The sequence below is a fragment of the Balaenoptera ricei genome, chromosome 20 (assembly GCF_028023285.1).
Source record: "Balaenoptera ricei isolate mBalRic1 chromosome 20, mBalRic1.hap2, whole genome shotgun sequence".
Lineage (NCBI taxonomy): Eukaryota > Metazoa > Chordata > Mammalia > Artiodactyla > Balaenopteridae > Balaenoptera > Balaenoptera ricei.
The window spans coordinates 37975553-38046379 of record NC_082658.1 but is presented as its reverse complement, the minus strand read 5'-3'; the positions used below and the strand labels follow the sequence as shown (position 1 = coordinate 38046379).

The window sequence follows — 70827 nt, the reverse complement described above, 5'->3', positions numbered from 1 at the left end:
CTGGAAGGTGCCACAGGCCTGAGAAGGTTGCCCCACGGGTGCGACTGGAGGAGAGCCTGACAGGCCGCCCTGGCTGCTCCGATTGTCCCCCCTCAGCTCCCAACCTCTAGGGTGGCCGCTGCAGCACGGTGATGGGAGCCAGTCTGGAGCAAGGGGGGTGGGCGGGGTCCCAGAGCCTGAGAGGGACGGCTGCACAGTTTCTCCACCAGGAAGAGCCCACACGCATCCATTTTTGCCTCCTGGCATCTCAATGCATCCAGAAGGAATGAAGGCCTGAAAGCTGTAGGAATTTAGACACCCTGTTGAATGCAATAGTCTCTTGCCTGGGGCACTTACAATTTAGAAGGTTCAAAAATGCAAACAATGACTTCAAAGATTGTGCAGGTTTTATCCCCGTCCCGCCAGCCACAGCCTCCTCAGCTTCTCACTGGTGAGGTAATGAGTCTGTGGGTCTGTGGTCCCAGCCCCTTGGCAGCACTGGAGGTGGCCGGAGCCAGCATCCAGTGTCAAGGACAGAAAGTCCACTAGCCAGAGCCCTTTGTGCTAAGTGAGGGCTCCTCTCTCTCGCCCCTCCTCCCGTCCTACGCCCCCAGTACCGTCTTCTGAGACGGTCACGGGAAGGAACAAGGCTCTGCCCTGCTCCTCCCCCTCGTCCCAGGAATGCACCATGACTGGATGCCAGAGTGGGCTATCCTGGGTCTGCCACTTGCGCTGGGCTCTGGGGCAAGGGCAGGTCTTGGCTCTCTTTGTGCCTATCTAGGCAGTGGTAATGGTTCTGGATGGAATCAGGCCTCACATCCAGAATGCGTACAGGGTTATCCCAGAAGAGATGGAGTCAGGTGCTCCCCCGATACTTCTCCCAGTTGCTAAAGGCTTACTGGGTTGGTGGATACTGTCTTCAAGGACTAATGTGGGGTTTACAATATTATTTGTTTGTTTATGCTTTCAACAAAACTTTATGAAGAGCCTTTACGATCCAGGGCCTGCTCTGGGTACTAGGGCTATGGTGGTGAACAAAAACAGGCATCTAACAGAGGCGAGGCATGAAACAAACATGCCCCTGTAGGTCTGAGGGAGGAAAAACCTCTACGTAAATCCATATAAATGTAAAAGCGTACTCCTACCCTCCACTGTTAGGAGACTTGCCCAAGGTAACAGCTGATTAGTGCAGGAACTTGAACTTGAATCCAAGTCGAGTTCTTAACCCACTCCACCAGGTTTGACCTCTGTAACCATTCTCTGCCTAGCAGCCAACATGACCTTTTTAAATTATAAATTATATCATGCCACTACTCCCTTCTACACCCAAACCCTCCAAAGACTTTCACTGCAGTTAGAATAAAATTCAAACGCTTTCATGATCTGGTTCCTATCAACATCGTTGGTAATTTAAAGGTATGCCCACAAATTCTTTGACTCTCCCCATCTAAAAGATGGAGTCTAATTCCCCTCCCTTGAATGCTCACTTCTGTCTAATAGAATGTGGTAGAAGTGAGGCTATGGGACATCTGAGGCTAGATGTAGAAAGGATTCAGCTCCCACCTCCCTCTCTCTCTTAGGACACTTGTTCTTGGAAACTACCATGTGGTGAGGAACCCCAGGCTACATGGAGAAACTAGTCAATAGTCTCACGTAGGCATCCAGTTGACACCAACATCAACAGCCAGACATGTGAGTGAATGAAAGTCAAACGATTCCATCCCTGGCCTTTGAGTCTTCCAGCTGAGGCTCCAGACATCTGGAAGCAGGGACGAGCTGTCTCCCGCATGCCCTGTCAGAATTCCTGGCCCACAGAACCTGTGACAGAGAATACATGATCGCTGTGTTTTAAGCTGTTAGGTTTGAGGTTGATTTGTTACGCAGTAGTAGATAACTAACATAACACCTCAGACCTCACCTCCTACCAGGATCATTTTTGTTCATAACACTCCAGTTACACTGTCCTCTGTTCTTTTTCCTCTGAGCAAAAAGTTCATTCTAACCTCCAGGACCTTTGCACTTGCTGTTTCTTCTTTCTGGAATGCTTGCCCATCACCTGGATCTTTGTGTGACTGTCTCCTTGTCATGGTCCAGGTCTTTGCTGAAATATCCCCTCCTCAGAGATGGCTTCCCCAGCCACATTTTACAATGCTGCCCATCCTATCTGTCACACTACCCCATGCATTTCCTTCACAGCTTTTGTTCTATGAAATTATTTATTTATTTGTCCATTTGTTACTTGTGTATCTCCTCACGCTTCTTCCTTCCTCTTTCCAGTCCCTCCCGTCTGGTATTGAGGTGGGGAGGATGAGAGGGGGAAACAACATGTCCTTTCCCCATGAGAGTTCCCAGTGCAGAGCAGCAGGTCTCCCGGCCATCGTGGCTTCTCTGTCTGTTCACACTGCGGGGTTAGCCCAAGGCCCATGGCCCTGTGTCCAGGTTCTTGGGAGAGCTATACAGGGACTCTTGGGGCACATTCTCTGTCATGGAAGACAGGCTCCAGCTTACCCTCCTCCCTCCCCCAAGCCTTCACCTCAGCGGCCACCCCACAGCCTTGCTGCTTTATTGACACCTGTGCAGAATCTAAGGGAGCCCGTGATCCCCTCTTTCAACTGCTCACACTCCTCCCTCATAAGGCCTCTGCTCTTCCCTCTCTAATTCTAATTCTCCCACTTTCTCGGGATCCTGTCTGTCTGTCTGTCTGTCTGTCTCTCTCACACACACACACACGCACACACACACACACACACGCACCAGGTTTATGAAGAGTAGGGAGCGACCCACCTGGCAGGCAGGAGTATTTTAGCACTGACATTATTTAGTGAGCATGGCAATTATAAAAGCACCTTTAGTCAGTTTTCCTGTTGTTTTAAAACTCAACAGAGAAAAAGAAAACCCTTATGGCCTGCACAGGCACCTTCTGCCCTGTCCTTGGTATGTCCCTGTGTCAATGCAGTGTAGGAGACACGGCCATAGGTGGAGATCCAGGCAGGCATCATTGTCCTTGGGTGCCCCAGCTGCCTCTTCTCCTGCTTTTAGCTCTCTCTCTATTCCAGCTCCCTCAGAAATTGCTGATGGCTCCTCCTGGGTCAGCCACTGCCACAGCCACCTGTGTCCTCTCAGAATGCCCTGCTTCCTCAGGCTCCTGTCCTTTCTTTCTTTGTTTCAGACAAAACAAATTCAGGAACTTTTCCAAGAACTTAGGGGTAAAAAAAACCAAAGTAGGACAGGAGTAAATTGTAGACACAATAAATACTTAATGAATGAATAAAAACATGAATGTCTAGACATAACTAATGACAAGTTTCTTGGATAGTGCCAATTAAGAGGTGTGTTACTTGTTCCTTTCATGCCAGACATGTTTGGGGGGAGTCTGTCCACCCACACGCTCCTTCTCTGGGGACAACCCTCACCCACAATCCCTGCTGAAGGAGTGAGCTTGGATGGCCACACTTATGTCACACGACCTGCACATCCCTCAGCCACATGGGATATGTGGTCCAACCTCAGCCAATCAGATTATTCTCATAGAACTTTAGAATTTGAATCCAGAGACACTGAGCTAGCTGACTGTGGAAGGAGCATGAAAAGGTCAGGTTTTGGGGCAGAGGTTCCCATGTGAGCCATGTACAAGGCGACTGCATAGGCAGGGACTGATGAATGGAGTGGGGGAGAAGGAGGGACCAGCTGCTGTGTCAGACCTCACACACAGTTGCTTATTCGCGTAATACCCGACTTCACTTTATTTCAAGGAGAGCTTTATATCCTTAAAATAAACACCCTCTTTTTATTTAAACTTATTGGGTTTGCAGCCCCTTGCAACTGTAACCATAGCCTATTTCTTCTCTTCAACTCTGCTTAACCCCAAAGCCCCAGTTTGATAGTGGAGGAGAGAAATGATGGGTGTGTGGCATGGAGGTCCAGGCAAAGAGCAAGCAAGGCACACCAGTGAATTGGGGGGAAAAGGCCCAGATGGATGTAAGGAAGACTAAACTGGCAGAAATCAATGTAGGGAGGGAAAGAGGGAAAGAGGAAGGGGAATGGGGGTATATATAGAGATAGATAGTCAACAAACCATTATAGAGCACTTTCTATGGATAAGTAATGCATTAAGCCCCAAATGAATGCTGGAATATATGAATAAATGAATGAGGAAATGAGTGGATATTCCCATTCCTGTTTGCAAGAAGTGTTGAGTCTGAAAATGGGGGTGGGTGGGGGGATAGCAGTAAGTAGTCAGAGTCTTGCAGACATGGCCCTGAATTTTTTTTTTTAACATCTTTATTGGAGTATAATTGCTTAACAATGGTGTGTTAGTTTCTGCTTTATAACAAAGTGAATCAGCTCTACATATATATATATATATATATATATCCCCATATCTCTTCCCTCCTACGTCTCCCTCCCTCCCACCCTCCCGATCCCACCCCTCTAGGTGGTCACAAAGCACCGAGCTAATCTCCCTGTGCTATACAGCTGCTTCCCACTAGCTATCTATTTTACATTTGGTAGTGCATATATGTCCATGCCACTCTCTCACTTTGTCTCAGCTTACCCTTCCCCCTCCCTGTGTCCTCAAGTCCATTCTCTAGTAGGTCTGTGTCTTTATTCCCATCTTGCCCCTAGGTTCTTCATCACCATTTTTTTTTTTTTTTTAGATTCCTTATATATGTGTTAGCATATGGTATTTGTTTTTCTCTTTCTGACTTACTTCTCTCTGTATGACAGACTCTAGGTCCAACCACCTCACTACAAATAACTCAATTTCATTTCTTTTTATGACTGAGTAATATTCCATTGTATATATGTGCCACATCTTCTTTATCCATTCATCTGTCGATGGACACTTAGGTTGCTTCCATGTTCTGGTTATTGTAAATAGAGCTGCAATGAACATTGTGGTACATGACTCTTTTTGAATTATGGTTTTCTCAGGGTATATGCCCAGTAGTGGGATTGCTGGGCCGTATGGTAGTTCTATTTTTAGTTTTTTAAGGAACCTCCATACTGTTCTCTACAGTGGCTGTATCAATTTACATTCCCACCAACAGTTCAAGAGGGTTCTCTTTTCTCCACACCCTCTCCAGCATTTATTTTTTGTAGATTTTTTGATGATGGCCATTCTGACTGGTGTGAGATGATATCTCATTGTAGTTTTGATTTGCATTTCTCTAATAATTAATGATGTTGAGCATTCTTTCATGTGTTTGTTGGCAATCTGTATATCTTCTTTGGAGAAATGTCTATTTAGGTCTTCTGCCTATTTTTGGATTGGGTTGTTTTTTTTTTTTTTTTTTTTTTGATATTGACCTGCATGAGTTGATTGTATGTTTTGGAGATTAATCTTTTGTCAGTTGCTTCATTTGCAAATATTTTCTCCCATTCTGAGGATTGTCTTTTTGTCTTGTTTATTGTTTCCTTTGCTGTGCAAAAGCTTTTAAGTTTCATTAGGTCCCATTTGTTTATTTTTGTTTTTATTTCCATTTCTCTAGGAGGTGGGTCAAAAAGGATCTTGCTGTGATTTATGTCATAGAGTGTTCTGCCTATGTTTTCCTCTAAGAGTTTGATGGTGTCTGGCCTTACATTTAGGTCTTTTATCCATTTTGAGTTTATTTTTGTGTATGGTGTTAGGGAGTGTTCTAATTTCATTCTTTTACATGTAGCTGGCCAGTTTTCCCAGCACCACTTATTGAAGAGGCTGTCTTCTCCACTGTATATTCTTGCCTCCTTTATCAAAGATAAAGTGACCATATTGCGTGGGTTTATCATCTCTGGGCTTTCTATCCTGTTCCATTGATCTATATTTCTGTTTTTGTGCCAGTACCGTAATGTCTTGATTATTGTAGCTTTGTAGTATAGACTGAAGTCAGGGAGCCTGATTCCTCCAACTCCGTTTTTCTTTTTCAAGATTGCTTTGGCTATTCGGGGTCTTTTGTGTTTCCATACAAATTGTGAAATTTTTTGTTCTAGTTTTGTGAAAAATGCCATTGGTAGTTTGATAGGGATTGCATTGAATCTGTAGATTGCTGTGGGTAGTATAGTCATTTACACAATGTTGGTTCTTCCAATCCAAGAACATGGTATATCTCTCCATCTATTTGTATCATCTTTAATTTCTTTCATCAGTGTCTTATAATTTTCTGCATATAGGTCTTTTGTCTCCTTTGGTAGGTTTATTCTTTTTGTTGCAATGGTAAATGGGAGTGTTTTCTTAATTTCACTTTCAGATTTTTCATCATTAGTGTATAAGAATGCAAGAGATTTCTGTGCATTAATTTTGTATCCTGCTACTTTACCAAATTCATTGATTAGCTCTAGTAGTTTTCTGGTAGCATCTTTAGGATTCTCTATGTATAGTATCATGTCATCTGTGAACAGTGACAGCTTTACTTCTTCTTTTCCAATTTGGATTCCTTTTATTTCTTTTTTTTTTTTTTCACTATATAAAACGTTTTTAATGTGTAAAATGTTTACAGACTTAAAGTGGTATTGAAAGATACAGGAAGACCAACATAATTTCAGAAAATATTAGATTTGCAAAATAACCAAATATGACCTATTCAATTAAAAATATGATTAAAAATTAAACAGATGGATTAGACATTAGATGAAGAGAATTAATGAACTACAATATATTCATATGCATGTGATAATATACATATATAAAACAGAAAATATATGTAACAAAAATAATAAGTTGTTAAGTATATAAACATAATGTCTATGTGTATATATTTGTGTATTTATATATTTCAGAAAAATGACTGATATATTTCAGAAGAATTATCCAAAAAGGGTAATAAGGGATAGAGACCAGAATGAGAAGGGATAAGTAAATTTAATCTGAGATACAGAAAGAGAAGCCAGAAATAATAAGGTGGCCTTTTATTTCTTTTTCTTCTCTGATTGCTGTGGCTAAAACTTCCAAAACTATGTTGAATAATAGTGGTGAGAGTGGGCAACCTTGTCTTGTTCCTGATCTAAGTGGAAATGGTTTCAGTTTTTCACCATTGAGGATGATGTTGGCTGTGGGTTTGTCATATACGGCCTTTATTATGTTGAGGAAAGTTCCCTCTATGCCTACTTTCTGGAGGGTTTTTATCATAAATGGGTGTTGAATTTTCTCAAAAGCTTTCTCTGCATCTATTGAGTTGATCATATGGTTTTTCTCCTTCGATTTGTTAATATGGTGTATCACGTTGATTGATTTGCGTATACTGAAGAATCCTTGCATTCCTGGGATAAACCCTACTGGATCATAGTGTATGATCCATTTAATGTGCTGTTGGATTCCGTTTGCTAGTATTTTGTTGAGGATTTTTGCATCTATGTTCATCAGCGTTATTGGCCTGTAGTTTTCCTTCTTTGTGACAACTTTGTCTGGTTTTGATATCAGAGTGATGGTGGCCTTGTAGAATGAGTTTGGGAGTGTTCCTCCCTCTGCTATATTTTGGAAGAGTTTGAGAAGGATAGGTGTTAGCTCTTCTCTAAATGTTTGATAGAATTCACCTGTGAAGCCATCTGGTCCTGGGCTTTTGTTGGAAGATTTTTAATCACAGTTTCAATTTCAGTGCTTGTGATTGGTCTGTTCATTTTTCTATTTCTTCCTGGTTCAGTCTTGGAATGTTGTGCATTTCTAAGGATTTGTCCATTTCTTCCAGGTTGTCCATTTTATTTGCATATAGTTGCTTGTAGTAATCTCTCATAATCGTTTGTATTTCTGAAGTGTCAGTTGTTACTTCTCCTTTTTCATTTCTAATTCTATTGGTTTGAGTCTTCTCCCTTTATTTCGTGATGAGTCTGGCTAATGGTTTATCAATTTTGTTTATCTTCTCAAAGAACCAGCTTTTAGTTTTATTGATCTTTGCTATCGTTTCCTTCATTTCTTTTTCATTTATTTCTGATCTGATCTTTATGATTTCTTTCCTTCTGCTAACTTTGGCGTTTTTTGTTCTTCTTTCTCTAATTGCTTTAGGTGTAAGGTTAGGTTGTTTATTTGAGATGTTTCTTGTTTCTAAAGGTAGGATTGTATTGCTGTAAACTTCCCTCTTAGAACTGCTTTTGCTGCATCCCATAGGTTTTGGGTCATTGTGTTTTCATTGTCATTTGTTTCCAGATATTTTTTGATTTCCTCTTTGATTTCTTCAGTGATCTCTTGGTTATTAAGTAGTGTGTTGTTTAGCCTCCATGTGTTTGTATTTCTTACAGATTTTTTCCTGTAATTGATATCTAGTCTCATAGCGTTGTGGTCGCAAAAGATACTTGATACGATTTCAATTTTCTTAAATAACCAAGGCTTGATTTGTGACCCAAGATATGATCTATCCTGGAGAATGTTCCATGAGCACTTGAGAAGAATGTGTATTCTGTTGTTTTTGGATGAAATGTCCTATAAATATCAATTAAGTTCATCTTGTTGAATGTATCATTTAAAGCTTGTGTTTCCTTATTTATTTTCATTTTGGATGATCTGTCCATTGGTGAAAGTGGGGTGGTAAAGTCCCCTACTATGATTGTGTTACTGTTGATTTCCCCTTTTATGGCTGTTAGTATTTGCCTTATGTATTGAGGTGCTTCTTTGTTAGGTGCATAAATATTTACAATTTTTATATCTTCTTCTTGGATTGATCCCTTGATCATTATGTAGTGTCCTTCTTTGTCTCTTGTAAGTCTTTGTTTTAAAGTCTATTTTGTCTGATATGAGAATTGCTACTCCAGCTTTCTTTTGATTTCCATTTGCATGGAATATCTTTTTCCATCCCCTCGCTTTCAGTCTGTGTGTGTCCCTAGGTCTGAAGTGGATCTCTTGTAGACAGCATATATATGGGTCTTGTTTTTGTATCCATTCAGCCAGTCTGTGTCTTTTGGTTGGAGCATTTAATCCATTTACATTTAAGGTAATTATCTATATGTATGTTCCTGTTACCATTTTCTTAATTGTTTTGGGTTTGTTATTGTAGGTCTTTTCCTTCTCTTGTGTTTCCTGCCTAGAGAAGTTCCTTTAGCATTTGTTGTAAAGCTGGTTTGGTGGTGCTGAATTCTCTTAGCTTTTGCTTGTCTGTAAAGGTTTTACTTTCTCCATCAAGTCTGAATGAGATCCTTGCTGGGTAGAGTAATCTTGGTTGTAGATTTTTCTCCTTCATCACTTTAATTATGTCCTGCCACTCCCTTCTGGCTTGCAGAGTTTCTGCTGAAAGATCAGCTGTTAACCTTATGGGGATTCCCTTATGTGTTATTTGTTGTTTTTCCCTTGCTGCTTTTAATACTTGATCTTTGTATTTAATTTTTGATAGTTTGATTAATATTTGTCTTGGTGTGTTTGTCCTTGGATTTATCCTGTATGGGGCTCTCTGTTCTTCCTGGACTTAACTATTTCCTTTCCCATATTAGGGAAGTTTTCGGCTATAATCTCTTCAAATATTTTCTCAGTCCCTTTCTTTTTCTCTTCTTCTTCTGGGACCCCTATAATACGAATGTTGGTGCATTTAATGTTGTCCCAGAGGTCTCTGAGGCTGTCCTCAATTCTTTTCATTCTTTTTTCTTTATTCTGCTCTGCAGTAGTTATTTCCACTATTTTATCTTCCAGGTCACTTATCCGTTCTTCTGCCTCAGTTATTCTGCTATTGATCCCTTCTGGAAAATTTTTAATTTCATTTATTGTGTTGTTCATCACTGTTTGTTTGCTCTTTAGTTCTTCTAGGTCCTTGTTAAACGTTTCTTGTATTTTCTGCATTCTATTTCCAAGATTTTGCATCATCTTACTATCATTATTCTGAATTCTTTTTCAGGTAGACTGCCTATTTCCTCTTCATTTGTTAAGTGGGTTTTTGCCTTGCTCCTTCATCCACTGTGTGTTTCTCTGTCTTCTCATTTTGCTTAGCTTACTGTGTTTGGGGTCTCCTTTTCGCAGGCTGCAGGTTCGTAGCTTCCATTGTTTTTGGTGTCTGTCCCCAGTGGCTAAGTTTGGTTCAGTGGGTTGTGTAGGCTTCCTGGTGGAGGGGACTGGTGCCTGTGTTCTGGTGGATGAGGCTGGATCTTGTCTTTCTGGTGGGCAGATCCATGTCTGGAGGTGTGTTTTGGGGTGTCTGTGGCTTTAGTATGATTTTAGGCAGCCTCTGTGTTAATGGATGGTGTTGTGTTCCTGTCTTGCTAGTTGTTTGGAATAGGGTGTCCTGCACTGTAGCTTGCTGGTCGTTGAGTGGAGCTGGGTCTTGGCGTTGAGATGGAGATCTCCGGGAGATTTTCACCATTTGACGTTATGTGGAGCTGGGAGGTCTCTTGTGGACCAGTGTCCTGAACTTGGCTGTTCCACCTCAGTGGCACAGCCCTGACGCCTGGCTGGAGCACCAAGAGCCTGTCCTCCACATGGCTCTGTCTGAGCATCTATTTCAACAGCAACAATGGGACTCTGGACGGTGTGGGCCACTTTTTTCGCCAATTGACTGAGGAGAAGTGTGAGGATGCCCAGCGTCTCTTGAAAATGCAAAACCAGTGCTGCGGGCGCACCCTCTACCAGGATGCGCAGAAGCCTTCTCAAGATGAGTGGAGTAAAACCCAGGACGCTGTGGAAGTCGCCATTATTAGGGAGAAGAACCTGAACCAGGCACTATTGGATCTGCGTGCCCTGGGTTCTGCCCGCGCAGACTGCCACCTCTGTCGGATTGGGTTGTTTGTTTTTTTGATATTGAGCTGCATGAGCTGCTTGTAAATTTTGAAGATTAACCCTTTGTCAGTTGTTTCATTTGCAAATATTTTCTCCCATTCTGAAGGTTGTCTTTTCATCTTGTTTATGGTTTCCTTTGCTGTGCAAAAGCTTTTAAGTTTCATTAGGTCCCATTTGTTTATTTCTGGTTTTATTTCCATTTCTCTAGGAGGTGGGTCAAAAAGGATCTTGCTGTGATTTATGTCATAGGGTGTTCTGCCTATGTTTTCCTCTAAGAGTTTGATAGTGTCTGCATGCCCCTGAATTTATGTCACTTTCTAGGCTCAGTTTCACCCTCGGGCATGTTGCATGGCCCCTCTGGAGTTCAGCCCCCACCCTCTCCATGCCTCCCTCACTGCACTTAGGAATATCTGCCGTACTTCCAAAACACTACTCAACTGATGGAAGAATAAATGTTAGGAATAATGACAACAACAATAATCCTTATGTAGGTTCTATGGTTTACAAAATATTCAAATTTTGTTCTATGGTTTACAAAATATTTAAAATTTGAATCTTATAACAAAAGTGAGATTATTGAGACAGATATTGTTTTATGCTAGTTTGGTGAGGAAGAATCCATGAATGCAAGAGAGGCCAGGTGGCTCATTCAAGGTTACTAGTTTGGCAAGTAATGGGACAAAGGCTCCCAGTTTAGGGCCAAGTCTCCAAGTTCTGCACTTTCTCTATCACTCTGGACAAAGAACAAAAGGGTTATTGGGAAAAGAGATCAAAAGGCAGAAAACAGAACTGCTCTTCCGGGGAAATGCTGTCATCCTAAGGGGAAACTGTCCACCAGAGGCAGAAAGGAGGGTGTGGCTTTCCAACATATTTCCAAGAGAACATATCTTACTGTCATAGGAGTGTTCAAATCAACCTTCACACACACAAAAAATAAGGATATTTTCCTTTTTCCTAAAAAACTGAGTTGCTTAATTTCAAAATTATTAAGTTCTAAGATGAACTTCACAACATTTCCAAAGCTATGAAGAGGTAAACAGTGGCTGTCGCTCCACCTTATAAATGGAAAACAAAGCCAAAGAGAAGTGATAAGTGACTCCCTTTTATAAACCAGCTGGTACCTCCTTAATCTTTTCACTGCTGCCTGCATCTCCTTGTTTCTCAGGGTGTAGATCATGGGGTTGAACATGGGGGTCATGACAGTTTGGCTAATGGACACAGCCTTGTCAATGGAGAAGGAGGTAAAGGACTGGGTGTAGAGGTAAGTGCTTGGAACAAAGACCATAGACACCACGACGATGTGAGTGGTGCAGGTAGAAGCTGCCTTCCTCCTCACTTGCCCTGAATGAGACCTGAGGATCACCAGGATGACTGAGTACGCGGTCAGGAGAAGGAGGAACCAGATGAGGACCAGCACCCCACTATTGGAAATGATAAGGAACTCCAGGAGGGAAGTGTCCATGCTGGCAATTCTCAGCATTTGTGGAACGTCACAGTAGAAATTATCTAGGACGGGGCCACAGAAAGGCAGGGGGAGCATCAGAGCCAGTTGGAAAATGGAATGGATGAAGCCTCCCACCCAGCTAGTCACCACCAGCCCCACACAGACCTAAGTGTTCATGATGGTGACATAGTGGAGGGGCCGGGAGATGGCAACAAGGCAATCATAGGCCATAAGTGAGAGGAAGAAGACCATGGACCCTCCCACAAAGTGGAAGGAGAAGATCTGGGCCATGCAGCCCTGATAGGAGATGGCCTTCTTCTCAGCGAGGAGGTCCACCAGCATCTTTGGGGCAGTGACTGTGGAGAAACAGAGCTCTAACAAACACAGCCAGATTTCAGAGCAGAAAATACATGGGTGTTTGGAGTGGGAATCAAAGGTCACTGTGACCATGATGAAGAGGTTTCCCATGACAGTGGAGGTGGAGACAAACAGGAACACCAGAAACAAGAAGAGCTGGAGCTCCTGAGTCTGTGAGAGCCCCAGGAAGACAAATTCTGATACTCACATGAGGTTCCCTGATTCCATGGTGTCTTCTCCATACACCTAAAAAACACAAACCACAGACAGAGATGCATGAAGTCACTACTTGCCCGTTTAGTGCTTTCAGTGTCCAGGTCTAAGTGATGGAAATTTATGTGCAGATCATAATACCAGTTCTGATTAAATGGCCTTGTCTCTGGAGAGTTCACTAGTTGGTGCTGGAATACACATTCTTGAGATAGCTTAAAGCCATCCAGAGACACATGCAACCTGCCTTTCAAAGATTCAGTGTAATATAGTGGTGGGAAGACTCTTGGAGTCCAACGGACCTGCAGTCAAATTTCGAAGCCTCTATTTCCTTGAGATTTGGCCTTGATCTAGTTACTTAATCTCTCTGAATCTCAGTTTCCACATCTATAAGAAAAATGTTTTCTTTATAGAAATTGTCTAGGGGATTAAATAAAATAATACATAAGGTTCCTAGAACAGTGCCTGGAATAATAAATGGTAATCACTCTCCTCTGTGTAGTCTTCTGCTCTAAAGAACTCCTCCCCTTTCCAGTCTCTAATACATTTTTGTACCAATCATTTTTCATGCAACAGTTAGCACATCATAATGTTAATGAACTTTTCATGTGTCTATATTTTTCCTCCACAATTCATAACGTGCTACAGACGTAAGTCTTGATTCATAATTTATTTGTGCCCTGCAGTACCCATCCTTGCTCATAGTCAGTACTTAATAAATAGCTGGTGTTAACTGCTGAGTGGGTGAAAAGCTATTGTGTGTGCAGGTCCATGCAGGGGAGCCTCTGGACACAGCTGGACACCTGGGGCATTCCATTTCTTTCCATCCTTCACAGTAGGTGGTCCCTTACTAGGTGAGGCTCCCCAGATCAGAGGTGGAGACAAGAGGCAGAGGGGTAACTATCATTAGTGAAGAAATAGATGATGAATATATTGTTTGAAGGAGACTTAGAGCTCTTCTGAAAGGACAGCAATTTCAGAAGATGTTATTGAATCCAAGAGTAGAAGAGAAAAAAATATTGACAGGGAAGAAATGGAAATAGATGAAGAATTAAAGGGAGGAAGGAAATTATAAGGAAGAAAAATGGGGGAATAGAATGAGTGAAGGAAGAAGAGATGGAAAGCTGGTGGGCAGGGGAGAGAATGGGAACAAAGGTGAAGAAAGACATAGAGGTTGAGAGATAGAGGTGACAGGTGAGGGTTAAATGCCCTCCCTACTCACCCCGCCTCGGCTCATCTCCCACCCTGACCTCATGCAATCCATTATCTATCAGAGACCACTCCCTTATTTTTTTTTTTTTCCCATATCTCTTCCCTCTTGCATCTCCCTCCCTCCCACCCTCCCTATCCCACCCCTCTAGGTGGTCACAAAGCACAGAGCTGATCTCCCTGTGCTATGCGGTTGCTTCCCACTGGCTATCTACTTTACGGTTGGTAGTGTATATATGTCCATGCCACTCTCTCACTTTGTCACATCTTACCCTTCCCCCTCTCCATATCCTCAAGTCCATTCTCTAGTAGGTCTGTGTCTTTATTCCCGTCTTGCCACTAGGTTCTTCATGACCTTTTTTTTTTTCCTTAGATTCCATATATACGTGTTAGCATACTGTTTTTGTTTTTCTCTTTCTGACTTACTTCACTCTGTATGACAGACTCTAACTCCATCCACCTCACTACAAATAACTCCAATTCGTTTCTTTTTTTTTTTTTTTTAATGTCTGAAACATTTATATTAACATATTTCCATACATATTTCCATACAAATACAAATATGATTTTTAGAAATTTCATGTAATGTCTGAAACATTTATATTAACATATTTCCATACATATTTCCATACAAATACAAATATAAGATTTTTAGAAATTTCATGTAATGTCTGAAACATTTATATTAACATGTTTCCATACAAATAACCCAATGAAAGTTTAGTATTAGTTGTTTTGTTTGTTTTTTTATACTGCAGGTTCTTATTAGGCATCAGTTTTATACACATCAGTGTATACATGTCAATCCCAATCGCCCAATTCAGCACACCACCATCCCCACCCCACCGCAGTTTTCCCCCCTTGGTGTCCATATGTCCATTCTCTACATCTGTGTCTCAACTTCTGCCCTGCAAACTGGCTCATCTGTACCATTTTTCTAGGTTCCGCATACATGCATTAATATACGATATTTGTTTTTCTCTTTCTGACTTACTTCACTCTGTATGACAGTCTCTAGATCCATCCACGTCTCAACAAATGACTCAATTTCGTTCCTTTTTATGGCTGAGTAATATTCCATTGTATATATGTACCACATCTTCTTTATCCATTCGTCTGTTGATGGGCATTTAGGTTGCTTCCATGACCTGGCTATTGTAAATAGTGCTGCAATGAACATTCGGGTGCATGTGTCTTTTTGAATTACGGTTTTCTCTGGGTATATGCCCAGTAGTGGGATTGCTGGGTCATATGGTAATTCTATTTTTAGTTTTTTAAGGAACCTCCATATTGTTCTCCATAGTGGCTGTATCAATTTACATTCCCACCAACAGTGCAAGAGGGTTCCCTTTTCACCACACCCTCTCCAGCATTTGTTGTTTGTAGATTTTCTGATGATGCCCATTCTAACAGGAGTGAGGTGATACCTCATTGTAGTTTTGATTTGCATTTCTCTAATAATTAGTGATGTTGAGCATCTTTTCATGTGCTTCGTGGCCATCTGTATGTCTTCTTTGGAGAAATGTCTATTTAGGTCTTCTGCCCATTTTTGGATTGGGGTGTTTGTTTCTTTGATATTGAGCTGAATGAGCTGTTTATATATTTTGGAGATTAATCCTTTGTCCGTTGATTCATTTGCAAATATTTTCTCCCATTCTGAGGGTTGTCTTTTCGTCTTGTTTATGGTTTCCTTTGCTGTGCAAAAGCTTTGAAGTTTCATTAGGTCCCATTTGTTTATTTTTGTTTTTATTTCCATTACTCTAGGAGGTGGATCAAAAAAGATCTTGCTGTGATTTACGTCAAAGAGTGTTCTCCCTATGTTTTCCTCTAAGAGTTTTATAGTGTCCAGTCTTATATTTAGGTCTCTAATCCATTTTGAGTTTATTTTTGTGTATGGTGTTAGGGAGTATTCTAATTTCATTCTTTTACATGTAGCTGTCCAGTTTTCCCAGCACCACTTATTGAAGAGACTGTCTTTTCTCCATTGTATATCTTTGCCTCCTTTGTCATAGATTAGTTGACCATAGGTGCGTGGGTTAATCTCTGGGCTTTCTATCTTGTTCCATTGATCTATGTTTCTGTTTTTGTGCCAGTACCATATTGTCTTGATTACTGTAGCTTTGTAGTATAGTCTGAAATCAGGGAGTCTGATTCCTCCAGCTCCATTTTTTTGCCTCAAGACTGCTTTGCCTATTCGGGGTCTTTTGTGTCTCCATACAAATTTTAAGATGATTTGTTCTAGCTCCGTAAAAAATGCCATTGGTAATTTGATAGGGATTGCATTGAATCTGTAGATTGCTTTGGGTAGTATACTCATTTTCACAATGTTGATTCTTCCAATCCAAGAACATGGTATATCTCTCCATCTGTTGGTATCATCTTTAATTTCTTTCATCAGTGTCTTATAGTTTTCTGCATACAGGTCTTTTGTCTCCCTAGGTAGGTTTATTCCTAGGTATTTTATTCTTTTTGTTGCAATGGTAAATGGGAGTGTTTCCATAATTTCTCTTTCAGATTTTTCATCATTAGTGTATAGGAATGCAAGAGATTTCTGTGCATTAATTTTGTATCCTGCAACTTTACCATATTCATTAATTAGCTCTAGCAGTTTTCTGGTGGCAGTTTTAGGATTCTCTATGTATAGTATCATGTCATCCGCAAACAGTGACAGTTTTACTTCTTCTTTTCCAATTTGTATTCCTTTTATTTCTTTTTCTTCTCTGATTGCCGTGGCTAGGACTTCCAAAACTATGTTGAATAATAGTGGTGAGAGTGGACATCCTTGTCTCGTTCCTGATCTTAGAGGAAATGCTTTCAGTTTTTCACCATTGAGAATGATGTTTGCTGTGGGTTTGTCATATATGGCCTTTATTATGTTGAGGTAGCTTCCCTCTATGCCCACTTTCTGGAGAGTTTTTATCAGAAATGGGTGTTGAATTTTGTCAAAAGCTTTTTCTGCATCTATTGAGATGATCATATGGTTTTTATTCTTCAATTTGTTAATATGGTGTATCACATTGATTGATTTGCGTATATTGAAGAATCCTTGCATCCCTGGGATAAATCCCACTTGATCGTGGTGTATGATCCTTTTAATGTGTTGTTGGATTCTGTTTGCTAGTATTTTGTTGAGGATTTTTGCATCTATATTCATCAGTGATATTGGTCTGTAATTTTCTTTTTTTGTAGTGTCTTTGTCTGGTTTTGGTATCAGGGTGATGGTGGCCTCATAGAATGAGTTTGGGAGTGTTCCTTCCTCTGCAATTTTTTGGAAGAGTTTGAGAAGGATGGGTGTTAGCTCTTCTCTAAATGTTTGATAGAATTCACCTGTGAAGCCATCTGGTCCTGGACTTTTGTTTGTTGGAAGATTTTTAATCACAGTTTCAATTTCATTACTTGTGATTGGTCTGTTCATATTTTCTATTTCTTCCTGGTTCAGTCTTGGAAGGTTATACCTTTCTAAGAATTTGTCCATTTCTTCCAGGTTGTCCATTTTATTGGCATAAAGTTGCTTGTAGTAGTCTCTTAGGATGCTTTGTATTTCTGCAGTGTCTGTTGTAACTTCTCCTTTTTCATTTCTGATTTTATTGATTTGAGTCCTCTCCCTCTTTTTCTTGATGAGTCTGGCTAATGGCTTATCAATTTTGTTTATCTTCTCACAGAACCAACTTTTAGTTTTATTGATCTTTGCTATTGTTTTCTTTGTTTCTATTTCATTTATTTCTGCTCTGATCTTTATGATTTCTTTCCTTCTGCTAACTTTGGGTTTTGTTTGTTCTTCTTTCTCTAGTTTCTTTAAGTGTAAGGTTAGATTGTTTACTTGAGCTTTTTCTTGTTTCTTTAGGTAGGCTTGTATAGCTATAAACTTCCCTCTTAGAACTGCTTTTGCTGCATCCCATAGGTTTTGGGTCGTCGTGTTTTCATTGTCATTTGTCTCTAGGTATTTTTTGATTTCCTCTTTGATTTCTTCAGTGATCTCTTGGTTATTTAGTAACGTATTGTTTAGCCTCCATGTGTTTGTCCTTTTTACGTTTTTTTCCCTGTAATTCATTTCTAATCTCATAGCGTTGTGGTCAGAAAAGATGCTTGATATGATTTCAATTTTCTTAAATTTACTGAGGCTTGATTTGTGACCCAAGATGTGATCTATCTTGGAGAATGTTCCGTGCGCACTTGAGAAGAACGTGTAATCTGCTGTTTTTGGATGGAATGTCCGATATATATCAATTAAATCTATCTGGTCTATTGTGTCATTTAAAGCTTCTGTTTCCTTATTTATTTTCATTTTGGATGATCTGTCCATTGGTGTAAGTGAGGTGTTAAAGTCCCCCACTATTATTGTGTTACTGTCGATTTCCTCTTTTATAGCTGTTAGCAGTTGCCTTATGTATTGAGGTGCTCCTATGTTGGGTGCATATATATTTATAATTGTTATATCTTCTTCTTGGATTGATCCCTGGATCATTATGTAGTGTCCTTCCTTGTCTCTTGTAACATTCTTTAATTTAAAGTCTATTTTATCTGATATGAGTATAGCTACTCCAGCTTTTTTTTGATTTCCATTTGCATGGAATATCTTTTTCCATCCCATCACTTTCAGTCTGTATGTGTCCCTAGGTCTAAAGTGGGTCTCTTGTAGACAGCATATATATGGGTCTTGTTTTTGTATCCATTCAGCCAGTCTATGTCTTTTGGTTGGGGCATTTAATCCATTCACGTTTAAGGTAATTATCGATATGTATGTTCCTATGACCATTTTCTTAATTGTTTTGGGTTTGTTTTTGTAGGTCCTTTTCTTCTCTTGTGTTTCCCACTTAGAGAAGTTCCTTTAGCATTTGTTGTAGAGCTGGTTTGGTGGTGCTGAATTCTCTTAGCTTTTGCTTGTCTGTAAAGCTTTTGATTTCTCCATCAAATCTAAATGAGATCCTTGCCGGGTAGAGTAATCTTGGTTGTAGGTTCTTCCCTTTCATCACTTTAAGTATATCATGCCACTCCCTTCTGGCTTGCAGAGTTTCTGCTGAGAAATCAGCTGTTAACCTTATGGGAGTTCCCTTGTATGTTATTTGTCGTTTTTCCCTTGCTGCTTTCAATAATTTTTCTTTGTCTTTAATTTTTGCCACTTTGATTACTATGTGTCTCGGCGTGTTTCTCCTTGGGTTTATCCTGTATGGGACTCTCTGCGCTTCCTGGACTTGGGTGGCTATTTCCTTTCCCATGTTAGGGAAGTTTTCGACTATAATCTCTTCAAATATTTTCTCTGGTCCTTTCTCTCTCTCTTCTCCTTCTGGGACCCCTATAATGCGAATGTTGTTGCGTTTAATGTTGTCCCAGAGGTCTCTTAGGCTGTCTTCATTTCTTTTCATTCTTTTTTCTTTATTCTGTTCCGCAGCAGTGAATTCCATCATTCTGTCTTCCAGGTCACTTATCCGTTCTTCTGCCTCAGTTATTCTGCTATTGATTCCTTCTAGTGTAGTTTTCATTTCAGTTATTGTATTGGTCATCTCTGTTTGTTTGTTCTTTAATTCTTCTAGGTCTTTGTTAATCATTTCTTGCATCTTCTCAATCTTTGCCTCCATTCTTATTCCAAGGTCCTGGATCATCTTCACTATCATTATTCTGAATTCTTTTTCTGGAAGGTTGCCTATCTCCACTTCATTTAGTTGTTTTTCTGGGGTTTTTTCTTGTTCCTTCATCTGGTACATAGCCCTCTGCCTTTTCATCTTCTCTATCTTTCTGTAACTGTGGTTTTTGGTCCACAGGCTGCAGGATTATAGTTTTTCTTGCTTCTGTTGTCTGCCCTCTGGTGGTTGAGGCTATCTAAGAGGCTTGATGGGAGGCTCTGGTGGTGGGTAGAGCTCCCTTATTTTTTTAAATTAATTTTTATTGGAGTACAGTTGCTTTACAATGTTGTGTTAGTTTCCACTGTACAGCAAAGTGAATCAGCCATATGTATACACATATCCCCTCTTTCCTGTATTTCCCTCCCATCTAGGTCACCACAGAGCACCAAGTAGAGTTTCCTGTGCTACACAGTAGGTTCTCACCAGTTATCTATCTTATACACAGCAGTGTATATATTTCAATCCCAATCTCCCAATTCATCCCACCACCCCCTTGGCATCCATACATTTATTCTCTATGTCTGAGAGATCACTCCCTTCTTATTTTTCACTTCAATTTTTTTTCACTCCAGTCCACTTTCTACACAGCTGTCCATGAGACCTTCCTAAATGCTGAAATGATCACATCCCCTCTCACTTCTATCGTTGTAGTGATGCTCACCAGAGCCCCTTAGGAGCCACAGCCAATACTTTGTGGATCAAGTCAGGGTGGATACACATACACGTGCATGCAACACAGCATGTCATACAGGGCTGTAAAACGTAAGCTCCATCTGCCTTTTTAATCTGTATCTCCGCCTCTGATGAACCACTAGCTCTTTAATGGATTAAAGTCTTAAACACGCTCCATATTTATTTATTTCCATGTTGGTTCCCTGGAATTCTGTTCATACCTTCTCAACCCTAGAAAAGGCCCACTCAAACATCACCCTGTCTGTCATTCCTGTCACCATTTCTCCCATACAGAACAAATTCCCCATTTTTCAGTGTTCTTAAACATTGAAAACATACTCTGCTATAGGTTTATCATCATTCATTTTTTTTTCAGCTTCTCTCCTCAACTTACTACATCGTAATTTCAATATCTTGGCAACCCCAGAATTTGGAACAGCCGCTCTGATACAGCACATGCTCAGTAAATATTGTCAAGTTAATGTATTAAGGAGGTAATTGATTATGTGGAGATTTTTAAAGTGAATTTACTTATCCTCTGTTCCCTATCTCATAAGGCCAGATCTATAAGTGGTTGTTAAAATTACTGGGTTTTACATGCAACTTAAAGCAGCTGCTTAAAAGCACATCCCTTCAATTACTTCCCGAGGCTCTCCTCCAACTTTAAACTTAGTACCATCAAGTCTATATCACTTGTTTATTCTCTCCAGCCTCCAGCAGTTGTTTTCAAGAACCTAGCTACCATTGACCTATCCGGAAGTGTGGAAACCCTCAGGCGCTCACCTTCCTTCAGCCCCGAATGGGGGAAGAGAGTTCAGGTCTTACATCTTTCTGAGAGGTCCTCTCTATGCAGCTTCACAGCTTCCTGATCTCTGCCCATACCTCACACACGCAACTCATCGGCATGACCCTGAGGACGAAGGGATATCCTTAGGGAGAAATTATTGGACTGGGCACAGGAAGCAGAGCTGGAATGAGTCTTGCTGGGGACAAGGGAACAGTGGGAGTTGTTAAAAAGTTTCTAAGTCTTTCAGAAACACTTGCTATTTGACCATACTCTCCAAGGCAACCTACAGATTCAATGCAATCCCTATCAAAATACCAAAGGCATTTTTCACAGTACTAGAACAAATAATTTAAAAATTTGTATGGAACCACAAAAGACCCCAAACAGCCAAAACAATCTTGAGGATGAAGATCAGGGTTGGAGGAATTATGCACTCTGACTCCAGACTATACTATAAAGCTATAGTAATCAATACAGAATGGTACGGGCACAAAAACAGACACAGATCAATGGAACAGGATAGACAGCCAGAAATAAACCCATGCACTTATAGTCAATTAATCTCCAACAAAGGAGGCAATACAATGGAGGAAAGACAGGCTCTTCAATAATTGGTGCTGGGAAAACTGGACAGCTACATATAAAAGAAAGAAATTAGAATATTCTCTAACACTATATAGAAAAATAAACACAAAATGGATTAAAAACATAAATGTACAACTGTATACTATAACATAGGCAGAACACTCTTTCACATAAATTGCCACAATATTTTTTGAGATATGTCTCCTAAAGTAAAGAAAATAAAAGCAAAAATAAACAAATGGGACCTAATTAAACTTAACAGCTTTTGTAGAGCAAAGGAAACCCTCGATAAAAGGAAAAGACAACCTACTGAATGGGAGAAAATATTTGCAAATGATAGGACCAATAATGGGTTAATAGCCAACATATATAAACAGCTCGTACAACTCAACATCAATAAAACAAAAAAACCAATTAAAAATTGGCAGAACTTAATAGACATTTTTCCAAAGAGGAAATGCAGATGGCCAACACGTACTTGAAAAGATTCTCAGCAACGCTAATCATCATGGAAATGCAAATCAAAACCACAATGAGACATTGCCTCACACCTGTCAGAATGGTTATCATCAAAAAGAACACAAATAACAAATGTTGGCCAGAATGTGGAGAAAAGGGAGCCCTTGTACACTATTGGGACTGTAAATTGGTGCAGCCACGTGGAAAACAGCATGCAGATTTCTCAAAAAACTAAGAATAGAACTACCATATGACCAAGCAATTCCACCCTTAGGTGTATATCCGGAAAAAACAAAAGCACTAATTTGAAAAAAATACATGCACCCCAATGTTCCTAGCAGCATTATTTACAATTGCCAAAATATGAAAGCAACCTAAGTGCCCATCAACAGATGAATGGATAAAGATGCAGTATATAGATATGACAGAATACTAATCAGCCATAAAAAAGAATGAAATATTACCATTTGCAGTAACATGGATGGACTTCGAGGACATTACGCTGAGTGAAATAAGTCAGACAGAGAAAGACAAATGCTATATGATATCACTTGTATGTGCAATCTAAAAAAATATAACAAATTAGTGAATAAAGCAAAAAAAGAAGCAGATTCACAGACATAGAGAACAAACTAGTGGTTATCAGTGGGAAGGGGGGTGAGGGCTGATATAGAGATAGGGAGTGGGAGGTACAAACTATTGGGTGTAAGATAGGATACAGGGATGTATTGTACAACACGAGGAATATAGCCAATATTTTGTAAATATAACTGTAAAGGGAGTGTAACCTTTAAAACTTGTATAAAAAATAAAATTAAAAAAGTTACAAACTCCCTTCCCCCCCAAAAAAGAATACCTGGAACATATTGGAAGCTTAATGAATATTAACTGAGTTAACGCATGAACAAATAATTTAACACATGGACACTATAACCAAACTACCTTCTGTAATGCATCTGCTTAAGTGCAAATAAAATAATTCTATATGAAAACTCCAAAACCAAAAAACAAAACAACACAACAACAAAAAATAACACTTACTATTTGGAACGTCTGCCTTGAGGGCAAAAAGCAAGCAAACAAACAAAAATTTTTTTAAAAACCACAAAAAACAACAAAACAAAAATCCACCAATGACAATGAAAATTGTAGAGATTCATGACATGTAAGATTAGGAGATCAAGATTAGAAAGGCCAGAATCTCTCAAAATTTCTGGGATTTTTGGAAGGACCCATTTCATAGACAAGTGGTTCACACACTTAAACATGCATTAGAATCACCTGGAGGGAATGTTAAAACTCAGAAACTCCCACGCAGAATTTTTGATTTAGTAGGTTTGGGTGGAGCCTGAGAATTCACATTTCTAACAAGTTTTCAGGTGATGCTGATGCTGCTTATCTGGGGCCACAGTTTGAGAACCACTGACTTTGAGTTTCACTGCTCTTGTCAGCAGAATGAACAGATCTTTCTCACAGCATCATCAAGGCAACTGGTTTAATAGTTTACTTTTTTAAAAAGAATTAATTGACCTTGACTTGGACAACATTATAGGTGGGAAAATATTTGTATGCTACATTGGAAACAAAACCTATGACTCTGTCTTTTATTTTGTCAACCGGATCCCAAGGTTGATTCCCCATCCATATCCAATTCTATTGCACCATCTATAACATTCTAGTACCCTTTATATATGAATTATTACTCAGTAAGATCCTTCCTTTCATACAAGGACTAGTACAGGAAGCGCATATGTTTTCTTATTATGATGAACCAGTCAGAATTGGAATTTCTAATCTTGGTGTGCAGTAGCTTTCCTTTCTACATGAGATTTCCAGGATGATCTGAGTTCTTTTGTTACAAATATTTATACTTAGCAAGAACATAGAAAAACACTATCTGAAGCTCTGGTTTCGTCCAAATACAAGAGATATAGATTTCAAAAACATGAATTCTTCCCAATATTTAGAGCTTTATTCCACTTAAAAACCAACCACTCATTAAAATAGCCTGGGTTGATGCTGGGGAAGGGACTAGGTCTTATCAATCTCCTTGACTGTCAGATGTCACTAACGGTAACATGATTAACAATAACTAATTAAATTACCTGGACTAATTAATTATAATTCTGATTTGGTTTTCAATAAGAAAGCCATTATATCTTCTACTTTATATATATTCTCCTCTCAAGTCACATAAATGTTTGTAAACACATTTCAACCCCAAAGTTGATTCCTCAAAGCATGATTGTGGACGAGTTATCTGTTTTAGAAATTGATTACAATGTGGCTTATTGATTTGGAGTTATTGTACTTGGGCCGTTGTGAACATTCAATAAATGTGTAAAAATTAATAAACAGAAACTTCAATTAAATAGAGTTGAGAGACCAGAAGGGGGAGCTCTCAAACCTTGTGACAATAGCAGAGCCCAACAGGAAAAAGAAAGATTCTACTTCTTTCCTGGCAAGAACTCAGCCAAAGAAAAGCCATGGGCTCTTTTTTTACTACAGCCTGCCACCTTCCTTTTTCTCTCTAAAGAAAGAAGTTCCCTTCCCACTGGGGACTTGCACGTGGCTCACTATGGGTGCAGACACTGAATTGCAATTCTCTGCTGATCCTGAATAAACCCATCTTTGCTGGGAAATATTTGGCAGTCTATTTGTTAGCATAACTGAAAGTTATCCTTTTTTAAGAATAGGAGAGCAGTAAAAGGCAGGTTGGGTACACCTCAATGCACAATGTTGCGGATACAAAAATAAGAAATCCATTCTCCTCTCAAGGAACTCACAGGTTGATGAGAAAAACAGACCCAAGAACACATAAAGGCACTTCAGAGAGGAGATACCTCTACTAGCGGAATGGCCAATGGTTAAAAGGCTGAGCAGCTAACCATGACTGGGAGAGAAGGAAGACTTCGGAGAGGACATGACATTTAAACAGAGGTAAAATTCAAATGTGTTAGGCAGACAAGGAGGGAAAGTGTGTTTCTGACAGGAAGAACAGTGGTCCAGGTATGAACTGACACAGCATACACTCCAAGAACCCTCAGGGCCTTGACAAGGTTGGAGCACAGGGGAAGTGAAGGGACATTAGGGTAGAGAGGAGGCAGGGATCACTGTGAATAGTGTTAAGAGACCAGGCTCATACACTTAAGTTTTACCTTGAGGGAGGTGAGAAGCCAGTGGAGGACGTTATGCAGAAGAATGACCTACAAATGAGGGCCTGTCTGGCAGCAGGGAGGAGGAGAGATGGGAGAGTTGAGAGGATGAACATAGCGGTGCAGCTCCTCTGTTTATTCATACCCCATCCTGTTTCAGAAGAGACTTCATGAGGGCAGTTAAGGGCTTATAAGTGTTCTGTGTTCGTGACCCAGCCCATCTCAGCTTCAAAATCATTAAAGATGTGAGGAGGGCGAAGAGCTAGAGGAGAAAGTGAAAAGGAGATGGGAGCTAAGAAGAGAAGGAGGAGGATAAATAGGTAATTAAGAAAAATCAGAGTGTGAAAGCCGACGAGCCAACAAGGACCCATGGCTCAGTGATATCAAGACCCTAATTCAGTGAGTCTGTGGTGCCCTTGGCCTCTCCCTCATGAGCCGAGATGGCCTCCATGCTTCTTATGGTGTATGCCCTCACACATCTCATTCAAAGGCTGGTGGTGAGGAAATGGGTGAAGGGCAGTTTCTTTCTCCTTCTGCATCTCTTGCCTCTATTCCTGGAGGAGAAATCCTTCCCAGAATCTCCTAGGCTAACACACTGTTTGTTGTGATCACATGAACCGGATCACATGAACACATGAGCACTCCTGGCTTCTAAGTGTTCTGGGAAAGTGAACACTTATGATAGGGGACAAGCAAGGGGGAGGTGGTTGGGAATGGCTTTGGGTAGACACACGAGAACAAGGCTATCTTCTTATAAAGCACCTGGAAACGGGGATGAACATGATGGACCAGAGGCAAGAGAATACTGACAGGAATGCAATGTCTGTCTAATGCAGGAAAACTCTTCTAACAGCGGAGGTCATGAACTCAGATGTGAGTAATGTAAATAAGAGAAGGTGCTCAGTAGGAATTTCTCTATCTAAAGAGGTACTGAGGATCATCACTCTCCCCACCCCAGCACAAAATTTGAGCATCTAAGCCAAAGACCGGAAATCAAGATTTTTCTTTGCCAAAACAACAACTCTAGAAAAATAGACCTCAAGGTATTGGCATTTGAGGGCCCTCCAGTAAACAGCTGATTTCCTCCAGAACCCCTAAGGTAAAGTCTAAAAGCTTCAATACATCAAGGTACCAATTAGTATTTTATTGCCTTGCTCTTAAATGTAGATAGCCAAGGATCAAAAGGAGTTTAAGGATGGCTACTAATACAAATGGGAAAAACAAAATAAATAGAAAAATGAATGAGAAAAAACCCCAAAAGACATAGGAAACAGAAGAAAAGTTTATACAACTAACATCCTTTGAGAGAAGAAAATATGTATTTCTGTCCTCTGAGCAAGAAGCAATTTTTAAAAATTAAATCTCGATAAAACTAATACTAAAATGAAAGATTGATAAACCTGACTACATGAAAACTAACACCAAAAATAAAGGAGACAAACTATAAAATGGGAGCAGGAATTATAATAAATATAGATCGTATTATAATGAATACTGACAATAGACCAGTAACCAAATTATATAAGAACTCCTATATTAAAAAGGAAAAGCCAATAGAAAAGCAAACAAAAGACATTCATGGGAAACCTGAAGGCAATAAAAATATGGAAAGCAATGTTAGAGAAATGCAAATCAAGACTACAGTGAAATACCATTTTTTACTCACTTAAGTGGCAATAATTAACAAGTCAGACAATATCAACTGTTAGGAGGATGTGAATCAATGGGAACACTTCAGCGCTGCTGATGACCATGTAATTTGGTACAACAACTTTGGAAAACAATTTGGCGCTACTATGTAAAGGTACATCTTTGAAGATCTCATGAGTCAGCAATTCCATCTCAAGGTATATAACTTATAGCTCCTCAACATAACAACTGGAGACAAGTAGAAGAATATTCAAAAGAGCAGAATCTGGGAACAATCCAAATAAGCTTTGTCTCACAATGGAATATCACACAGCAGTGCAAATGAATGAACTTCAGCCAAACAAAACAATATGGGCATTTAAAAACATAATGTTGAGTGAAAAAAAGCAAATTTCAGAATATTATGTGCAGTATTTTATTTGTATAAAGCTCAAAAAAAAACCAAAACAATATACTGATTATGTTAAAATGTGATGAAACTGTTTTTATAAGCAATGGAATGATAAACACCAAATTCAAGAAATTGGTTTCATCTGGGGAGAAGTGATGTGATGGAGAGCCCCTATAGGTAGCTACAAGTTATTGGTAACTTCTGGTTCTTGAACTGAGTAGTATATACATGAATGTTCATACAATGTAATATAGTCTTTTATAACTTAGAGGCATTTTACATGTAATCTTTTGCTTGTTATAATTATTATACCTTATTAAATTGTAAAGCAAAAAAACTGAACATTCATGATGATTTCAAACTTGAAAATTAGATAAAATATAGTTATACTGTTCTCTCAATATTTTCTCACAAGTTTTGGATTTGGTTCTAGCAATAAAGCTGGGAGGCTTGGGTCAGATATCAATTTTAACAAATGTGTTGAGGAAGATGTCATGAGGCCAAGAGAGGCCAGGTGTCTCATTCAATGTCATTCATTTGTTAAGTGATGTGTTAGAATCTCTAATTTAAGGCTTAAGATTCTAAATATTGTGCAGTTTCCAACAATCCAGACTCACACCAAAATGGGGTACTGGGAAAAGAGGTCAAAATACAGAAAACAGAACTGCTCTTCTGGGGAAAAGCTATCATCCTAAGAGGAAACTATCCACCAAGAAGGCAGAAAGGAGGGTGTGGGTTTCCAGAATGTTTCCATGACAACACATCTCATTGTCATAGGAGTGTTCAAATCACCATCAAAAACAAAAATAAGGATATTATCCATTTTCCTAAAAATCCGAGTAGGCTACTTAGGTTCACTACGCATTCACCTCCATGATAATCCTCATAACACATCCACAAGTAATGAACAGGGCAGATACAGTAGCTCACTCTTCACTTTACGAATGGAAAACAAAGCCTAAGGGAAGTGACTCACCCACCGGATGCCTCCTTAATATCTTCACTGCTGCCTGCATCTCCTGGTTCCTCAGGGTGTAGATCATGGGGTTGAGCATGGGGGTCATGACCCTGTGGCTGATGGACACAGCCTTGTCCACGGAGAAGGAGGTGAAGGGCCGGGCATAGAGGTAAAGGCTTGGAACAGAGACCGTAGACACCACGACAATGTGGGTGGTGCAGATGGAAGCTGCCTTCCTCCTCACCTGCCCCGAGTGGGACCTCAGCATCACCAGGATGACTGAGGAGATCAGGAGAAAAAGGAACCTGATGACATCCAGCAACCCACTATTGCATGAGGAACTCTAAGACAGAAGTGTCAGTGCAGGCGAGTCTCAGTACCTGTGGAACATCACAGTAGAAATTACCTAGGACATTTGGGCCACAGAAAGACAGTGAGAGCATCAGAGCCAGTTGGTAAATGGAATGTATGAAGCCTCCCACACAGCTAGCCACCGCCAACCCCACACAGAGCTGAATGTTCATGATGGTGACATAGTGGAGGGGCCGGGAGATGGCAACAAGGTGGTCATAGGCCATCACTGAAATGAAGAAGACCATGGCACCTCCCAGAAAGTGAAAGAAGAAGACCTGAGCCATGCAGCCCTGGTAGTAGATGGTCTTCTTCTCAGTGAGGAAATTCACCAGTATCTTTGGGGAAGTGACTGGGGAATAGCAGAGGTCTATGACAACCAGGTTTCAGAGTAGAAAATACATGGGTGTGTGGAGCCGGGAATCAGAGCTCACCATGATCATGATGAGGAGGTTTCCTATGACACTGGTGGTGTAGACAAACAGGAACACCAGAAACAAGAAAAGATGGAGCTCCTGAGTCTGTAGGAGTCCCAGGAAGACAAATTCCGACACCCATGTGAGGTTCCCTGATTCCGTGGTGTCTTCTCCATACACGTAAAGAACACAAACCACAGACAGAGATGCATTAGTTCTCAGGGACTCAAATTGATATGTCCAGGTCTAGATGATGGACATTGATAATATCATAATATCAGGTCTGATAAAATGGCCTTGTCTCTGGAGAGTTCACTAGTTGCTGCTGGAATATACATTCATGAGATATCTTAAAGCCATCCAGAAACACATGCACCCTGGCTTTCAAAGATTCAGTGTAATATAGTGATGGGAAGACTCTTGGGGGTCCAACAGACCTGCAGTCAAATTTCTATTTCCTTGAGATTTGACCCTGAGGAAATTACTTCATCTCTCTGAATCTCAGTTTCCACATTTGTAAGGTGGGAATAAAAATGTTTTCTTACAAAAAAAAATGGTCATGAAGAACCTAGGGGCAAGACAGGAATAAAGATGCAGAACTACTAGACAATGGACTTGAGGATACGGGGAGGGGGAAGGGTAAGCTGGGACAAAGTGAGAGAGTGGCATGGACATATATACACTACCAAATGTAAAATAGATAGCTAGTGGGAAGCAGCTGCATAGCACAGGGAGATCAGCTCGGTGCTTTGTGACCACTTAGAGGGGTGGGATAGGGAGAGTGGGAGGGAGGGAGATGCAAGAGGGAAGAGATATGGGAACATATGTATATGTATAACTGATTCACTTTGTTATAAAGCAGAAACTAACACACCATTGTAAAGCAATTATACTCCAATAAAGATGTTTAAAAAAATGTTTTCTTTATAGAATTGTCTAGAGGATTAAGTAAAATAACACATAAGTTTCCCAGAACAGTGTCTGGAATAATAAATGGTAATCACTCTCCTCTGTGTAGTCTCCTGCTCTAAAGACACCCTCCCTTCCTCGAATCTCTAATACATTTTTGTACCAATCATTTTTCATGCAAGAGTGAACACATCATAATGTCAATTAACTTTTCATGTGTCTATGTGTTTCCCTCCATAATTCAACTCTAAACTCCAGAGGTATAAATATGTATCTTATAATTTATTTCTACCCTGCAGTGCCCATCTTTGCTAACAGTCAATATTCAAAAAACATGTGGTGTTGACTGCTGGGTGGGTGAACAGCTATAGGGAGTGCCTCCCTCATTGATGTAGGCGGTCTCTTACTGGATGAGGTAATGGGATATATGGTGTGAGTGCTGAGACAAGAGAAGGGGGAGAGAGATTCTCTGGATTAAGAAATGAGTGAGGGCTATTGTATGAAGGGGACTGGAAGAGCTCTTCTGAAAGAAACAAGAATTTTAGAAGATGTTACTGAATACAAGGATAGAAGAGAAAGGAAGATGTGGAAACAAGAGAAATAGAATAGACAAAGGAATAAAGGGGGCAGATTAAGAGAAAGGGAGAGGAAGGAAGGGGAATGGAGAGGTGGGGGGGCGGGGAAGGGAATGGGAACAAAGGTGAAGGACACGGAGGGTGAGAGACAGAGGTGACAGGTGAGGGCTAAGTGGCCTCCACACGCCCCTTCCTTGCCTCACTCCCCCCGCTACTTGCCTCCTGCAATCTATTGTCCATCAGAGGTCATTTTAATTGCATCCTTCTGCTTCCATCTGCTTCCACGCCAGGCCATCGTCTATACCACTGTCAGAGAGACCTTTCTAAACTCATATCTGATCGTCTTCCTCCCCATTATAATCTTTTAATGACTATGAAAGGCCCACAGCTTAAAACTCAAACTCTTAGAAGCTGCTTTGTGGGTTAATTCAGGGTTGAAACACACGCTTCCATACACGCACGCAACTCCTTCTCAGTATGTCATATCAAGCTCTATAATGTAGCCTCCATCTACCTTTCTAACCAGGAACTGACTCCTGTTCAAGGAATTCATAGCCTCTCACATATGTCATATGCTTGGTTATTTCTGGAGCTTTGGAAATGAATTCTGTTTCCTGAAATACCTTCTACTACCTTCTCAACCTAGAAGTCCTCAGATATCACCTTCTCTGTGACTCCTTCTCCATTTCTCCCATGCAGAATTAATCCCTCATTCCTCTGGGTTCCAATAACATTTTATAAGTACCTCTGATACAGCATTTATCATTTTTTTGGTTGTCCCTTTGAACGAGATTTTAAATTCAAAACGTAGTTGCCCTAGCACCTATAATAGCAGCTCTGATTTAGCAGTTGCTCAAAAAAAGTTTGCTAACCTAATGTGTTATTTAGTAGGTAATTATGTGATCTTTTTCAGTGTGACCATGTGGAGAATTTTGTGATGTATTTCCTTATCTTTTGCTCTCAGTATCCTCCCTCTAAACCACAGGACCAAGTTTTCACTTGGTTGTGAAAAGCCTGGTTTTCCTCATGCAACTTGAGGAATCTGTTTTCAATACTTTGCTTCCCCTGCATTAATTTCTGAGGCTCTCCTCTCACCTCAGACTTACTACCATCAAGCCTGTGTCACTTGTTCATTCTCTGCACTCTCCAGCAAGTGTTTCTGGATCCTTTTTACTTTATCTACAGGTGAGGAAACCCTGATCTCTCACCTTCCTTCAACAAGAATGGGAGAGAATCTTCTGGTCTTCCACCTTCTAGGAGATCCTTTTTCTGCAGCTTTAGCTTCCCAGCCACTGCCCATACATCACCTATACAACAATGGGTGTGACCCTTGGGGAAGAGGGTATATCCCTGGGGAGAACCTACTGGACTCGGCTCAGGAAGCAGGGCTGGGCTGATTACCACTGGGGGCAAGGAAGCAATAGGAGTTGTTAAAAAGTTTCAAAATGTCTCAAAAACACATAATCATTACGAGTTATTCCTTGAGGGCCAAAAGGACCAAGGACAATACAATTTTATAGATTTGTAGAATGTAGGATTCTCAGGCCAAGATCCAAAAGGATGAAAGTCTCTTCAAAAGAAATAGACTCTCTGGGAGTTCTGGAAGAAAGCATTTCTTAGATCAGTGATTCTTACCCTTGAGACAATCACCTGGAGAACTTGTTAAAGGATAAATTAGTGTGCCCCAGCCCCAGACTTTCAGCTGGTCAATGGTATGGCCAAGAATTTGCATTTGTAACAAGTTCTCAGATGATACTGATGCCCCTGTTCTGGGGACCACACTTTGAGAACCACAGACTTGCTCCTCAACACGGGGACTATTCTCTCTCTCCTGGAATCTTCCAGATAACTGGTTTGATTTGTTTCCTTTTTCTTCTCCTTCTTCTCCTCCTTCCTCCCTTTCTCCTTTTCTTCTACTTTTAAGCCTAGTTGATTTTTACCTAGAGAAAGTCATAGATGGGCAAATGTATACTACAAGGGAAACTTCCTGCCCTGTAAACCTTGTCCTTTATTTTCTCAGCCGAATCCCCGATATTGATTCACCACCAGTACCCAAGTCTATTACATCATCTATAAAATGCAGCATTCTTTACCTGTGAACTCTTACTATCTCTAATACAAGGATTGGTACAGGAAACCCTTATATTTCTCATTATGATGAACGGATCAACACTGGAATTAATTGGCATTATAACCTTGATGTGCTGTAACAACTGTCTGATTTCTTAGACACAGCTCTCTGATCTACATAAGACTTCCAGGTTGGTCTGAATTATTTCAGAAATGTTTACTCTTGGCAAAATAGAGTATTTGCCTGTGGCAGATAAGAGTACAATGTGGGGCTTCCCTGGTGGCGCAGTGATTGAGAGTCTGCCTGCCAATGCAGGGGACACGGGTTCGAGCCCTGGTCTGGGAGGATCCCATATGCCGCGGAGTGGCTGGGCCCGTGAGCCACAATTACTGAGCCTGTGCGTCTGGGGCCTGTGCTCCGCAACAAGAGAGGCCGCGACAGTGAGAGGCCGGCGCACCGCGATGAAGAGTGGCCCCCGCTCGCCGCAACTAGAGAAAGCCCTCGCACAGAAATGAAGACCCAACACAGCCATAAATAAATAAATAAATAAATAAAAATTAAAAAAAAAAAGAGTACAATGTGAAGCTCTTCCACCTACAAGAGACGTAGATTTAAAAAGATACTTATTTAGAGCTTTAGTCCATTTAAAAATTGAGTCACTAAGGAAAAAAATAAAATAATAAAATTGCGTCACTTAGAAAAGTAGCCTTGATTGATTCTGGGGAAGGGGACAGGACTTGTCCATCTTTTTGACTACGATGTGACTGATTTTAGTTTATGATTCTGATTTAGCTTTCAATAAGAGAAACCTGATATGTTCCAGTTTACATATTCCCCTGTCAGGGCACATGTGATTCTGTAAATTGTTCACCAAACCTCATCTGTTCACTGCATCCACTAGTCAACGTAATAACTTCCAAAGCCCAGAATGGCTGGAATGGAGTAATTATGTTAAAGACCCAGTCATGTACAGAGCTGAGAAAATGATTTCTCTATAAGCCACATATCTAAGAAAATATATATTTGTCAGACTTAACTTCAAACTGCTAAATGGATGCAGGATACATTTAGAAGGAACTTCTTTTACATCCTCATTGAGGGAGCTCAGCATCACTGATGATTAATGATTCTCCCCTTGTGATGGTCAGTTTTACGTGTCAACTTGACTAGTCTATAATTCTCAGTTATTCAAACATGAATCTAGGTGTTGCTGTGTAGATATTTTGTAGATGTGATTGATTCTATAATCAGTTGATTTTATTTTTTAATAATCAGTTGATTTTAAGTAAAGGAGATTATCCTAGCTAATCTCCTGATGGAGATTGGATGTGCCTGATTCAGTAAGTTAAAAGGTCTTGAAGAAAGTGAAATTCTGGACTGCAGCTTCATGCCTAAGAGTTCCAGCCTGCCCTTCCTGTTGGCCTGCCCTACAGATGTTTTACTTGCCTAGCCAGTCTCACAATCATGTAAGCCAATAACAATATCTTGCAATAAATCTCTCTCTCTCTCTCTCCAGATATATATACGTGCAAAATTTGCCACCCCAAAATGTTTCTTTGGCATGTGGATTATTTTGAGCTGATAACAACCAAGGCCCAAAAAGACTCAGGAAGAAACTTTGACCTTATCCTTTAGCTACAAAAAGAATTTAGATAGAGGACCTGTTCCCAGAATGGAACTATCACCAGAGACACCTGCAAAGAATGTGGGCTAGGTGTGTGTGTGTGAGTGGGGGGAACATGACCTAGAGATCTGTGTCCCATTGTCTCTACCTGGCCCAGCAAGTATTAATTTACCAAAAACATTTGCTTTTCCATCTCCATGTCAATTTTCTTTCTCTTTTGGAGGTCCACAGCCCTATCTCCAATACCTTCTCTTGTCTTTAGCTGAAGATGGTATTTAAGGAGAAGGTTTCAGCTATTTTGGTGAGTTATTCAGTTTGCCTGAGTCTCTCTCACACATGTATGTTCTCAAACTTTGTTTGATTCTCTCCTGTTAATGTGTCAGGTCAATTTCATTCTAAGACCAACCAGAAGAACTTAGAATTGTAGAGGAAGATTTCTTCCTTCCAAACATTTCCATATCATATTGGTCCTGTTTCTCTGGTGGAACACTGACTGATACACCATTTTTAATGTATCATATATGAAATAAATTTCTTAGGCAAGGAGTATTGAGGTCTTTCTCTCCTTACACTTAAATCATCCTGGAGCTTGATTATAAGTGCATGCAGAATGGCAAGATCAAGTGATTAATGATGCTGAGGAGAAGTGAAGTAATCTCTGGACCAAAATTAATCTGCTGTCACTGGAATGATATACAGCCTTCCCTCAACAACTTCTAAAAGAGCTGTTTTCACTGATCATATAAATAAAATGACTGGAGACCATTACTTAACATGATTGTTCAGATTCTAAGGAATCAGATGCCTAACTATCTTGGCTTAATTTTAAAATATTGATGGCAAGTTACAAAAAAAAAAAGATAAATGGAAATCTGTGAAGGAACTAACATTAATTGAACACCTACTATGTGCCAAGTGTAGCTAAAGATGTTGAGGTTCAAAGATATCTAAAAGGAGCACAACCAAGAGGAGGAAGAGCCGGGATCTGAGTCCCACGGCTTCAAAGCCTATTATTATCCCACTATACTAGTCAAGACAGCATGGATATAGCTGTATTCATTGAGGCTTCTGTTTAGGAAGATCAGGTCCGTTGTTCTGTCAGAAGATCCTAGAATATCAGTTTGGGAAGATGTCCTGGACTGTTCGTCTGGGGCTGTTTAGTATCTCTAAATAAAATCCTTCTGATTGTTCTGTAAGGATTTAGATATTGGAGCTCTGCATGAGGATGGAGAAGAGCACTAGGAGTGGGACTTGCCCTCTGGCCTGGATATGCACCCTCTAGTTCACCTTAGTCTTAACTGGGCTCACTTAACTTATTCATGCTCACTGTCAGCTTCTCTAGGCTTTTGATTTTATGACCCTGTCTGTGACAAACTTTGCTCATTGTCAACCAAGATTTCTGACTCAGGCCAATCATGTCTCTACAATCCTGCTACCATGGGCTTATATCTATGTGGCAGACACTGTCAATTGCCATTTCCAACCTCCTTCTTTCTGGCTGATACAGCCAGCCATGCACTTTCCATCCTCCTTTGCAGAGTGGGGTGAATATATGACCCAGTTTCTGGCCAATGAGTCATAAGGAAATTCTGCTGCAATGGTTCTAGAAAAATTTTTCTCCCCTGGTTAAAAAAAAAGCACATGAATACCTCTCCTCTTCCTTCTTGCTGAATTATTTGGATATAAAGATATGATGACTGGAGCATTGGCAGCCATATTGCCATCATGAGGGGAAAGACAAGGAATTATAGAGCAGCCAACCCAGAGCCTTAAAATGTTGGAGCTGCTGAATTAACCAACTCTGGAATTGCCTATCCTCTAGTCTTTTTAAGTGAGATAATTTCCTCATTCTTTAAGCCACTGTGATTTGGTTATGCTGCTACTTGCAACCAAAAGCATCCTTATGGATATATATTTCAAAGAGGACCATCATTGTTTTCTAAAGAGCTCACATTCCCTGTGCAGCTGTGTGCCATATGGTGAGCATCACATTTTAAGAGGATGTTGTCATTTGAGGGCAAATACAGAGGAGATGGCAAGGATGGTGGAATCAGGAAATTTGTCACAATGGGAACAATTGAAGGAATACAGATTCTGCATCTGGAAAGAGCTCAATTAGAGGATGAGAAAAATATCAGATATTTAAAGGACTTTGGTGTGAAAGGGGAAAACACTTTTGTGAGGGACACTCAGATCAAACATGACACAGTTCATTTTCTCTCCCCTCATCTCCAAAGACCCACCGTGAATGGGGAGAAATGTGTGAAATGGGGCAGGGAGGTAGAGGTGGAGAAAGGATAAACTCAGAGCTGCCATGATGGCTTGAAGAGCCTATAACTTTTATTTCTTGGATGGGATGGTTGCTGGGAGGGAAGAGGAAACAAAAGAGCTTTTGTGTTATCTTCTTAACTTTGGAGCAACATTATACATTAACCAAGACTTTTATAAAGTGAAGCATACTTCAAAGGAGATGTAAACAAATATAAGTTCTACAGAGAAAAATTAAAAGTACATCTGAACTTGCCAGGGAAAGAAAAGGGTGCAAGAAAATGTAGAAATGCTTCTCTGAACAAGATACTGTACTATGTACTGAGAGGAATTTTAAATGAATAAAGCACAGCCCCCGCCCTCAAGCAGCCCTCATTCCAGGGCAGGAAGACAAAGAGAAAGGCAGAAACCCATGAGGTGGCAGCCTTGGACTGAACCCATACCTCATATCTGGACCACTAATAGACATGGCCCTGCCCTCTGGCCTTGGTTCCCCAACCATACTACAGCATCTTCTTCTCAGCCACATCCTCTATCCAGATTATCCAAGGAGTATTTGGTAGAATTCAGATTATCCAAGGAGTATTTGGTAGAAGAGGAACAAGTCCAAAAGGCAAATACCCTTATGGGAAATATTTAAACAATGTTACAAGTGAGACCACTTCCAAAATACCACAGTGGGGATGAGGTAGAGAGGCAGGGAGCAGAACAAATGTGATTGTTTCAGAGTTGAGATGAAAGTGTTGAGCATTCATCACAGATATTCATCCATAGATGAGGAACTCTCTAAGTTTCCCCTTGTGATTGTGGGAGACCCTGAGTTTCAAATCCCACCCATATCTCCTGCCTCGAAACTTGGAGTCAGAGGAACAATCTCATGGCCAAGCTATGCCCCTTCCTTGCTGTTCATCATTGAGCAGGTCACTTCTCTCTGAGTTTTCTCATTTGTAAAACTGTTTACTCTAATAAGAACATATCCACTGTCAGTTTTGTGAGAATGAGATAAAAGTGCAAAAGTGCCTAACACAATACCTGCCACAGGAGTAGGTCCATAGAAATATTAGTTTAATCTCAACTGCTACACTCCATAAAGACTTTCCTCCACTTCTCACATGGGAAAACCAAAGTTCTGCGAGAAGACTTGTCATTTGAAGTCAACCTATTTTAAGTTCACTCCCTGCTGAAAATCACTGGGCGCTTACCTAATCTCTTCATGGCCGCCTGCATCTCCTGGTTCCTCAGGGTGTAGATGATGGGGTTGAGCATGGGGGTCAAGACCGTGTAGCTGACGGACACTGCCTTGTACATGGGGAAGGAGGAGAATGGCCGGGTGTAGATATAGATACCAGGAATGAAGCTCATAGACATGACAATGATGTGGGTCGTGCAGGTGGAAGCTGCCTTCCTCCTCGCCTGCCCTGAGTGGGACCTCAGCGTCACCAGGATGAGAGTGTAAGAGGTCAGAAGGAGCAGGAACCAGATGAGGACCAGCACCCCACTGTTGGAGATCATAAGGAACTCCAGGAGGGAGGTGTCCGTGCAGGCAAGTCTTAGCACTTGTGGAACGTCACAGTAGAAGCTATCCAGGATGTTGGGGCCACAAAAAGGCAATGGGAGCATCAGAACCAGCTGGACAACAGAGTGGACAAAGCCCCCTACCCAGGCACCCAACACCAGCCCCACACACATTCGAGTGTTCATGATGATGGCATAATGGAGGGGTCGGGAGATGGCTATGTAGCGGTCATAAGCCATCACTGAGAGAAGGAAGACAGTCCCACCTCCCAAGAGGTGAAAAAAGAAGATCTGGGCCATGCAGCCCTGGTAGGAGATGGTCTTGGTCTCATGAAATAAGTCCACCAGCATCTTTGGGGCAGTGACTGTGGAATAGCAGAGATCTATGACAGCCAGGTTTTGGAGCAGAAAATACATGGGTGTCTGAAGCCGGGGATCAGAGGTCACCGTGACCATGATGAGGAGGTTTGCCATGACAGTGGTGGTGTAGACAAACAGGAACACCAGAAACAAGAAAAGATAGAGCGCCTGAGTCTGTGAGAGCCCCAGGAAGACAAATTCTGATACCCACGTGAGGTTCCTTGAATCCATGGCGTCTTCTCCGTACACCTCAAGAAAACACACCACAGACAGAGATGCATGAAGTTACTATGTGCCATTTTAGTGCTCAATGGCTCAAAGCAATTGTCCAAGTCCAGATAATGGGCATCCTCATGTGCAGATCATAATACATGTGCTGATATAAATGGCCTTGTCTTTGGAGATTTCACTAGTTGATGCTGGAATACACAATCAGAAGGTATCTTTAAGCCATCCAGAGACACATGCAATCTGCTTTTCAAGGAATCAGTGTAATATAGTGGTGAGAAGACACTTAGAATCCAACAGAACCAGAGTCAAATTTCAGAACTTTATATTTCCTTGAGATTTGACCTTAAGTAAGTTACTTATCTGAGTCTCAGGTTCCACATCTCTAAGAAAATGTTTTGCCTATAAATTTGTCAAGGGGATTGAATGAAATAACACATAAAGTTCCTAGAACAGTGTCTGGAATAATAAACGGTAATCACTCTCTTCTGTGTAGTCTCCTGCTCTAAAGACCTCCTCCCTTTTCCAGTCTCTAATACATTTTTATATCAATCATTTTTCTTTCATGCAACAGTTAACACATCATAATATTAATGAACTTTTCATGTGTCTGTGTTTTCTTTCCACAATTCAACAATAAAGTGCTACACACATAGTCTTGACTTCACAATTTGTTTGTGCCCTGCAGTGCCCATCCTTGCACATGGTCAGTAATTAATAAGTACCTGGTGTTAACTCCAGGGTGGGTGAAACGCTTCTGGGTGTGCATGTCCATGCAGGCCCATGCGGGGGAGCCTCTGGCCAGAGCTGCATACCTGGGAAATTCCATTTTTTCCCCATCCCCTAGGGTAGGTGGCCCCTTACTTGGTAAGGCTCCCCTCACCCAGATCATATGTGGAGTCAAGTGGCAGAAATAGATGAATACATTCTTTGAAGGAGACTTAGAGCTATTCTGAAAGGACAGCAATTTCAGAAGATGGTATTGAATCCAAGGGTAGAAGAGAAAAAAATGTTGAAGGAAGAGAAATGGAAATAGATGAAGAATTAAAGGGAGAAAGGAAATTACAAGGAAGGAAAATGGGGGGATAGAATGAATGAAGGAAAGGGAACGGAAAAGTGGTTGGGCAGGAGAGGGAATGGGAACAAAGGTGAAGACTCGGAGGGTGAGAGATAGAGGTGACAGGTGAAGGTTAAGTAGCTTCCCCACTCCCCACCCCCACTTCCTCTCAGTCTCCACCTGCCCTCACATGACCTCCCGAAATCCATCATCTCTTAAAGATCACTCCGTTTTTATTTTTCACTTTCACCTTCTTTCACTCCAGTACACCTTCTACACACCTGTACTTGAGACCTTTCTAAATGCTGAAATGATCACGTTCCCGTCTCACGTCTATTCCTGTAGTGATGCTCACCAGATCCCCTTAGGAGCCACATCCAATACTTGGTGGATCAAGTCAGGGTAGAAACACATACACATGTACATGCAACACAGCATGTCATACAGGGCTGTAAAATGTAAGCTCCACCTGTCTTTCTAGTCAGTATCTTCCCCTCTGATGAACCACTAGCTCTTTAATAGATTATGGTCTTAAACATGCCATATATTTATTTCCATGTTGGTTTCCTGGAATTCTTTTCATACCTTCTCAACCCTAGAAAAGGCCCACTCAAATCTCACCCTCTTTGTCACTCCTGTCACCATTTCTCCCTTGCAAAATAAATTCCCCAGTTCTCAGGATTCTTATAATATTTAAAAATACCTCTGTTATAGATTTAACATCATTCATTTTTTCAGCTTCTCCCCTCATCCAACTACATCATAATTTCAGTATCTTGGTAACCCCAGAACTTGGAACAGCAACAGTGATATAGCACATGCTCAGTAAATGTTGTCAAAATAAGGTATTAAGTAGGTAATTGATTATGTGGAAAATTTTAAAAAATTTTAAATTTTACTTATCCTCTGTTCCCTATCTCAAAAGGCCAGTTCTATACTTGGTTGCTAAAAGTACGGGGTTTTACATGTAACCTGAAGCACCTGTGTTTTGTTTTGTTGTTTTAACATCTTAATTGGAGTATAACTGTTTTACAATGTTGTGTTAGTTTCTGCTTTATAACAAAGTGAATCAGCTATATGTATACATATATCCCCATATCCCCTCCTTCTTGTGTCTCCCTCCCACCATCCTTATCCCACCCCTCTAGGTTGTCACAGAGCACCGAGCTGATCTCCCTGTGCTATGCGGCTGCTTCCCACTAGCTATCTATTTTACATTTGGTAGTGTATATATGTCCATGCCACTCTCTCACTTCATCCCAGCTTACCCTTCCCCCTCCCCATGTCCTCAAGTCCATTCTCTACGTCTGCATCTTTATTCCTGTCCTGTCCCTATGTTCTTCAGAACCTCTTTTTTTTTTTTTTTTAGATTCTGTATATATGTGTTAGAATACGGTATTTGTTTTTCTCTTTCTGACTTACTTCACTCTATAGGACAGACTCTAGGTCCATCCACCTCACTACAAATAACACAATTTCGTTTCTTTTTATGGTTGAGTAATATTCCATTGTATATATGTGCCACATCTTCTTTATCCATTCATCTGTCGATAGACACTTAGGTTGCTTCCATGTCCTGGGTATTGTAAACAGTGCTGCAATGAACACTGTGGTGCATGTCTCTTTTTGAATTATGGTTTTCTCAGGGTATATGCCCAGGAGTGGAATTGCTGGGTCGTATGGTAGTTCTAGTTTTAGCTTTTTAAGGAACCTCCATACTGTTCTCCATAGCGGCAGTATCAATTTACATTCCCACCAACAGTGAAGCACCTGTTTTAACAGCACACTGACTCCCAATTACTTCCCGAGGCTCTCCTCCAACATTAGACTTAGTACCATCAAGTCTATGTCACTTGTTTATTCTCCCCACCCTCCAGCAGGTGTTTCCAAGAACGTAATTACAATTGACCTAACGGGAGGTATGGAAACCCTCAGGCTCTCACCTTCCTTCAGCCCCAAATGGGGGAAGAGAGTTCAGGTCTTACAGCTTTCTGGGAGGTCCTCTCCATACAGCTTCACAGCTTCCTGTTCTTTGCCCATACCTCACACACACGACTCATGGTCACGACCCTGGGGAAGAGGGATTATCCTCAGGGAAAAATTAATGAACTGGGCTCAGGAAGCAGAGCTGGAATGAGTCCTGCTGGGGACATGGGAACAATGGGAGTTGTTAAAAAAGTTTCTAAGTCTCACAAAAACACTTACTATTGGAAAGGTCACCTTGAGGCCAAAAACCAAAGGAACAAACAAAAATCAAAAACAGCAACAAAAAACCCTCACGAAACAACAAAAGAAAAGAAAAACCCACCAAGGATATTGAAAACTGTAGAGATTCATGACCTGTAGGATTAGGAGATGAGAATCGGAAAGGACAGTCTCTCCAAAAGAAACAAAATTTCTGGGATTTTTGGAAGGACCCCTTTCATAGTTCACTGGATCAGACACTTGAGCATCCATTAGAATTATCTGGAGTGGATGTTAAAACTCAGAAACACCCACGTAGAATTCTTGATTCAGTAGGTCTTTGGTCGAGCCAGAGAAGTTGCATTTCTAAGATTTCAGGTGATGCTGACACTGCTTCTCTGGGGCCACAGTTTGAGAACCACTGACTTTGAGTTTCACTGCTCTTGCTGAGTTTCACAACGAACAGTTCTTTCTCACAGCATCATCAAGACAACTGTTTGATAGCTTACTTAAAAAGAATTATTTAATCTTAACGTGGACAACATCAGAGGTAGGAAAATGTTTGTATACTACATTGGAAAAAACCCTGTAAACTCTGTCTTTTATTTTGTCAACCAAATCGATTTGGAGGTGGATTTCCCATCCATATCCAATTCTATTGACCCATCTTTAACATTCTAGTACTCTTTATATATGAATTATTACTCAATAAGGTCCTTCCTTTCATAAAAGGATGAGTACAGGAAGTGTATATGCCATCTTATTATGATGAACTGTTCAGAATCGTAATTAATTGTCTTTAGAATTTTGGAGTACAATAAAAACTGTGATTCTTACAGTTTTCATTTCTACATGAGATTTCCAGGTTGGTCTGAATTCTTTCATTACAAATATTTATAGCTAGCAAAATGTAATCTCTCAGGTTTATAAAAAACGATGTTAAGCTCTGGTTTTATCTACATAATAAGAGATTCTAAAAACACTAATTCTTCCCAATATTTAGAGCTTTAGCTGATTTTAAACTCCAGCCTCTTGTCAAAAGAGCCTGGGTTGATGCTAGGGAAGGAAATAGGTCTTATCAATCTCCTTGACTGTCAGATGTCACTAACAGTAACATTAACAGTAACTAAATTACCTGGATTAATTCATTATTATTCTGATTTGGTTTTCAATAAGAAAGTCCTTGTATCTTCTAGTTTATATATTTCTCCTCTCAAGGAGTATACTCTCATAAATGAGAATGAAATGTCTACTAAACCACATCTTAACCCCAAAGTTGATCCCTTAGAGCAGGATTGTGGATAATTTATTTGTTTTAAAAATTGATTAAAAAGTTTCATATTGTTTTGGAGTTATTGTACTTGGCCCATTGTGAAAGTTCAATAAATGTGTGTAAAGTTAATAAACAGAAATCTCAATTAAGTAGAATTGACTCCTCTTCTTTCCTGGCAAGGACTCAGCCAATGAAAAGCCATGGGCTCTTTTCTTACTGCACCCTGCCACCCTCCTTTTTCTCTCTAAATGCATTCCTTTCCCTTTCCACGGGGGATTTCCACATGGCTCACCCTGGGTGCAGACACTGAATTGCAGTTCTCTGCTGATCCCGAATAAACCTGTCTTTGCTGGGGAAATATTTGGCAGTCTGTTTTAGATCAAAATTTGTTAACATAACTGAAAATTATCCTTTTTTAAGAGTAGGAGAGCAGTGAAAGGCAGGTTGGGTACACCTCAATGCTCAATGCTGAGGATACAAAAATAAAACATACATTCTCCTCTCAAGGAAATAAGAGGCTGATGGGGAAAACAGACCCAGAAGCATATAAAATCACTTCAGAGAGGAGATAGCTCTACCAGGGGAATGCTCAAAGGTTAAAAGGCTGAGCAAATAACCATGACTGGGAGAGAAGGAAGACTTCGGAGAGGACATGACATTTAAACAGAGGTGATGTTCAAGTGTGTTAGGCAGACAAAGGAGGGAAAGTGTGTTTCTGGCAGGGAGAACAGAGGTCCAGAGATGAAATGGCACGGCATACACTCCAAGAACCCTCAGGGCCTTGACAATGTTGGAGCACAGGGGAAGTGATGGGACATTAGAGGGGAGAAGAGGCAGGGATCACTGTGAATAGTGTTAAGAGACCAGGCTCATACACTTAAGTTTTACCTTGAGGGAGGTGAGAAGCCAGTGGAGGACGTTATGCAGAAGAATGACCTACAGATGCAGGCCTGTCTGGCAGCAGGGAGGAGGAGAGATGGGAGAGTTGAGAGGATGAACATAGCGGTGCAGCTCCTCTGTTTATTCATACCCCATCCTGTTTCAGAAGAGACTTCATGAGGGCAGTTAAGGGCTTATAAGTGTTCTGTGTTCGTGACCCAGCCCATCTCAGCTTCAAAATCATTAAAGATGTGAGGAGGGCGAAGAGCTAGAGGAGAAAGCGAAAAGGAGATGGGAGCTAAGAAGAGAAGGAGGAGGATAAATAGGTAATTAAGAAAAATCAGAGTGTGAAAGCCGACGAGCCAACAAGGACCCATGGCTCAGTGATATCAAGACCCTAATTCAGTGAGTCTGTGGTGCCCTTGGCCTCTCCCTCATGAGCCGAGATGGCCTCCATGCTTCCTTAGGGTGTATGTCCTCACACATCTCATTCAAAGGCTGGTGGTGAGGAAACGCGTGGAGGGCAGTTTTTTTCTCCTCCTGCATCTCTTGCCTCTACTTCTGGAAGAGAAATCTTTCCCAGAATCTCCTAGGCTAACACACTGTTTGTTGTGATCACATGAACTGAATCACATGAACACATGAGCACTCCTGGCTTCTAAGTGTTCTGGGAAAGTGAATATGATAGGGGACAAGCAAGGCGGAGGCGGTTGGGAATGGCTTTGGGTAGACACCCAAGAACAAGGCTATCTTCTTATCAAGCACCTGCAATACAGATGGAACATGATGGACCAGAGGCAAGAGAATACTGACAGGGATGCAAAGTCTGTCTTACGTAGGAAAACTCTTCTAACAGCAGAGGTCACAAACTCAAATAAGAAAAGGAGGTCAGCAGTAATTTCTCTGTCTAAGAGGTACTGAGGATCATCACTCTCCTCACCCCAGCACAAAATTTGAGCATCTAAGCCAAAGACAGGAAATCAATATTTTTCTTTGTAGAAGCAACAACTCCTGAAAAATAGACCTCCATGTATTGGCACTTGGGTGTCCTCCAGTAAAGAGCTGATTTCCACCTGAACCCCTAAGGTAAAGTTTAAAAGCTTTAATACATAGAGGTACAAATTCATATTTCATTCCCTTACTCTTAAATGTAGATAGCCAAGGATCAACAGGAAGACCACTAATACAAAAGGGAAAAAAATAAATAGAAAAATAAATGAGAAGCAAACAGAAATGACATAGGAAATAGAAGAAAAGTTTATATGATTAACATCCTTTCAGAGAAACAAGAAGATATAGAATCCATAAATAAGAACAAGGTAGTATTAAAAATCATAGAACAAAAAAGGGTTCTTGGATATTAAAATATGTTGACAGAAATGAAAACTTTAATAGAGAGATTGGAAGGTAGAGTTGAGAAAATCCTCCTAGTGTAGAATAAAAACATAGTTTGAATAGAGTTTCCACAGGATGGGGCCCAGCATGGGTTGTCAGAGCCTGGATATCCCTTTTGGGAGCCACCAATTGTGAACGTTAAAGCACAGTGAGAAGAATATTCCCATAGTGGGATGACTCATTGTGGGGAGCAAAGCTCCAAATGGATGAGAAGGGTGTCTATGCAGAGGTGCACCCTGATGTCAGGCGTCAGAGCCCAAGCAGGGTGAGGATGGTTTCCACATGGGGGATGTTCTGATGGGGGTGTTGGAGCATGAGTAGGGGAAGGAAAGTGTCTGAGCAGGGGGCTGGTCTGCTGTGTGATACCAAAGTCCAACTGGAGTGAGGAAAGCATCAGGGGAGAGAGTGGAAACATGGACAGAACTGCTATGGGAGATGGTTATATTCAGGGGGATGAATGAAGCAAGTTAATAAATTAAGGATAGAGTGATGTCAGAGAAAATGGCAGAGTAGGGAACTCCAAGGGCCCATCCCTACACAGAATAGAATTGAGAGTCCAGAAATAAACCATATTTTTATGGTCAATTGATTTTCACCAAGAGTGCCAAGACTATTCAATGGGGAAAGAATTGTCTCTTCATTAATTGTGCTGGGACAACTGTGTATCCACATGCAAAAGAATAAAGTTGGACCACTACCTCATACCATCTACAAAAAATTAACTCAAAATGGATCAAAGTCCTAAATGTAGGAGACAAAACTATAAAAATCTTAGAAGCAAACATAGAGGTAAATCTTTATGAACTTGGATTTTTAAGGCATACTTAAGTATGATAACAAGAACACAAGCAACAAAAGAAATAATGATAAATTGGACTTCACCCTAATTTAAAAATTTGTGCATCAAAGACCCTTATGAAAAAAGTGAAAAGATTTCTTCCAAAGAATGGGAGAAAATATTTGCAAATCAAAATTTGACAAGGATCTATTATCCAAAATATGTAATGAACTTCTACAACTTGACAACAAAAAAGACAAACAACCCAATTTTTAAAAAATAGGCAATGGATTTGAATATACATTTCTGCAAAGAAGATATACAAATGTCCAACAAGAAAAAATGCTCAACATGAAAAGATGCTCAATATCATTAGTAATTAGGGAAATGAAAATCAAAATCATAATGAGATACCACTTCATACATGATAGGATGGTAATAATAATAATAACAATAGAAAATTACAAGTGTTAGAGAAGATGTGAGGAATTTAGAAGCCTCATAATTGCTAGTGGGAACAAAAAAGGGTACTGTTGCTGTGCAAAACGCTTCGGCAATTCTTCAACAAGTTACACATAGAATTAACCATATGACCTAGCAATTCTACTCCTAGGTATATACTTGAAAGTCCTGAAAACAGGTACTCAAATACTTATAAACAAAGGCTAACAGCAGCACTACACACAATAGGCAAAAGATGTAAACAACTAAAATGTCATTCAACAGATGAATGGGTAAACAAAATGTGCTGTATCCAGACAGTGGGATAGTATTCAGCCATAAAAAAGAACGGAGAACAGGGAATTCCCTTGCTGTCCAGTGGTTAGGACTCCACACTTTCACTGCTGAGGGCGCAGATTCAGTCCTTGATGGGGGAACTAAGATCCCTCAAGCCGTGCGTCATGGCCAAAAAAGAATGAAGTATTAATACATACTACAGTGTAAACTAACCTTATTAAACATTGTGCTAAGTGAAAGAAGCCAGACACAAATATTTTATCATTCTACTTATATGAAATGTCCAGAATAGGTAAGTCCATAAAGCTGATTAGTGGTTTCCAGGAGCTAAGGAGAAGGGAGAGAATGGGGAATGACTGCTTAGTGGGTATGGGAAATCCTTTTTGGGGGATGAAATGTTCTGGAACAAGATAGAGGTGATGGCTGCACAACACTGTGAAAATACTAAATGCCACTAAATTGTACACTTGAAAAAGTTAATTTTATGTGAAGTGAATCTCATATATTTATATAAAGGATTATGAGAGCCAGGTTCCTCAGCAGAGAAAATATAAGTGTGGAAAGGGAAAAACAGAATAAGTTCTAAGTTCTGTGATGCTGGATTAGGAATGGAGAAATATATATATATATGAAACAATAAGCACACCTAGCACCCAAATTTGCCTTCTAAATACCATTCTCCACTCGAAGGAAGCAGGACTGTTTACTGAAATAGTTGATTCCAGAGCTGGAGCACAGAAAGTACAAGATAAGCATGGGGCGTTTCACTGGGCCAGTAAGAAAGGAAGTGCTCAAAGAATAGAAAGAACATATGGGACTTCCCTGGTGGTCCAGTGGTTAAGAATCCACCTTCGTAGGGGACACATGTTCAATCCCTGGTCAGGGAACTAAGATCCCATATGCATGCCGCAGCTAAGCCTGCGTGCTCTAGAGCCCACGTGCCACAATGATGCAGCCAAATAAATAAATAAATATTAAAAAAAAAAAAAAAAAGAACATAGAAGCCAGCCTGAAGAGACTGACTGGCCAAATCTGGGGTAAAATGAGCATCAAAGTAAGTAATGATAATAATGGATTATAACTTAATGAATAAAAAAAGGAAAATACAAGTTCACACAGATAATAAATAAATAAATAAATTGGAAGTTTGATAAGAAACCAGATATTGACATAGTCTCAAAGTACCTTTCCACAAAATATTTACTAATTTCCAAGGGAAAATGAATAACTTAGGTGAGAAGCCTAATGAACACTTCTTAGTCAGGTAATCAAAGTGATGGGACAACAACAACAAAAAAGTGATGGGACATTAGTAAAGAGACAAAGCAAAATCACTCATCCCTCATAGGCTGTAATAGGAACACTGCATGACTTCTGCGATATTCCTGGCAAACCAACAAAGATGCATCACCTGAGTCTAATCATCATGAAACATCTGACAAATCCAAACTGAAGGACATTCTACAAAATAATTGGCCGATAATTTTTTAAAGTTCCAAGATAGTCAAAATCAAGGAGCAACTCTTCCAGATCAAAAGAGCCTAAAGACACATGACGACTAAATGCAACACATGGTCTTTTTGTTTGTTTGTTTAAGATTTTTTTGATGTGGATCATGATTGAATTTGTTACAATATTGCTTCTGTTTTATGTTTGGGTTTTTTTTTCGGCCACGAAGCATGTGGAATCTTAGCTCCCCATCCAGGGATCGAACTGGCACCCCCTGCAATGGAAGGCGAAGTCTTAACCACTGGACCACCAGGGAAGTCCCGCAACACATGTTTTTGAAGCAGATTCTCTTTCTATGAGACTTTATTGGGACATATGGCAAAACTTGAGTAGAGGCTAAAGATTTGATTCTAACAATGTATTGATGTGTATCAATTTTAGTGACTGTATGGCAGTATTGTAGGGAATGTCTTTGTAGAAAATACACACAAATATTAAGGTGGGTATCAGGTTGGCAACTTACCCAGTTTCCTCAAACCATCAGGGGAAAAAAAGTCGTTTATACTATGCTTGCAACTTTAGTGTAAGTTTGAGATTTTTCAAAAAGTTAAAAAGGTGTTTAAAGTTAAATTTTTTAAAAAGTTAAAATAGAAGAACTATTATATGGGGCTTCCCTGGTGGTGCAGTGGTTAAGAATCCGCCTGCCAATGCAGGGGACATGGGTTCGAGCCCTGGCCCAGGAAGATCCCAAGTGCCGCGGAGCAACTAAGCCCGTGCACCACAACTACTGAGCCTGTGCTCTAGAGCCCGCATGCCACAACTACTGAAGCCCGCGCGCCTAGAGCCCGTGCTCTGCAATAAGAGAAGCCACTGCACTGAGAAGCCCATGAACTGCAACGAAGAGTAGCCCCCCTTGCTGCAACCAGAGAAAGCCCACACACAGCAAAGAAAACCCAATGCAGCCCAAATAAAAATAAGTAAATAAATAAACTTTATATTTAAAAAAAGAACTATTATATGTAGCAGAATATCTTTTTGTCCTCTGGATAAAAAGCAATTTTTAAAAATTAGATCTCAGTAAGAGCTAATACCAAAATAAAAGATTGATATACCTGACTACATGAACACTAACACCAAAAATAAAGAAGACAAACCACAAACTAGGAGAAGGTATTGTAATAAATATAGCTGACAATAGATCAGCAAATTATGTAAGAACTCCTACATTAACTAGAAAAAGTCAGTAGAAAAGTGAACAAAAGGCATTCATGGGAAACCTGAATGCAATAAAAAATATGGAAAGAAATGTTAGAGGAATGCAAATTGACTACAGTGAAATATCATTTTTTACCCATAAACCGGCAAAAATGAAGATTTCTGACAATAACAACTGTTAGGAGGATGTGAATCAGTAGGAACACTTCAACGCTGCTGATGAACATGTAATGTGGTACAACTTTGGAAAACAATTTGGCACTATTTTGTAAAGGTAAGTCTTTGAAGATCTCATGACTCAGTAATTCCACTTCAAGGTAATGACCCATGCATAACAACTGGAGACAAGCAGGAAAATATCCAAAAGAGCACTGTTTGCTAGAGCAAAAACTGGGAACAACCTCAATAACTTATTCTCACAATGGAATATAATATAGCAGTGCAAATGAATGAACCACAGTCAAACAGAGCAATACGGGTGTTTAGAAACATAATGTTGAGTGAAAAACACCCCCAGAATATTAAGTACAGTCTGATATGTTTATAAAGTTCAAAAAAAGCAAAACAAAATAATACACTGATTATGTAAAAATGTGATGAAATTATTTTTATAAGCAATGAAATGATAAACACAAAATTCAAGAACATAGTTTCATCTGGAGAGAAGTGATGTGATGGAGAGTACCTACAGGCAGGTATAAGCTGTTGGTGCCATATGGTTCTTGAACTGAGTAGTGTGTACATGAGTGTTCATACAATATAGTGTTTTATAACTTACATGCATTTTACACATAATCTTTTGCTTGTAATAATTATTATACTATATTAAAATGTACAGCAAAAAAATCTGAATATTCATGATAATTTCCAATTTGAAAATAAAATAAAATATAGTTATATGGTTCACTCAATGTTTTCTCACAATTTTGGGGGTTTGACTTTTATAATACACCTGGGAGGCTTGGGGTCAGATATTAATTTCAGCAAGTTTGTTGAGGAAGAAGTTACAAGTTCAAGAGAGGCCAGGTGTCTCATTCAAGGTCATCTGTTTGGTAAGTGTTGGGTTAGGGTCTCTGATTTAAGGATTAATACTCTGAATTCTGTGCAGTTTCCAACAATCCAGATTCACACCAAAATGGGGTACTGGGAAAATAGGTCAAAATACAGAAAACAGAACTACTCTTCTGGGGAAATGCTGACATCTTAAGAGGAAACTGTCCACCAAGAAGGCAGAAAGGAGGGTATGGCTTTCCAGAATGTTTCCATGACAACACATCTTGTCCTAGGAGTGTTCAAATCATCCACCACAAAAAAAGGATATTTTCCTTTTTTCTAAAAATCTGAGTAAGTTGTTTAGTTTCAAACTCATTCACTTCTACAATGACCCTCACAACACATCCACGGGTATGAAGAGGGCAGATACTCTCTCTCCACCTTATAAATGGAAAACAAAGCCAAAGAAAAGTGACCCATTGTCACCCCTTTTACAAACCACCCAGTGCCTCCCTAATCTCTTCACTGCTGCCTGCATCTCCTGGTTCCTCAGGGTGTAGATCATGGGGTTGAGCATGGGGGTCATGATCCTGTGGCTGATGGACACAGCCTTGTCCATGGAGAAGGAGGTGAAGGGCCAGGCATAATGGTAAATGCTTGGAATGAAGACCATAGGCACGGCGATGATGTGGGTGGTGCAGGTGGAAGCTGCCTTCCTCCTTATCTTCCCTGAGTGGGACCTCAGCATCACCAGGAAGACTGAGTAGGAGATCAGGAGGAGGAGGAACAAGATGACATCGAGCATCCCACTGTTGCAGATCATGAGGAACTCTAAGACAGAAGTGTCTGTGCAGGCAAGTCTCAGTACTTGTGGACATCACAGTAAAAGTTACCTAAGATGTTGGGGCCACAGAAAGGCAGTGGAAGCATCAGAGCCAGTTGGGAAATGGAATGAACAAAACCTACCATCCAGGCTGTCACCACCAGCCCCACACAGAGCTGAGTGTTCATGATGGTGACATAGTGGAGGGGCTGGGAGATGGCAGCAAGGTGGTCATAGGCTGTCATTGAGAGGAAGAAGACCATGGCACCTCCCAGAAAGTGGAAGAAGAAGACCTGGGCCATGCAGCCCTGGTAGGAGATGATCTTCTCAGCGAGGAAGTCCACAAGCATCTTTAGGGAAGTGACTGAGGAGAAACAGAGGTCTAAGATAGCCAGGTTTTGGAACAGAAAATACATGGGTGTCTGGAGCCGGGAATCAGAGATCACTGTGACCATGACGAGGAGGTTTCCTGTGAGAGTGGTGGTGTAGACAAACAGGAATATCAGAAACAAGAAGAGCTGGAGCTCCTGAGTCTGTGAGAGCCCCAGGAAGACAAATTCTGATACCCATGTGAGGTTCCCTGATTCCATGGTGTCTTCTCTATACACCTAAAGAAAACACATCATAGACAGAGATGCATGAAGTTACTATGTGCCCTTCTAGTGCTCAGTGGCTCAAAGCAATTGTCCAAGTCCAGATGATGGACATCTTCATGTGCAGATCATAATACCAGGTGCTGATTAAATGGCCTTGTCTTTGGAGATTTCACTAGTCAGTGCTGGAATACACATTCAAGCGATATCTTAAAGCCATCCAGAGACACATAGAGCCTGCCTTTCAATGATTCAGTGTAATATAGTGATGGGGAGACAACTTAGAATCCAACAAACGAGAGTCAAATTTCAGAGCTTCTATTTCCTTGAATTTGACCTTGAGTAAGTTACTTAATCTGGGTCTTAGTTTCCACATCTCTAAGAAGAATGTTTCCTTTATAGAAATTGCCTAGGGAATTAAATAACACGTAAGGTTCCTAGAACAGTGTCTGGAATAATAAATGGTAATCACTCTCCTCTGTGTAGTCTCCTGCTCTAAAGATACCCTCCCTTTTCCAGTCTCTAATACTTTTTTGTACCAATCATTTTTCATGCAACAATGAACACATCATAATGTTAATGAACTTTTCATGGTTCATTAACATTTCTAGGTTTTCCCTCCATAATTCAACTCTAAGTTCCCAGAGATATAAATATGTATCTTATAATTTATTTCTGCCCTGCAGTGCTCATCTTTGCTGACAGTCAATACTCAAAAACACGTGGTGTTGACTGCTGTGTGGGTGAACAACTATAGGGAGTGCCTCCCTCATTGATGTAGGTGGTCTCTTACTGGATGAGGTAATGGGATATATGGTGTGAGTGCTGAGACAAGAGAAGGGGGAGAGAGATTCTCTGGATTAAGAAATGAGTGAGGGCTATTGTATGAAGGGGACTGGAAGAGCTCTTCTGAACGGAACAAGAATTTTAGAAGATGTTACTGAATACAAGGATAGAAGACAAAGGAAGATGTTGAAACAAGAGAAATAGAATAGACAAAGGAATAAAGAGGGCAGATTAAGAGAAAGGGGGAGGAAGGAAGGGGAATGGAGAGGTGGGGTGGGCGGGGAAGGGAATGGGAACAAAGGTGAAGAAGGACACAGAGGGTGAGAGACAGAGGTGACAGGTGAGGGTTAAGTGGCCCCCACACTCCCCTGCTTTGTCTCACTCCCCCCCCACCTGCCTCCTGCAATCTATTGTCCATCAGAGGTCATTTTAATCGCATCCTTCTGCTTCCATCTGCTTCCACGCCAGTCCATCTTCTATACCACTGTCAGAGAGACCTTTCTAAACTCATATCTGATCGTCTTCCTCCCTCATTATGATCTTTTAATGACTATCAAGGGCCCACAGCTTAAAACTCAAACTCTTAGAAGCTGCCTAACATGCTTTGTAGATTAATTCAGGGTTGAAAAACATACTTCCATATGTGCAACCCCCTCTCAGTATGTCATACCGAACTGTAAAATGTAGACTCTATCTACCTTCCTAATCAGTATCCCTGTTATCCAGGAACTGATTGCTGTTCAAGGAATTCATAACCTCTCACATATGCCATATGCTTGGTTATTTCTGTAGCTTTGGGAATGAATTCTGTTTCCTGAAATACTTTCTACTACCTTCTCAACCTAGAAGTCCTCAGATACCACCTTCTCTGTGACTCCTTCTCCATTTCTCCCACGCAGAATTAATCCCTTATTTCTCTGGGTTCCAATAATGTTTTTATAAGTACCTCTGTTACAGTATTTATCATTTTTTTCTATTGTCCCTTTTAACTAGATTTTCAATTCAATGACTTAGTAGCCCCAGCACCTATATTAAGTCTGATTTAGCAGTTGCTCAAAAAATGCTTGTGAACATAATGTATTAATAGGTAATTATGTGATCCATGTGGAGAATTTTGTGTTGTATTCCCTTATCCTTTACTCTTAGCGTCCTCCCTCTAAATCACAGAACCAAGCTTTCACTTGGTTGTAAAAAGACTGGTTTTGCACATGCAACTTGAGGAATCTGTTTTCAACACCTCGTTTTCCATGCATTACTTTCTGAGGCTCTCCTCACACGTAAGAATTACTACTATCAAGCCTATGTCACTTGTTTATTATCTCCACGTCCAGCAAGTGTTTCTGGATGCCTCTTACAGCTGCTCTATCTATAGGTGAGGAAACCCTGGTCTCTCACCTTTCTTCAGCCCAGAATGGGAGAGAGCCTTCAGGTCTTCTATCTTCTTGGAAATCCTTTTCTGCAGCTTTAGCTTCCCAGCCACTGCCCATACATCACCTATACAACAATGGGTGTGACCCTTGGGGAAGAGGGTATATCCCTGGGGAGAACTTACTGGACTCAGCTCAGGAAGCAGGGCTGGGTTGATTACCACTGGGGGCAAAGGAGCAATGGGAGTTGTTAAAAAGTTTCAAAATGTCTCAAAAACACATAATTATTAAGAGTTATTCCTTGGGGGCCAAAAGGACCAAGGACAATATAATTTTATAGATTTGTAGAATGTAGAATTCTCAGGCCAACATCTAAAAGGACAAGAGTCTCTTCAAAAGAAACAGACTCTCTGGGAGTTTTGGAAGAACCCATTTCTTAGACCAGTGATTCTTACCCTTGAGACAATCACCTGGAGAACTTGTTAAAAGACAAATTAGTGTGCCCCAACCCCAGGCTTTCTCATTCAGTTGGTCAATGGTAAGGCCAAGAATTTGCATTTGTAACAAGTTCTCAGATGATACTGATGCCCCTGTTCTGGGGACCACACTTTGAGCATCACGGACTTGCTCATCAGCACAGGGACTATTCTCTCTCTCCTGGAATCGTCCAGATAACTGGCTTGATTTCTTTCCTTCTTCTTCTCCTCCTTCTTCTCTTTGTCCTTTCTTCTACTTTTAAGCCTAATTGATCTTCACTTTGGGAAATTCATAGGTGGGAAAATGTTTGTAGACTACAGTGGAAACTTACTGCCCTGTAAACCGTGTCCTTTATTTTGCCAACCAAAGTCCCAATATTGATTAACCAACTGTCCCAAGTCTACTACATCATCTATAAAATGCCAACATTCTTTACATGTGAATTCTTATCACCTCTAACACAAGGATTGGTACAGGAAACCCATATATATCCCATTATGAGGAATTGCTCAAAACTGGAATTAATTGGCATTGTAACCTTGATGTGCTGTAAAAACTGTCTGACTTCTTACACAGAGCTCTCTGATCTGCATAGGATTTCCAGATTGGTCTGAATTCTTTCATTGGAAATGTTTATACTTGGCAAAATAAAGTATCTGCCTGTGGCAGATAAGAATATAATGTGAAGCTCTTCCACATACAAGAGATATAGATTTTTTTAAGTTATTTTTTAAAAATTGACTTATAGTTGCTGTACAGGTGTACAATATACTGACTGACAATTTTTAAAGGTTATACTCCATTTACAGTTATTATAAAAAATTGGCTATATTCCCTGTGTTGTACAATATATCCTTGTAGTTTATTTTATTTCATTTTTTTATTGGAGTACAATTGCTTTACAATGTTGTGTTAGTTTCTGCTGTACAATGAAATGAATCAGCTATATGTATACATATATCCCTTCCCTCTTGGACCTCCCTCCCACCCAATCCCTCATCCCACCCATCTAGATCATCACAGAGCCCCAAGCTGAGCTTCCTATGCTTTGTAACAGTTTCTCACTAGCTATCTATTTTACACATGGTAGTGTATATATGTCAATCCTAATCTCCCAATTCGTCCCACCTTCCCCTTCCCCCACTGTGTCCACATATCCATTCTCTACGTCTGTGACTCTATTCCTGCCCTGGAAATAGGTTCATCTGTACCATTTTTCTAGATTCCGTATGTATGCATTAATATACGGTATTTGTTTTTCTCTTTCTGACTTACTGCACTCTGTATGACAGACTCGAAGTCCATCCACATCTCTGCAAATGACCCAATTTCATTCCTTTTTATGGCTGGGTCATATTCCATTGTATATATGTACCACATCTTCTTTATCCATTCCTCTGTCGTTGGACATTTAGGTTGTTTCCATGTCCTGGCTATTGTAAACAGTGCTGCAGTGGACATTGGGGTACAGTCCTTTTGAATTATGGTTTTCTCAGGGTATATATCCGGTAGTGGGATTGCTGGGTCATATGGTAGTTCTATTTTTCGTTTTTTAAGAACCTAAAAATACTGTTCTCCACATGGCTATATCAATTCACATTCCCACCAACAGTGCAAGAGGGCTCCCTTTTCTCCACACCCTCTCCAGCATTTATTGTTTGTAGATATTTTGATGATGGCCATTCTTATTTTTTTTTTTAAAGTTAGCTTCCCATTCTTTTTTTTTTTATAGTAATCTTTTATTTATTTATTTATTTATTTTTATATTTATTTTTGGCTGTGTTGGGTCTTCGTTTCTGTGCGAGGGCTTTCTCTAGTTGTGGCAAGCGGGGGCCACTCTTCATCGCAGTGTGCGGGCCTCTTCACTATCGCGGCCTCTCTTGTTGCGGAGCACAGGCTCCAGACGCGCAGGCTCAGTAGTTGTGGCTCACGGGCCCAGTTGCTCCGTGGCATGTGGGATCTTCCCAGACCAGGGCTCGAACCCATGTCCCCTGCATTAGCAGGCTGATTCTCAACCACTGCACCACCAGGGAAGCCCAATGATAGCCATTCTGACCACTGTGAGGTGACACGTCATTGTAGTAGTTTTTAATTGCATTTCTCTAATAATTAGTGATGTTGAGCATCTTTTCATGAGCTTCTTGGCCATCTGTATGTCTTCTATGGAGAGATGTCTATTTAGGTCTTCTGCCCATTTTTTTTTTTATAAATGTATTTAGTTATATTTAGTTATACTTTCCCCCCTTGGTGTCCATACATTTGTTCTCTACATCTGAGTTTCAATTTCTGCCCTGTAAACCGGTTCATCTGTACCATTTTTCTAGGTTCCACATATATGTGTTAATATACAATATTTGTTTTTCTCTTTCTGACTTACTTCACTCTGTATGACAGTCTTTAGATCCATCCACGTCTCTACAAATGACCCAATTACGTTCCTTTTTATGGCTAAGTAATATTCCATTGTATATATGTACCACATCTTCTTTATCCATTCGTCTGTCGATGGGCATTTAGGTTGCTTCTATGACCTGGCTATTGTAAATAGTGCTGCAATGAACATTGGTTTGCATGTGTCTTTTTGAATTATGATTTTCTCAGGGTATATGCCCAGTAGTGGGATTGCTGGGTCATATGGTAATTCGATTTTTAGTTTTTTAAGGAACCTCCATACTGTTCTCCATAGTGGCTGTATCAATTTACATTCCCACCAACAGTGCAAGAGGGTTCCCTTTTCTCCACACCCTCTCCAGCATTTGTTGTTTGTAGATTTTCTGATGATGCCCATTCTAACCTCATGGGTGTGAGGTGATACCTCATTGTAGTTTTGATTTGCATTTCTCTAATAATTAGTGATGTTGAGGAGCTTTTCATGTGCTTCTTGGCCATCTGTATGCTTTCTTTGGAGAAATGTCTATTTAGGTCTTCTGCCCATTTTTTGATTGGGATGTTTGTTTTTTTAATATTGAGCTGTTTATATATTTTGGAGATTAATCCTTTGTCCGTTAATTCGTTTGCAAATATTTTCTCCCATTCTTAGGGTTGTCTTTTCATCTTGTTTGTAGTTTCCTTTACTGTGCAAAAGCTTTTAAGTTTCATTAGGTCCCATTTGTTTATTTTTGTTTTTATTTCCATTACTAGGAGGTGGATCAAAGAAGATCTTGCTGTGATTTATGTCAAAGAGTGTTCTTCCTATGTTTTCCTCTAACAGTTTTATAGTGTCCAGTCTTACATTTAGGTCTGGAATCCATTTTGAGTTTATTTTTGTGTATGGTGTTAGGGTGTGTTCTAATTTCATTCTTTTACATGTAGCTGTCCAGCTTTCCCAGCAACACTCATGGAAGAGACTGTCTTTTCTCCATTGTATATCCTTGCCTCCTTTGTCATAGATTAGTTGACCATAGGTGCATGGGTTTATCTCTGGGCTTTCTATCCTGTTCCATTGATCTATATTTCTGTTTTTGTGCCAGTACCATACTGTCTTGATTACTGTAGCTTTGTAGTGTAGTTTGAAGTTGGGGCGTCTGATTCCTCCAGCTCCGTTTTTTTCCCTCAATGTTGCTTTGGCTATTCAGGGTCTTTTGTGTCTCCATACAAATTTTAAGATTTTTTGTTCTAGTTCTGTAAAAAATGCCATTGGTAGTTTGATAGGTATTGCATTGAATCTGTAGGTTGCTTTGGATAGTATAACCATTTTCACAATATTGATTCTTCCAATCCAAGAACATGGTATATCTCTCCATCTGTTTGTATCATCTTTAATTTCTTTCATCAGTGTCTTATAGTTTTAAGCATACAGGTCTTTTGTCTCCTTAGGTAGGTTTATTCCTAGGTATTTTATTCTTTTTGTTGCAATGGTAAATGGGATTGTTTCCTTAATTTTGCTTTCTGATCTTTGTTGTTAGTGTATAGTAATGCAAGAGATTTCTGTGCATTAATTTTGTATCCTGCAACTTTACCAAATTCATTGATAAGTTCTAGTAGTTTTCTGGTGGCATCTTTAGGATTTTGTATGTATAGTATCATGTCATCTGTGCACAGTGACAGTTTTACTTCTTCTTTTCCAATTTGCATTCCTTTTATTTCTTTTTATTCTCTGAAAAGAAGTCTTAGACATGGCTAGGACTTCCAAAACTATGTTGAATGAGAGTGGCGAGAGTGGACATCCCTGTATTGTTCCTGATCTTAGAGGAAATGTTTTCAGTTTTTCACCATTTCACCATTGCTGTGGGTTTGTTGTATATGGCCTTTATTATGTCGAGATAGGTTCCCTCTATGCCCATTTTCTGGAGAGCTTTTATCACAAATGGGTGTTAACTTTTGTCAAACGCTTTTTCTGCATCTTTTGAGATGATCATATGGTTTTTATTCTTTAATTTGTTAATAGGGTGTATCACATTGATTGTTTTGCATATGCTGAAAAATCCTTGCATTCCTGGGATAAATCCCACTTGATCATGGTGTATGATCCTTTTAATGTTTTGTTGGATTCTGTTTGCTAGTATTTTGTTGAGGATCTTTGCATCCATGTTCATCAGTGAATTGGTCTGTAATTTTCTTTTTTTGTGATATCTTTGTCTGGTTTTGGTATCAGGGTGATGGTGGCCTTGTAGAATAAATTTAGCAGTGTTCCTCCCTCTGCAATTTTTTGGAAGAGGTTGAGAAGGATAGCTGTTAGCTCTTCTCTAAATGTTTGATAGAATTCACCTGTGAAGCCATCTGGTCCTGGGCTTTTGTTTGTTGGAAGATTTTTAATTACAGTTTCAATTTCATTACTTGTGATTTGTCTGTTTATATTTTCTAATTCTTCCTGGTTCAATTTTGGAAAATTGTACCTTTCCAAGAATTTGTCCATTTCTCTGAGGTTGTCCATTTTATTGGCATGTAGTTGCTTTTGGTAGTCTCTTATGATCCTTTATATTTCTGCAGCGTCAGTTGTAATTTCTCCTTTTTCATTTCTAATTTTATTGATTTGAGTTCTCTCCCTTCTTTTCTTGGAATCTGGCTAAATGTTTATCAATTTTGTTTATCTTCTCAAATAACCAACTTTTAGTTTTACTGATCTTTGCTATTGTTTCCTTTGTTTCTATTTCATTTATTTCTGCTCTGACCTTTATGATTTCTTTCCTTCTACTGACTTTGGGTTTTCTTTGTTCTTCTTTCTCTAGTTGCTTTAGCTGTGAGTTTAGATTGTTTATTTGAGATTTTTCTTGTTTCTTGAAGTGATATTGAATTGCTATGAACTTCCCTTTTAGAACTGATTTTGCTGCATCCCATAGGTTTTGGGTCGTCGTGTTTTTGTTGTCATTTGTTTCTAGGTATTTTTTTATTTCCTCTCTGATATCGTCAGTGATCTGGTTATTTAGCAGTGCACTGTTTAGCCTCCCGTGTTTGTGTTTTTACAGGTTTTTTCCTGTAATTGATTTCTAATCTCATAGCATGGTCAGAAAAGATGCTTGATATGATTTCAATTTTCTTAAATTTTCCGGGGGTTGCTTTGTGACCCAAGGTGTGATCTATCCTGGAGAATATTTCATGTGCACTTGAGAAGGAAGTGTATTCAGATGCTTTCAGGTGAAATGTTTTATAAGTATCCAGTAAATCCATCTGGTCTATTGTGTCATGTAAAGCTTGTGTTTCCTGGGACTTCCCTGGTGGTGCAGTGGTTAGGAATCCACCTGCCAATGCAGGGGACATGGGTTTCAGCCCTGGTCTGGGAAGATCCCACATGCTACAGAGCAACTAAACCCATGTGCCACAGCTAATGAGCCTGCACTCTAAAGCCTGTGAGCCACAATCACTGAGCCCACTTACCACAACTACTGAAGCCTGCAGGCCTAGAGCTCATGCTCTGCAACAAGAGAAGCCACAGCAATGAGATGCCCACGCACCACAACAAAGTGTAGGCCCCGCTCGCTGCAACTAGAGAACGCCCGTGTGCAGCAACAAAGACCCAAAGTAGCCAAAAATAAATTAATTAATTAAAAAGCTTGTGTTTCCTTATTTATTTCTGTCTGGATGATCTGTCCATTGGTGTAAGTGGGGAGTTAAAGTCCCCCACTATTATTTTGCTATGGTCGATTTCCCCTTTTATGGGTGTCAGCATTTGCCTTATGGATTGAGGTGCTCGTATGTTGGGTGCATAAATATTTACAATTTTTCAATCTCTTCTTGGAATGGATCCCTTGATCATTATGTAGTGTCCTTCCTTATCTCTGTAAGAGTCTTTATTTATTTATTTATTTATTTATTTATTATTTATTTATTTATTTGTGGCTGTGTTGGGTCTTTGCTGTTGCATGCCGTCTTTCTCTAGTTGCGGTGAGTGGGGGCTACTCTTCGTTGCAGTGTGCAGGCTTCTCTTGTTGTTGAGCATGGGCTCTAGGTGTGCGGGCTTCAGTAGTTATGGCACATGGGCTCAGCAGTTTTGGCTCACAGGCTCTACAGCACAGGCTCAGTAGTTGTGGCACACAAGCTTAGTTGCTCCGCAGCATGTTAGATCTTCCCAGACCAGGGATCAAACCCATGTCTCCTGCATTGGCAGGCAGATTCTCAGTCTCTGCACCACCAGGGAAGTCCAACAGTCTTTATTTTAAAGTCTATTTTATCTGATATGAGTATTGCTACTCCAGCTTCCTTTTGATTTCCATTTGCATGGAATATCTTTTTCCATACCCTCACTTTCAGTCTGTATGTTTCCCTAGGTCTGAAGCGGGTCTCTTGTAGACAGCATATATACAGGTCTTGTTTTTGTATCCATTCAGCCAGTCTGTGTCTTTTGGTTGGAGCATTTAATGCATTTACATTTAAGGTAATTATAGACATGTATGTTCCTATTACCATTTTCTTAATTGCTCTGGGTTTGTTTTTGTGGGTCTTTTTCTTCTCTTGTGTTTCCTGCCTAGAGATGTTCCTTCAGCATTTGTTGAAGAGCTGGTTTGGTGGTGCTGAATTCTCTTAGCTTTTGCTTGTCTGTAAAGTTTTTGATTTCTCTGTTGAATCTGAATGAGATCCTTGCTGGGTAGAGTAATCTTGGTTGAAGTTTTTTCCCATTCATCACTTTAAATACATCCTGCCACCCTCTTCTGGCCTGCAGAATTTCTACTGATAAATCAGCTGATAACCTTGTAGAGATTCCTTTGTATGTTATTTGTTGCTTTTCCCTTGCTGCTTTTAATATGTTTTCTTTGAATTTAATTTTTGTTAGTTTGATTAATATGTGTTTTGGTGTGTCTCTCCTGTGGTTTATCCTGTATGGGACTCTGCACTTCCTGGACTTGGGTGGCTATTTCCTTTCCCATGTTAGGGAAGTTTTCAACTATAATCTCTTCAAATATTTTCTCAGACCCTTTCTTTTTCTCTTCTTCTTCTTCCTATAATTCTAATGTTGTTGCATTTAGTGCTGTCCCAGATGTCCCTGAGACTGTCCTCAATTCTTTTCATTCTTTTTTTTTTTATTCTGCTCCTTGACAGTTATTTCCACCTTTCTATCTTCCAGCTCACTTATTCATTCTTCTGCCTCAGTTATTCTGTTATTGATTCCTTCTAGCATATTTGTCATTTTAGTTTTTGTGTTGTTCATCTCTGTTGTTTGTTCTTTAGTTCTTCTAGATCTTTGTTAACATTTCTTGTATTTCCTCAATCTGTGCCTCTATTCTAGTTCTGAGATTTTGAATCATCTTTACTATCATTACTCTGAATTCTTTTTCAGGTAGGTTGCCTATTTCATCTTCATTTATTTGGTCTTGTAGGTTTTTACCCTGTTCCTTCGTCTGTAACATATTTTTTGTCATCTCATTTTTTTTGATGTGTGGAACTGTGTTCCTGTCTTACTGGTTGTTTGGCCTGAGGCTTCCAGCACTGGAGTTTGCAGGCAGTTGGGTAGAGCTGGGTCTTGGTGCCAAGATGAGGACCTCTGGGAGACCTCACTCCAATTAATATTCCCTGGGGTCTGAGGCTTTCTGTTAGTCCAGTGATTTGGACTTGGTGTTCCCACCACATGAGCTCAGGCCCAACCCCCTGCTTGTGAATCAAGATCCTGCAAGCCACAAGGCATGGCAAAAAAAAAAAAAAAGGAGCAGACAATAACAAAGAATAAAAAATAATATTAGAAAACTAACAAATATATTAGAAAAAATAAAAATATAAATGAAACAACAACTGGAAGGTAAAACAGAGCTACAATAGCAAAAAAAAAAAAAAAAAAAAAGGCCAGAAAAAGGCCTTGGCTGTGTGGGACCGTGGCTTAGGCAGTGATGGAGTCTAGGCTCAGGACCCACAGGGCTGGAAAAGGCTCTGGAGGGCTGGCGGAGTGAGGCTTAGGCTTAGCCGGCCAGAGAGGGGCCCAGAGTGCCTCCAGCCTAGGAATGCAGAGGATCAGGCCTGGGACCTCAGCAGGCTTGCCAGAGCCTGAGTCGGTGAGGAAAACAGTAACCACATTTCCCCACCCCATCGTCCAATCCCTGGGGGTCCCTCCCCATTCGCCTCTACTCTTCCTCCCCACCTTTCTCCCACACCACCAGGACCCACACGGCTGGAGGAGGCCTCAGAGGGTGAAGGACCAGACCCAAAACCCCAGCAGGCTCCCCAGAGCCCGAGTGGGCAGGGAAAACACTAGCTGCATTCCCCTCCAATCCTCCAAACTCCCGAGGGTCTCTCCCCATCCCCGTTGATCTCCTCACGGTGAGTGGGCCTCTCCAGACATGGGAACTCCTCCCCTCCCCCAGCTGCCCCTCAGGGGCACCAATCCCATCCTGCCTTCACTTCTCTTCCCCTCTTGTTCCCCCACCCCATGTCCTACTCAGTAGCTCAGGGGTTCCTCCCATCCCCTTGGTGTTGAGGGTCCCCACCAGCATATGTTAGGTTCCCTACTTGTGAGGATGCACAAACTCCACATACTCCTACTCTGCCACCTTGACTCTGCCCCCCTTGTAGTTTATTTTATATCTAAAATATATATATTTATATTAGGTATAACTATTATACCTGATAGTTTGTACCTCTTAAATACCCTACCCTTATATTACCCCTCTCCCTTGCCTCTTCCCATTGGTAACTGCATTTGTACTCTATAACTGTGAGTCTGCTTCTTTATTGTTTTTTCACAAGTTTGTTGTATTTTTTAGATTCCACATATAAGTGATATCATATGATATTTGTCTTTCTCTGTCTGAGTTATTTCATTTAGCAGGATGCTCTCCAAGCCCATTCATGTTGCTGCAAATGGCAGATTTTCATTCTTTTTTATGGCTGAGTAGTATTCCCCTGTATATATGTATACATTGGTATATATATATATATATATATATATATATATATATATATATATATCTCCCACATCTTCTTTATCCATTCATCTGTTGATGGATACTTTGGTTGTTTCCATATCTTTGCAATTGTACATAATGCTGCTATGAACATTGGGGTGCATGTATCTTTCACATTAGTGTTTTTGGTTTTGGGGGGTATATACTGAGAAATGGAATTGCTGGGTCATATGGTAGTTCTATTTTTAATTTTTTCAGAAACCTCTATACTGTGGCTGCACCAGTCTACATTCCCACCAACAGTGTACAAGTTCCCTTTTCTCCACATCCTTGCCAACATTTGTTATTTGTGTTCTTTTTGATGATAGCCATTCTGACAGGTGTGAGGTGATATCTCATTGTGGTTTTCATTTGAATTTCCCTGATGATTAGCAGTGTAGAGCATCTTTTCACATGCCTGTTGGCTATCTGTGTTTCTCCTGGAAAAATGTCTATTCAATTCTTCTGCCCATTTTTTAAATTGGGTTTTTTGTTTTTTTGATGTTCAGTTGTATGAACTGTTTATATATGTTGGTTATAAATCCCTTATTGGTCCTATAATTTGAAAATATTTCCTCTCATTCACTAGGTTGTCTTCATTTTGTTGATGGTTTCCTTTGCTATGCAAAAGTTGTTAAATTTAATCAGGGCCCATTTGTTTATTTTTGCTTTTGTTTCCTTTACTTTAGGAAACAGATCCAAAAATATATATATTGTGGCAATTTATGTCAAAGAGTGTTCTATGTTTCCTCTAGGAGTTTTATAATATTTAGTTGTACATTTAGGTCTATAATCCATTTTGAGTTTACTTTTGAGTGTGGTGTTAGAGAATGTTCTAATTTCATACAGCTGTCCAGTTTTCCCAGCACCACTTATTGAAGAGACTGTCTTTTCTCCATTGTATATTCTTGCCTCCTTTGTTGTAGAGTAATTGACCATAAGTGCATGAGTTTATTTCTAGGCTCTCTATTCTGTTCCATCGATTTATGTGTTGGTTTTCATGCCAGTGCCATACTGTTTTGATTACTGTAACTTCATAGTGTAGTCTGAAGTCAGGGAGCATGATTCTTCCTGTTTCATTCTTCTTCCTCAAAATTGTTTTGGCTATTTGGGGTCTTTTGTGTTTCCATAAAAATTTTAAATTATTTGTTCTAGGTCAGTGAAAAATGCCATTGGTATTTTGATAGGGATTGCCAGAGTCTATAGATTGCCTTAGGTAGTATGGTAATTTTAACAATATTGATTCTTCCAGTCTAAGAACATGGAATATCTTTCCATCTGTTTCTGTCATCTTCAATTTCTTTCATCAGTGTCTTACAGTTTTCCAAGTACATGTTTTTACCTTCTTAGGTAGGTTTATTCCTAGGTATTTTATTCCTTTTGATGTGATAGTTAAATGGGATTGTTTCCTTAATTTCTCTTTCTGATAGTTTGTTGTTAGTTTAAAGAAATTCAAGAGATTTCTGTATATTAATTTTGTATGCTGCAATTTTACCAAATTCATTGATGAGCTCTGATAGTTTTCTGGTGGTGTCTTTAGGATTTTCTATGTACAGCATCACGTCATCTGCAAAGAGTGACACTTTCACTTCTTCCTTTCAAATTTGGATTCCTCTTATTTCATTTTCTTGTCTGATTGCTGGTCTAGGACTTGCAAAATTATGCTGAATGAAAGAGGTGAGAGTGGATATCCTTGTCTTGTTCCTGATCTTAGAGGAAATGCTTTCAGTTTTTCACTATTGAGTATGTTAGCTATGGGGGGAAAACTACTTATTTAGAGCTTTAGAATACTTTAAAATTGAGTCACTTGAAAAAGTACCCTGGATTGATTCTGGGTGAGGGGACAGGACTTGTCCATCTCACTGACTGTAATATGGGTGATTTTGTTTCTGATTTACCTTTCAATAAAAGAAACCTGATATGTTCCAGTTTATATATTCCCCTGTCAGGGCACATTTGAGTCTGTAAACTGTCCACCAGACCTCATTTGCTCACTGCATCCACTAGTCAACATAATGATTTTGAAAGCCCAGAATGGCCAGAATGGAGGAATTATTCTAAAGACCCAATTATGGACACTGAGCTGAGAAAATGATTTCTCTATGTACCATACATCTAAGAAAATACATATTTTTCAGACTTAACTTCAAATTGTTAAATGGATGCAGGATACATATAAAAGGAACTTCATTTACATCCTCATTGAGGGAGCTCAGCATCACTGATGATTAATAATTGTCCCCTTGTGATGGTCAGTTTTATGTGATAACTTGACTAGTCTATAGTTCTCAGTTATGTAAACATTAATCTAGGTGTTGCTGAGAAGGTATTTTGTAGATGCAGTTGATTCTATAATCAGTTTTATTTTTCATTTATTTATTTTTAAAATTTATTTATTTTATTTATTTATTTTTGGCTGTGTTGGGTCTTCATTGCTGTGCGCAGGCTTTCTCTAGTTGCGGTGGGTGGGGACTACTCTTCGCTGTGGTGTGTGGGCTTCTTATCGCGTTGGCTTCTCTTGTTGCACGGGCTCTAGGCATGCGGGCTTCAGTAGTTGTGGCATGCAGGCTCAGTAGTTGTGGCTCACGGGCTTAGGTGCTCCGCGGCATGTGGGATCTTCCCAGACCAGGGATCGAACATGTGTCCCCTGCATTGGCAGGTGGATTCTCAACCACTGCACCACCAGGGAAGCCCTATTTTATATTTTTTTATAAGTAAAAATTTTAAGTAAAGGAGATTATCCTAGCTAATCTGAATGTGCCTCTACTCAATAAGTTAAAAGGGCTTAAGAGCAAAACTGAAGTTTCCTTGAAGAAGGTGAAATTCTGGACTGTAGTTTCATGCCTAAGAGTTCCAGCCTGCCCTTCCTGTTGGCCTGCCCTACAGATTTCATACTTACCTATCCAGTCTCACAATCCGATAAAGAATTCCTTACAAAAAATCTCTCTCTCTCTCTCTCTGTCTCCTTGACATGTGGATTATTTTGAGGTGAAAACAATCAAGGCCCAAAAGACTCAGGAAGAAACTTTGACCTTCCCCTTTAGGTGCAAAAAGAATTTAGATAGAGAACCTGTTCCCAGAATGGAACTATCACCAGAGACACCTGCAAAGAATGTGGGCTAGGTGTGTATGTGTAGGGGGACAGGGCCTAGATAGTGTCCACTCTGTGTTCCATTGTCTCTACATGGCCCAGCAAGTATTAATTTACCAAACATTTGCTTTTCCATCTCCATGTCAATTTTCTTCCTCTTTTGCAGTTCCACACACGTACCTCAAATACCTATGTCTTTAGTTGAAGATGGTATTTAAGGTGAAAGTTCCAGCCATTTTAGTGAGTTACTCAGTTTGCCTGGGTCTCTCCCATGTTTACATGTTCTTAAACTCTGATTTTCTCTTGTTAATCTGTCTCATGTCAATTTCATTCTTAGACCAGTGAGAAGAACCTGCAAGGGTAGAGGAAAATTTCTTCTCCCCAACATTTCCATATCATACTGGTCCTGTTTCTCTGGTGAAACCCTAACTGATACACCACTTTTAATGGATCATATGTGAAGCAAATTTCATAGGCAAGGTTTACTGAGGTCTTTCTCTCCTTACACTTAAATCATCCCCAAGCTTGATTATAAGTACAGGTGGAATGGCAAGATCAAGAGATTAATGAGCCTGAGAAGAATTGAAGTATTCTCTGGACCATAATTAATCTACTATTACTGGAATGACTCACAGCCTTCCCTCAACAACTTTTTAAAAAATATTTATTTATTTATTCATTCATTTGGCTGCACCAGGTCTTAGTTGCAGCACGCGGGACCTTCGTTGCCACATGCGAGATCTTCGTTGCGTCATGCAGGATCTTTTTAGTTGCAGCATGCAGGCTCTTTTAGTTGTGGCATGAGGGATCTAGTTCCCTGACCAGGGATTGAACCAGGGATTGAACCCCGGCCCCCTGCATTGGGAGCAAGAGTCTTAACCACTGGTCCACCAGGGAAGTCCCCCTTCAACAACTTTTAAGAGAGCTGCTTTCACTAATCATATCAACAAAATAACTGAAGAGCATTACTTGACCTGATTGTTCAGATCCTAAGGAAACAGATGCTTAATTTTAAAATATTGATGGAATTTTTAAAAATGGTAAATGGGAACATGTGAAGAAACTAACATTAATTGAACACCTACTATGTGCTAAGTGCTGTGCTGGGTGTTTTACATTTACCTCATTGATCCACACCACACTGTGAGGTGAATATTATGTAAATTTTACAGCTAAAAAGGTTGAGGTTCAATGGTCTCCAAAAAGAACACAACCAAGAGGAGGAAGAGCTGGGATATGAGTCCCATGGCTTCAAAGACTGTTATTGTCCCACTATACTCTTCAAGAATAGGGAACATTCTTAATTTAAGCCACATATGAACAATTTATTTTTAATTTTTCCTCTAAAACCTTTATAGGGTTAATAAATTTTGGGTTGAGTCAAATCTTGAGAGGATATAGAGATTAATGATTTTAGATAAACAAATAGAGACTTCTTTTCAGTGAACATTTGAGGGGCTGCCTATGTTTCATTGCTGAAGAAAGAGAGATGTGTATTAGAAGAAATTGTCATGTACAAATTCAGAGGGAAATGTGAAGAAAAACAAGCAGATGATTTTGGCTGTAGTGAAACTGGGATGATTAGAGCTTCTGAAACCTTTCCACATAAATACTTCTTGAATGGCATTTGTTGCCATGGGGCCATCTGCAGGGGTAACTCAAAGCAGCCCAGGACAAATGCAAAATCTCCTTGAACTCTCATGTTTTATATTTTAAAACTTATGTGAATTTTCTATTAAACACATATCTCTAGACAATCTTTGGGAGGCTTAAAATTTAAGTATTGTGGCTTGTAAAACTTTGTAAGACCAAGGTGTTAAAGAAAATATAGAATAGGGGAGGGAGGGGGATCAAGATGGCAGAGGAGTAGGATGTGGAGTTCACCTTCTCCCACAAAAACATTGAATATACATCTACAAGTGGAACGATTCACACAGAACAGCTATTGAACGCTGAAAGAAGACCTCAGACATCCGAAAAGGCAAGAAAACCTCTACGTAACCAGTAAATGATATTCGATTAATAAATACAAACTGGAAATCACAATTGTCAAGAACATTTAAAAATATGTATTTATAAATAACACTCTACGAGAAAAAGGACAAAGGACAAAGACAAAAGGTGAAGTATCATTGACTGATACATTAAAAATAAATAATGCATATTCTCTAGTAATGAAAGAAATTTAAATTCAAATTCAAATCAGCTTTAAAAATCCACTTGTAAAGGATTATTGAGATAGGCCTTCTCACACCCTGGTGGTAAAAGTATAAATTAATATAATTTATCTAGAATGCAACTTATTAACCTATGTCTGAATTTTAAAAATATGTATTGTGACTTCAGGAACTTGAGCCTGTAAATATACTATAAAATGTAAACAAGCACTTATGAAAACAGATGTATAGTTCAGTTATTTCTAGAAAAAATAGGAAATAATCTAAAATCTAACAATAGAAGAAATAGAAGAGTCCACAATAATTAATAGTTTCCATTTATTGAGTTTTCATAACATGTTCAATTTTGTCAAGGGCTTTGCAGGTGTGATCCTATTTTGTCTTTATAATGACACAGGGAAGTAGAGACTCTTCACATTTTATATTTGAGAGATTTCTATCAGAGAGAGTAGGGACATAGTGGACATTACCAAACTCACACGTGGTAAGGTTTGTATTCATGTGATTAAAAAGTGAATGTTCTTCAATATTACATACTTCTTTCCTCTATAGTAATAGTATGCATCCTTTTAAATGAGCTGTTCATTTTGTTGAATCATCACTGAATTGACCTAGAAATAATGCTGGTGAAGCATAAATGATATTTCATTAAAGTTTGGTTGTTGATATCGAAAATATATATGACAAGGAAGAAACATGGTTCTTCAGTTCAGTAAGTGAAAGTTCTAGAAGACATCCACTTGAAAAATAAACTGAGTTCTTTGGTGTTAAAATCCATTCCCTCACAAGAATATACAGTGGAGAAAAGACAACCTCTTCAATAAGTGGTGCTGGGAAAACTGGACAGGTACATGTAAAAGTGTGAAATTAGAACACTCCCTAACACCATACACAAAAATAAACTCAAAATGGATTAAAGACCTAAATGTAAGGCCAGACACTATAAAACTCTTAGAGGAGAACATAGGCAGAACGCTCTATGACATAAGTCACAGCAAGATCCTTTTTGACCCACCTCCTAGAGAAATGGAAATAAAAACAAAAATAAACAAATGAGACCTAATGAAAATTAAAACCTTTGCACAGCAAAGGAAACCATAAACAAGACCAGAAGACAACCCTCAGAATGGGAGAAAATATTTGCAAATGAAACAACTGACAAAGGATTAATCTCCAAAATTTACAAGCAGCACATGCAGCTCAATATCAAAAAAACAAACAACCCAATCCAAAAATGGGCAGAAGACCTAAATAGACATTTCTCCAAAGAAGATATACAGATTGCCAACAAACGCATGAAAGAATGCTCAACATCACTAATCATTAGAGAAATGCAAATCAAAACTACAATGAGATATCATCTCACACCGGTCAGAATGGCCATCATCAAAAAATCTACAAACAATAAATGCTGGAGAGAGTGTGGAGAAAAGGGAACCCTCTTCCACGGTTGGTGGGAATGTAAATTGATACAGCCACTATGGAGAACAGTATGGAGGTTCCTTAAAAAACTAAAAATAGAACTACCATACGACCCAGCAATCCCACTACTGGGCATATACCCTTAGAAAACCATAATTCAAAAAAAGTCATGTACCAAAATGTTCATTGCAGCTCTATTTACAATACCCAGGACATGGAAGCAACCTAAGTGTCCATCGGCAGATGAATGGATAAAGAAGATGTGGCACATATATACAATGGAATATTACTCAGCCATAAAAAGAAATGAAATGGAGTTATTTGTAGTGAGGTGGATGGACCTAGAGTCTGTCATACAGAGTGAAGTA

General features: G+C 39.9%; 1 protein-coding gene and 2 pseudogenes across 1 annotated transcript; all 3 read right to left on the bottom strand.

Moving 5' to 3' along the window:
* Positions 1-12251: 12251 nt before the first annotated feature.
* Positions 12252-35802, bottom strand: LOC132354544 (olfactory receptor 4D2-like; annotated as a pseudogene).
* Positions 35803-37524: 1722 nt separating this feature from the next.
* Positions 37525-38460, bottom strand: LOC132355193 (olfactory receptor 4D1-like). Its single transcript, XM_059907421.1, has one exon. The coding sequence runs from the start codon at positions 38458-38460 to the stop codon at positions 37525-37527; it is 936 nt and encodes a 311-aa protein (XP_059763404.1).
* Positions 38461-50860: 12400 nt separating this feature from the next.
* LOC132354543 (olfactory receptor 4D2-like) lies at positions 50861-51831 on the bottom strand (annotated as a pseudogene).
* Positions 51832-70827: the final 18996 nt, after the last annotated feature.

Bases quoted from the DNA above. Each gene is read 5' to 3' on its own strand.
- LOC132355193 (XM_059907421.1), bottom strand. From the start codon at position 38,460: ATGGATTCAAGGAACCTCACGTGGGTATCAGAATTTGTCTTCCTGGGG.